General features: G+C 49.9%; 1 protein-coding gene across 1 annotated transcript; it reads right to left on the bottom strand.

The window, feature by feature from the left end:
* Nucleotides 1–54291: 54291 nt before the first annotated feature.
* Nucleotides 54292–67166, bottom strand: EFNB1 (ephrin B1). Its single transcript, XM_065916099.1, has 5 exons — nt 66244–67166; nt 57473–57750; nt 56637–56729; nt 56294–56422; nt 54292–56140 (listed from the first exon to the last, which is right to left on the bottom strand). The coding sequence occupies exons 1-5, from the start codon at nt 66369–66371 to the stop codon at nt 55728–55730; spliced, it is 1041 nt and encodes a 346-aa protein (XP_065772171.1). The 5' UTR covers nt 66372–67166; the 3' UTR covers nt 54292–55727.
* Nucleotides 67167–71290: the final 4124 nt, after the last annotated feature.

Genomic DNA, 71290 nt, shown 5'->3' with positions numbered 1-71290 from the left:
CCTGCCCGCCTGCCCTGGGCTCCCCCCGCCCCAACACAGCATGATCAGCTCCCTAGCCAGGAACAATCAAGCATTATGAATAAAGATGTGCAGCTGGACAGAGAATTCCTCCACACCCACCTGGCCCACCCAGCAGTTCCCAGCCTTCCTCCCCTGACCAGTCCTTCTCCACCTGAAGGGTACCCCACCCTGGCATGCATGCATGCAGAGACCAATTTCTAGGGGCAGAAGACTGCCCTGGCCTGACACTGCTTTCAAAAGAGCACTCCAGTCTTCTGGAAAGAAGTTGCCTGACCCTGTCATGTCATAACTTGGGTGGGCTTGTGTGTAAGGCTTGCTGTGACCTTGGCCATCAGGACTGGTGAGGAGGAAGGAGACCAGTCCCTGGGGAACATGAGGCCAGGAACTTGATTCCCAAGCAGGAAGCTTGGTCCAATGGGGTGTAAACCCTTAACTTGGCCAGACTCAGTATAGAGGCAGGTCCAGTGACAAGAGGCCAGGGGATGGGTGACTATCTGTTGCCAACAGAATCATAGGATTTTAGATACTCTGCACTGACAAGTGTTCTAGACAGGGTCTGAGCACATGGGAAGCAGCATCCAAGGCTTTGGGTGGAGAGGGGGATTTAAGAGGATCAAACTTGGGAGGACGATATGCATTCCCCTTGGACAGCAAGTTTTATGGTTAGGACCCATGTATGCCTGTAGGGGGTGGGCAAGGAAGTCACAATGGCCACAAGTTTGACCCAAGATTCTCTCTATAGTGCCTGCTGAGCCCCAGCTATTATAAGAGAAATTCCAGATCCTTTCCCATCACACCACTCCTCCTCCATTCCTGGCCCTGGGTCTTGACTCTATCTCAACCTCCATTCCTCACTCTTTCCCCAAAAACCTGTTGGGGCTGAAGTGGCCCAGGTCAAGATTAGCTTCAGACCTGAGGGCTGGGTTTCTAGGTCAGTGGTCTCAATCCTGGCTGCACAATGGAATCACCTAGGGAGCTTCAAAAAATCCTCAAGGACCAGACTGTACCCTCAGACTAACTGAGTCAGAATTTCTGGGGGTATGATCCAGTCATCAATAAGTTTAAAACCTGTCAAATGAATCTAATGTGCAGTCATAGTGGAGACCACTGTTAGAGGCAAGCACCCAGCAGAGTGGTTAAGGACAAGGGCTAAGAAAGTAGAGAGCCTGAGTCAGAATCCCAACCCTGCTGCTTTCCTGAGTGGTAGATTACCCAGCCTCATCAAATCTCAGTTTCCTCATCTATAATATGTGACTTTTATGATTGTTGTGAGGATTACACAAGAAAAAACCCACAAATATCTTAGCATGGAACACAGGAAGTGCTCAAACAATGCTGGATATTATTGTTATTAGCCAGAAGGGCCAATTCAGGAAGAGGCTGACATGTAGGTTGAAGAGTCATCCCTCTTCATCCAGAGGCTTCTAAACTTAGGCTATAGATTGGCAATGTCAATGGTGTCCCAGAAGGGTCAGGCAATTTCACCAGTAGTGGAGGCATAAAGTATCAGGACTGAGGCATTAGAAAGCATCAGGTCCCATCCACTCATGCTACAAAGATGGAAACCAAGTCACAGGAAGGGAGAAAGACCAGAAGCCTGGTCTGTCAACTCTCATGCATGTTCTCAGGTCAATGTATGTTTATAAACATACAGTAGAGCATCTACTATGAACAAGGCACTGTGTTGACATGGAAGGAGCACGGAGGTGAATATAGCAGAGTACCTGCTCTCAGAGGGCTCAAAGCCAGGTTTGTAGGTCTGTTGATCACAGAGGATGAGAAGTTATCAGTTCCATCTGGATAGGGAGGTTGTATCCACCTGGAGAGTTCCGGAGAAGGCTTCAATATATAGTGGTGGGCCATGGAGAAGGCATTACAGGCAGAGGAGGACACAGGTAAAGATGTTGAAGGTTTTGGAGCAGGGGTTAACCTTTCTAATCTTTCAGGAGAGTAACTTAACTTCTGTGTGGAGATTGGAGGCATCAGTAAATTTAAAGGTAGAAGCAGGGAGGGGACTACTGGTCTAGCTCAGGGGACAATTGATGGGGATATGAATCAGTCCTGCTGTTTCTTCCCAAGCCCCCAACCCTCACTGCTGATAACCTCACCTCATTATGCACTGAGAAAATGAGCACCATCAGACAGGAACTTCCTTTTCTCCTCACAAACTATGTAGCCCAACTGCTCCTTCTTTCCTCATCAAAGTGGGAGACAAGCTGGTTTGATGGTGCTAAATTCTCCTAAGTTTTGTTTGTCTGTAAAGCTTTTGATTTTTCCATCAATTTTGAATGAGATCCTTGCCAGGTAGAGTAATCAGTAGCATGGAAGCATATACACTACCATATGTAAAATAGACAGCCAATGGAAATTTGCTATATGACTCAGAGAACTCAAGCCAAGGCTCTGTAATAACCTAGAGGGGTGGGAAAGCGTGGGAGGTGGGAGGGAAGTTCAAGAAGGAGGGGACATAGGTATACCTATGAGTAACTCATGTTGATGTATGGCAGAAACCAAAGCAATATTCTAAAGCAATTATCATTCAATTAAAATAAATATTTTTTTTAAAAAAGAGAAAGACAAGGCCTTCCTCCTACCTCAGAACAACCCTTCAAACTGTACTCTAGAGCCCACCCTTCTCACCTTCCCAAGGTTTTGGGGGGTAGCTCCTTCTACTCTCTGTCTCATTCCCTTCAACAAAGACATGTTTTTCATAAATTCCTTCTCAACAAAAATGGGGCAGGGGAGGTGGCTAGGGAAGAAAGACGACAAAAGTAGAGGGAAGGGTAAAAGGCAATTTTTTTTAAAGACTAGACTTCCCTTTGATCCATATCTCCCTTCAGTTATGGACCCACATCTATGCTTTCCTTCATAGGAGAATTTCTCAAAAGAGCCATCTACACTCCACCTCTGCTTCCTTAGGGTCCATTCATCCGTCAGTCACTGCATTCTGGCTTCTACTCCTTCACTAAAGTCTCTCTTGTCAAGATCACCAACAACTGCCAGATTGCCAAATCCAGCAGATGCTTCTGGAAGCTGATATTATGACAAGCAGTTCAGCGTGGTCATTAAGACAGGGCTTCTAGAGTCAGCATACCTGCATTTGAGCCCTGGATCTACCACTACCCAACTGTATGACCTTGTGAAAAATACTTAACTTCTCTGGCATTAAATTTCTTAATCTTTGAAGTGGAGGTGATAATCATAGCACTTACCTCACAGGGTTGATGCGATGCCATTATTTTTTCAATTTATGGCTGAGTAATATTGCATTGTATATATGTACCCCTGTTAAACCCCTGTGCCCAGTGCTTGGTACACAGCAGATGCTCCACATGGGCTGGCTTCAACCAGGCTCCATCTGACCTGACCTCTCAGCAAACACCTCCGTGCTGATTGACTTTTTCTTTCTGTCAGATGTCTCATCTCTCAAGGGACAACACACTGTCGTGTTTTTTTTCCCTGCCTCACTGGCCCCTCCATTCACTCCTTTTCTTTCCAAACTCTCCTCTCCTCTCCGCACTCCCTCCTGAGGTGAGCACATCCATTTCCATGGCTTCAATGCTACATATATGTCTGTCACTCCCAAATGTTCGTGTCCATCCCAAACCTCCCTGATCTCCAGCCTCATTTAACCAATGACCTACTTTATATCTTCACTTAATGCTTAAGAAAAAAAACCAAATTAAACATGTCCAAAGGGAAAAAAATATGAATTCAGCTGGAAACCTGTTTCTCCTCTAGTCTTCTCATCTTAGCACCATTTACTAGTTGCTCAGTCCCAAACCCCAGGAGTCCTACTTGATTCTTTTCTTCCCCTCATTCCCCACATTCAATCTATTGACAGATTCTGTTCTGCCTCAAGTATACCTCAAGTATCTACCTCAAGTATCCAACTTCCTCTCTCCACCTGCCCCCACCATCACCATTTCTCTCTTATGGACAGCTGCACAGGTCTCCTCTCCACTCTCCCACTACCTCTCCTAGCCTGCAGCAGTCTAGGCTCCTTACAATGGCTGTTAGTAAACTCAGTCGTGTCCAACTCTTTGCAGCCCCAGGCTTCTCTGTCTGTGGGATTTCCCAGGCAAGAATTCTGTAGTGAATTGCCATCTTCTCACAATGGCTGAGTCATAGTTTTTCAAAATGTGTTATGAGATGACACCTCTCGCTAACTTACAAACTTGTGGTGGTTTTGGATTTTACATGGAATCAAATGCAAGAGCCTTTCTCTGTTTTACAGTGCCCCTCAAGGTGCGGTCCCTGCCTCCCCCTCCTGCTCTTCACTTCAGCCACAGTGGCATCTTTTCTACTCCGTAATATGCTGAGCTCTTTCTGGCCTTGAAAGAGCCAGTTGTTGGTCCCTCTGCCTGGAAAGTTGACTCTGTGGCTCTTTGCATTGCTGGCTCTTTGACAGCCTTCAGGTCTTAGCTTAAATAGCACCTCCTTAAAAAGGCTTTCTCAAACACCTAAAATAGATCCCCCTGTTGTTCTCTACCACAGCCATGTATTTGCTGCTTTTGAAACTCCTTATATGTTTGTTCATTTGTCTTTTCACTGTCTGTTTCCCTCAGTAGAATGACTATGTCATGAGGGCAGACACCTCAACAGTCTTGTTCAACATGATTTCCCCAGAATCTGACACAGTGACTTCACAGAGAATTCAATGACTGCTGAATGAAGGGAGGAATGAAGGAAAATAGAAAATAGGGCTGGAGAGAAGGGAACAAGCTGGAGAGATATTGAGGAAGTAGACATGATAAGACTTGGTGATGGATTGGATGTGGGTGGTGAGAGGAAGGAAGGAGGCAATGATGACTCTCAGATTTGGGGCTTTATTAACTAACTGGATGATTGTGCCATTTATGAAACTGGACAATAAGGAAAGGGACCAGTTTGAAGGAAAAAGTGGTACCTTCAACTTGAGGCATTGAGTTTGAGGTCGCTGCCTGACATTCAAATGAACATGCCCAGTGGGCACCTTGGGACTTGAATTCAGTCTGGAACTGAATGAATGATCAGGACTAGAGAAAAATAATGGGATGTGATCATAATAACTGAAAGCAAGAGAATGGACATGATTGCTCTGGAGAGAGTGTAGAGACAGAAGAAAACAAAGACAAAAGCTAGAGCAAAACTGACCCGTGTGTGGCAAGAGTAGAAAGTAAAGGAGTCACAAGATGCAAGAGATCTGGAGCCATTTGGTGTCTCCAAGCCAAAGGAAGAGACAATGACAAGCAGGAAGGGATGTGTGGCAGGGTCAGATGTGAGGATTAGAAAAGGTCACTCAATTTGCTGACAAGGAAGCTATTGGTGATCTTTAAAGAGCAATTTCAGGCAAGAGGGAGAGGACCATAATGCAGTAGATGAAGGAAAGTGTGGGAGGTTAGGATGCAGAGATAGTGAGGGGAGACAGTGCTCCCAAGAAGTTTGGCTGAGAAGGGAAGGCAAGAGAGAAGATGATAGCTTAAGAGGGAGGCAGGGTCAAGGGAGGGTTTCTTTGAAGGATGAGGGAGAGCTAAAAATCCTTGTAGGCTGAGGAGGAAATAGCACTCAAATGAGGGGGAGAGATGGAGATACAGGAAAAAGAAAATAATTGATGGAGTTAGAGGTTCAGTATGAAGCAGAGGATAGACATGCCTCCCTAGGAGACAAAAGGAAAAAGGAGGAATAAAGTAAGGGAGGGAGGGAGGAGGGGAGAGAGAGAGAAAGAAACTTGGAGGAAGGACATACAGAAAATTTCTGAAATGGACAGCCTTTGTCTTAGCAAAACTGAAAGCCAACTATTAGGAGAGGTGTAGCCATAATGCTGTAATGTAAGCAAAGTAAAAAATGAGAACCGCAGTCCCCATGGGATGAGTTAAAGGATTGTGGAACATCAGTGTCAGCAAGGACCTCCCATTGAGGCTGGCAAACTTATAAGTGCTCGGAGCTAACCAGTCAGGGCTGGGGACAGCAGCAGCACCAGCAGAAAGTGTGCAAAGCGTGCTCGCTTTGTGCATACTAGAAAGTGTGCAAAGCTTGAATGGCTTCAAACCATGAAGGTCATGGCTGGCATCGGGATCTAGAGCAGACGATGCAGGGAAGTGAAAGAGGCCTGAAAATGACTGAGAGCTGGGAGAACAAAGTAGAGAATGGCAGCAAAGGACTGAAATGCTCAGAATTGAGGGGATCATCTCATTTTTTTCCCCTTGATCCAAAAATCGGTTACATAACAGACCAGTGCCAAGCCCTGGAACCGAGACCAGGTTTAGGAGGAATGAAGGTGCTGGCCATCTGAAGGATGGAGGTAGAGGAGCCAAGGACTGAAAATCTTGGGGCTGAAGTCTTCCCAAGTAAGGACAAGGCTCAGGATGTAGCCAAGCCAGTGGAAAGCTTCTTTGGAGAGGATATGTAGATGAGGTTATAGGGATTGTAGGGTGGCTGGCAGTTGGGCTGAGGAACATCTATGAGGATGCTGAAGCCAGTGGGGAAGGCAGCAGGAGCCAAGATGGAGAGAAAGGCCAGGGGCCTGGTGCTGTGTTAACTGAAGACCAGCCAATATTTTCTGGTGGGCAGTGGGACTGAGAAAGGGGAGAAGAGTTTCTGGTCAATAACATGGCTCTCTGTGGAAGATGGGGCATTGGAAGTAGGCATGAGTGCCCTGGGCCATAAACAGTGATTGTAAACAAGGACTACTACAGCAGTCTCCCTACTGCCTCTAGAAGCCAAGCTGGGAAAAGGTAAAAGCAGATCATCCACTAGAGAGAGTTGCTAAAGGCAGACACAAGTTTCATTTCTGATGTGAGGGTAAAGGGGAGATGTTTTTGGAGAGAAGATGGAGGTGGGTGGTTTTGTGGTCAATAGAGTAGGTTTCCATGGAGAGCACTCAACGTGTTGATGGGGAAAGATCAGACCTAGTGAGAAGGACAAGAGACTAGGTGGCAACTGAGAACCCTCTGTCCTTAATTGAATAGTTGTCACAGGTGACAGGACTCGGGGTCAGGGAAGGGGGCCTCCAGGGAGATGAGGCACCTCCGGCAGCATGACCACGGCAGCCAGTCCATCCTCCACTCCTCCCAGGAGAACCACAAGCAAGAAACAACAGAATAGGGCTGCCTGGGTCCCTGAGACTAATCACCACAAAGTATGGCAAGCTTCTTGGTGGTTTCTCAGCTGGACCAGGTACTCCGCTTCATTTCTCAAGAGGTTGGCCCCTAATACCACCTGAACAGAATTGAGCTCGGATTTCCAGAGGTGTGGAGAGAGCACCATATTGGCCCAGAACAGTGTAAGCAGGCCTGTGTAAGTTCTATTCTGTTGCTTTGCTCTCTGCACCTCACCTGAAAAATCAGGGTAAGAATGCTTTTCTCACAAGGTGGTTATGACGATTAACTGAGAATACTCTGAGAAGTTTTCATAAACCTTTAGTCACTGCAGAGATGTCAGTTGGAAGCATCTCATTACTACTGGGAGGAGGGCCATAGCCCCAGGCACTCTGATGAAGGCCAGTAGACCCATTAGCTTGTCTGGCTGTCCAGCAGCCCACCTTCCCACTTGTTAGTACAGGAAGCAGGCAGTTAAGGACCTGTAGCAGACTGGGAACCTTCTGCTTCTGGGCATGTAGAAGTCCAGTGAAGAAAGGGATGGGAAGCCAGGACATGATGAGAAATGTTGGGCTGGATGAAGCACAAGCTAGAATCAAGATAGCCGGGAGAAATATCAATAACCTCAGATATGCAGATGGCACCACCCTTATGGCAGAAAGTGAAGAAGAACTAAAGAGCTTCTTGATGAAAGTGAAAGAGAAGAGTGAAAAAGTTGGCTAAAAACTCAACATTCATGTAGAAGGAAATGGCAACCCACTCCAATATTCTTGCCTGGAAAAGTCCATGGACAGAGAAGCCTGGCGGGCTGCAGTCCATGGGGTTACATGACTGAGCACACGTGCATGAGGGTGGAGGGAGATGGGTTGGTAGCAATAAACTGGTAGAACTGAAAAAAAAAGTCAACATTCAAGAAACTAAGATCATGGCATCCAGTTACATCACTTCATGGCAAATAGATGGGGAAACAGTGACAGATTTTATTTTTGGGATCTCCAAAATCACTGCAGATGGTCACTGCAGCCATGAAGTTAAAAGACTCTTGCTCCTTGGAAGAAGTTACGACCAACCTAGACAGCATATTAAAAAGCAGAGACATTACTTTGTTAACAAAGGTCTATCTAGTCAAAGCTTTGGTTTTTCCAGTAGTCATGTATGGATCTGAGAGTTGGACCATTAAGAAAGCTGAGCACCAAAGAATTGATGCTTTTGAACTGTGGTGTGGAGAAGACTCTTGAGAGTCCCTTGGACCGCAAGGAGATCAAACCAGTCCATCCTAAAGGAAATCAACCCTGAATATTCATTGGAAGGACTGATGCTGAAGCTGAAATTCCAATACTTTGGCCACCTGATGCAAAGAGCTGATTCATTTGAAAAGACCCTTATGCTGGGAAAGATTGAAGCCGAGAGGAGAAGAGAACAGAGGATGAGATGGTTGGATGGCATCACCAACGCTATGGACAAGAGTTTGAGTAAACTCTGAGAGTTGATGATGGACAGGGAGGCCTGCCATGCTACAGTCCATGGGGTCACAAAGAGTTGGACACAACTGAGCAACTGAACTGAACTGAAACATGGAAGATTGGGAGAAGGCATCCATCTGGCTGCCATCTAACCCTCTTCCTTAAGGACATCAGAACCTATATGATTCTTATTTCTTGCTTTTCTGGCTAGCTGGGGGCCTTGGGCTGGCCAACTGTATGCTAGGCAGGAAGCTCAGTGGACCAGTATGAGCTGAGGGTGATACCTACAAAGGACCCTCAGGGGGTTAGAGAATGTAGTGGGAGAGCCCTGGACTGAGCTAGGAGGGGCCTTTAGCCCCAGGTTGACCCTGCCAGGGATGAAGGGAATGTAAGTGAAACAGCTGAGCTGGAAATTGGGGAAACCAAACATAAACCACCTCAATAAACCTGTCAAGGCCAACAAACTCCCTCTTTTGTTCCCATTGCCTGACCTGTACTTGGCTTGTAAAAGGACAGCAAATGAACTCTGGCTTTTAGGCATGGCCTTTGGCACCCCTCTGCTCAGATAGGAATTCTTGCTCTACCACTTCCTAGCTGTGAAAATTTGGACAGGGAAGTTAACCTCTCTTTTCCTCATCTGTGCAGTGGGGTGCTGTGGGATTAAATGACTTAATATTGGTAAAGCAGTTATAACTACAACTGGCATAGAGTAAACACTCTTAATGTTTCTGAAACCCTGGAGTCTATGGAAAAGACTATGGAAAAGGTTCTATGGAAAAGGCACTGGACTTGAAGTCTGACAGGTCTGAGGGCAAACCCTCCATTTCTCACTTGATCTCTCTGAACCACAGATTCCTCATCTTTAAAGGAGGTGGTGGACTAATTCTTAACAGGACAGACTGAAATTAGATGAAGATGCCTATGGTTGTGTCTGGCCATCCCCAGCCTTTAGTGGGTGCTCAATAGACGACAGCCTGTTGAAATCTCCCAAATACTGATAGCACCAGTTTCCCAGTCTACCCCAGATGCGTAAATAATCATCAGTATAGTGCAGTATCCCATTTGAATGCTGCAGCCTGCCTGTTACTTATCTTCGTGGGGTTGAGGAAATTGAAGGGCCTGAGACTTTTCTGCAAGAGCTTCCTGCTTCATGTATCTTAGAGCAACAGTGCTTCTCAAACTCTAGTAACTATCAGAACCACCTGGAGGGCTTATGAAAACACATATTGCTGACCCTACCCATAGAATTTTTATCTAGTTGAACTAGGGTAGGGTCTAAGAATTTAGATTCCTAATAAGTTCTGGGGCTGCTGATGCTGCTGGTCCAGGAAGCATACTTTGAGCATCACTGCCTTAGAACATGGAGAAGTCAATGGCACCCCACTCCAGTACTCTTGCCTGGAAAATCCTATGGATAGAGGAACCTGGTGGGCTGCAGTCCATGAGGTCGCTAAGGGTCGGACAAGGCTGAGCGACTTCACTTTCACTTTTCACTTTCATGCATTGAAGGAAATGGCAACCCACTCCAGTGTTCTTGCCTGGAGAATCCCATGGATGGAGGAGCCTGGTGGGCTGTCGTCTATGGGGTCGCACAGAGTTGGACACGACTGAAGCGACTTAGCAGCAGCAGCAGCAGCCTTAGAACAGCAACTGTGACGTGCAGACAGAATACCAGTGCAAGTTGTGCAGCCGTAAATTCTGATTGAGTGGGTCTGGGGTAGAGCCTGGGATTCTGTATTTCTAAGAAGCTACCAAGTGCTGCTGCTGCTGCTGCTGCTTCACTGACCACACTTTGGGAAGCTTGACCCTTTATTCATCAACAGTCCTTCCCAATCAAGATGCTGGAAGGTTAGCAGAGGCAAACAGAACCGGGGAAGGCAGTGAGGGGCTCACAGCCAAAAGTCAGTATCAGAGAGGAGGTGACAATGGAGTGCTTCAGTGGCAAGTGGGGACAACACTGAGGGCAACGGGATACTGGGAATGATGGGCAGCCTGTGCACATCCATGTGCGTACACAAGACAGAAAGCAAAAAAAAAAAAAAAAAAAATGAAAGAATTTTATATATTTTTTCAAGCATCAAAGTAGTATCTTGGGAAAAATCGAAACTTGTTGGATTTCTTTACATGTACTTTATGGGTTAGTATTGTTTTAATTTTAATTATATATGGCCAGTGAGGGTCAGGGGGTGTGCAATCTGTTCAGAGCTTAAAGCCTTTAAAGGTGTTAACCCTGGTGGTCACTGACATCTCTGTCCCTGAGCTTTGGGGCCTAAGGTTGTGGCCAAGTGTGTGTTCTGCCAGATGTCCCTCACTTTGCCCCAGGATCTGCAGAGGAGATTTAACTTTCGTAGGTGGAATACAAGTCGCCATCAAAGGGGACTCAGGATTTGTAGATGGGATACCAGATGTCACACCAGAATAAAGAGGATCCAAGGCCTGGACAGGCATTGATGTCACTGAATCAAGGAACAAAGGAAGGGCATGGGTTCCCCATGGACACTCCAATCAGCACCCACCCACACCAGAAGTCCTGGCTCCCCTGCACCATAAGAAGTATCCCCAGCCCTCCCAATGGCAAAGAGACCAAGGATTCCAAGTCACACTGACCTGCACATGAAGCCCAAGTTCAACTTAGCTATATGACCCAAGATGAATGATCTTTCTATTCCCGACCTTGACTTCTTAATCTGTAGAATGTGAATAATAACACTTTTCATCTTATAGAGCTGTTATGAGAATTAAATGAGTTAATATAAATGACATGCTTAGAATAATACCTAGGACCTAGTGTGCTCTCAAGAATCATGGCTATTATAATTATTTAATAGTAATCCTTATCATAGTAACAGCACCATCTCAGTAGAAACAGAGATGAGTTTGGGCAATGGGAAACATCTGTTCAAGGAGATGAAGGGGCAGATGTGAGAGGCGAGTTGTGCACAAGATGCATCTGAAAGGAGCCCACCAAGACTTCTTGGGGCCACCTCCCACTGCCCAGTCCTGCCAAGTCACGTGTGGGCTAGTGAGACCATCAGACAAACCCCAAATTAATCCTGAAGTACCTGAAAACCTTGGGGACACAGATCTTATTTTTGTCCCTTTTCCTAGTTGAAAGCTGTTAAAACAGAGCAGCAATGTTGGTTGAAGTTTGGTGTTCCCACTCCAGACTGCCACAGGCCTATAAGAATAGTGTCTGACCCACTAGTGAACACCAAACTGCTGGTATAGATCTGAGACGCCCAAGGCTTTCCTTTTTCAAAAAAGCACATCTGTATTCAGATGCACTTGGGAACCCTGAATCAGCTGAACGGTTCCCATTGCCCCCTCTCAGGGCACCAAAGTTGGCTGCAAGGGTGGTTTCAGAGAATGATCAGAAGTGGCCCCCTGGTCCTTCTTCCCCCACCTGTACCATTCCTTCCAGGCCAGTGGGTCCCCCATTAGCAACACTGGGAATCTTTTTCACCAGCTTCTTCTGGCTTTGAAAGATTCAATCTCCAAAACACACAGAATTGGGGGAGTAACAGGCTGGGGGAGTAACAATTTATTTGTCTTTCTAGTTTTATCATACAGCTGAGCTGCCATTGGCACAACAGCCCAGACTGGGGACAGGCTTCCTAAAGTAGAGTGCTGGACTTTCAGATACCTCTCCAGCTCTTCTCTTCATGGACACTGGCTTGAGATGGGAATCATAGGTCTTGCCCCATCCCTCCATGCCCCAGAAATGGCCAGTGACTAACCTAAGGGTGCAAGGGATTGCTGGGAAGAAAAGCCAGTTCTTGGGTCCTTTGACTCTGTCTATAGCCATGTTACCTGATTGCCTCAAACTTTCTCAAACCTTCCTCCAAGTGTGCACACAGTGCCTTTTAAATCAGTTTTCTTGGCCTGGCCAAAGCCCTCCTCCCCCTTCCTCCAGGCCCTCCATCCTGTATCACAAACCCCCTCCCCTCCAACTTCAGGGCCTTATCCCAAGTGTCCTTTTCACATCCGCACGCCTCCTCTCCCCTCCCCCAGCCTGTTCTCCATAGGAATGGGCCTCCCCCAGCCTTCCCATCTCCTGCTTCCCACCCCCCTCACCCCCAGCCCTATAGAGTGTCATAAATTCTAACGAAACCCCATCAGGGGAAGAAAAGGAGCAAAAAGTGCCTAATTGGCAGGGGCCTCGAAGCTCTTGGTCCCTGTGGTGGGATTGATAAGGTTCCTGGGAAGCGGTAGGGGTTTGGAGAGAGGAGGGGGGAGGCTGGGGGCCTGCCTGCCAAATGTAGCCAATTAATGTCAGTGCTGCCTTTCATGCCAGCCAATTAAGTCCCACATACTTGTCACCAGCCCTGGGAAGGGGGGCAGGGAGGGCGGGGCAGGGGTTTCAAGGGAACAACTAATTTCCCTGCAGCCGGGATAATGCAGCCTTCGACAAGGGGAAGGGGTACAGGGGGAGTTAGAAGGTGGTTGGGGGTTGCCAGGGGCAGGCAGCAGGGGAGGGGGCAAGGTGCAGAACACTGGGGCTCTGTGGGGACTTTGTTCGGGGCCCTGGGAGAAGTGGAAGCTGGAATTGGCTCCAGGGGCCAATAGCTGCTGCGACCTAGGAAGAGGGCTCACTTTCTCACTTTGTGCCATGCGTTGGCAGAGCCAGGCATTTGCCGCTTATGCTATTTAGTTCATGCAACTCCTGCACAGCTCAGAGGGTAGGTAACCTGCTCAAGACAGAACAACTGTAAATGGTCAGAGTAACGCGCTATCGACCTGCCAAAGTCCGTGGTAAATATTCCCTAAAAGCCCTGCAAAGCAGAGACAGTGGCTAAAGCAGCCAGGAGCCCTAGTCACCTCCCTCCTCACCTCCACCAACTGGGCAGAGGGTCCTAATGAAGGGCCGCATAACCCTGGCTGGCTCCCAGACGGCAGGTTAGGCTGAGAGCTGGTGAAAGACTTTTCAAGGCAGTGGAAGGACCTTGGAACGGGGACAGGGAACAGTCTCAGTGAAGGAATATCCTTGTAAAACCAGGGATGCCCACTGTTAGGCCTCCAAGGACGAAGCTGGCAATGGATAGAAGAGACATTTCCAGACAGAGGTACTAAGAGGGTCTTGGCAGCTCTTCCCTTGGAAGGCTTAGGAAAGCTGCCTTCTTGCTGGCTTGGGGGGAAATTCTGAGAGCTCCTGAAGGAGGGTTCAGGAAGAGCTTGGCGGCAGCTCAGGGCCAAGGAAAGAGGCCCCACCAGAGGCCCTGGGGAGCAAGCAAGGCTCCTTGGGATAGCCTGTGGCTCAGCATCAGGCCCTTACCCTCAGGAGCAAGTCTGTTCCTAGGCATCCCCCCGGGGAAAAAGCGAACAAGGCTGAGTGCTGATCTTGGTTCCACCACCTGTGAGATGAGTGAGCTTAGGGGAGTCCTGGCCCCACTCTAAGCCTCAGTTATCTCATCTGTGAAATGGGGATAAGCAGAATCCCTACCTCCAGGGCTGCAATGAGACTCCCAGAAGAGATAGGATGGGAAAGGGTTTGTAATCGATGAAAGCACTTCTGAGCAGGCAGCTGGGGTAGAGGCAGATGTGCCCAGGAGCCGGACAGCACAGTGCCACCAGCTGACCCTCTGCCCTGGGTGCCTGCAGAGGCGCCACAATGTGCGCATTGTCATGCAGATGCTTTGCCAAGCCATCCACCCCCAGTGGGCCTACTAATGACCCTGAGAGCTGGTTGGAGGCTGGGGCAGGCTAATTACATGGCCCCAAGCCCGCCAAGACCCAATAATTACACAGCAACTTGTACAGAGAGGGTGGCTAATTGTGTGACAAGCTGTGAGGGGAGGGCAGGGTGCCCCCCGAGCTAATGAGCTTCCCCCAGAGTCCATGAGGCAGGGCCAGGGCGAGGGGATGTGGCAGGCAGGACATTCCCATTCCCAGCCCCCCATGGCGCCCAGCTCCCAGGAAGGTAGCAGGGCACGCAGGAGGGAGGTGAGCAGTGATTAAGAGCCAAAGCTCGCCTCAGACCTGTCTCTTCTTGCCAAGTCTTGCTCAAAGACCCACCTGGTCGGGTGCTATGGGCCTGCTCTCTCAGAAGCAATACTCCCCTACACCTCCCTCACCCCAAGGTGGCTCAAGCTCTTCCACATTTGCCTTCTGCCCCCAGTCCTGACTGGCTGTCAGACTGACCATGGCAAGGAATAAAAGAGATCTAGGAAATCCTTTACCGTCAGACCGAGCAAGATCCACCAGGAGGCCCCAGCCCAGCTCCCATTTCTCACAGGGGTGGGAAACCAAAGCGCATATCAGCCAGAGTCCTGGCAAACTGGTGAGCTACTCTTGGGCCTCCCTAACTGAGCTTCTTATTTCTTTTTCATTCAGCGTAGTCCTAGGTACTCTGAAGGCCTTGGGGTCGGCCAGTTCTACGTTCAAATTTAGCCAGTTCACGTTTGAGCTGTGTGACTTTGGGCAAGTCACTTTACCTCTCTAAGCCCCAGTTTCTTCATCTATAAAATGACAAGATGACAAGGATAAAATGAGTTAATTCCAGTTAAACCTGGGAGTTCAGTGCCTGGCCCCATGTGACACTATCTAGTGTACTCTTTGTGCATGTTACTGACAGCCCACCTGAGGGAGAGTGCCACAGAACAGTTAGGAGCCTCCCAGCCATGTTCACCTCTTTTCCAGGCCCACCCCCTACCCAGATTTACCAGAGGCCACCCCGACTACCTGAGTCCACCCCAACCACCAATTTCTCCCTGGATATCTCTTTCTTTTCCTTGACACTGGAGCCAAGCTGGAAGACGCAGGATTGTGAGGGAGAGGGGTGGATTAGGCCATGTCTCTTCCCTTCAGATGTGGCACCCTATGGAGATAAGGCTTCCAGGTGGAGAGAGGCCTGGGCACCTCCTGTTTCTGAGATGCCCTCCCCCTTTTTAGCTCACCCCTCAGCTCCGGACACTTTCAAACTCCCCCTCCCCAAAAGCAAGCAGGAGGCAGAGGCATTGAAGTGGCTGCTGACAAGTTGGAACAGCTTAACAAATTACTCCTAATAAACTACTGGGGGCAAGAGAAGGGGAGGCTAGAAGCCAGTCTGCTCCCAAAGAGCACCTCCATCCATGCCCTGGTGGCCTGGCCACTCCCAGGACAGCCAGAGGCTTTCCTGCAGGGAGGCATACACAGGGAACCTCTCCAGTCACCCCCACCCTTACCAGCCCCAAGCCTGGGATCTGAGGTTTCCCAGGTCTTAGAACCATGGGACTTCCCCAAATCAGAGAGGTTTCTCACCTTCGCTGAAGCCCAGGGTTTCAGCCCAGCTCTGCCAGATGCAGAAGAAGAGGTAAGCAGAGCCAAGTGCTCCCACCTCCAGACTGCTGGTCCAGGGGCTCAGGTTGGAGACCCCAGCTTATTTGGCACCTGACCATTCTACCAGCATGTGTGCGGACAGGATTCCCTTGGTGGATACAGCTCCTGGCCACTGGCTGAGACAAATCATCTCTTCTCTTGGCCTTGCTTGCTTTCTTGTCTTTCACATGAAGGTTGTCAATCCCCACAAGACCCCAGACAGTGCTCCAAGGGCTATCCTCTGCATTAAACAAGATCATGGGCAGGAAAGCACTGCCTTGGTTTTAAAGCGCCACACATGAGCTGGTTTTTGGAATGGCTGCTGATTACGATTGTTATTAATTCTTTGTTATTAACTCTTGTCCCTTCTGTATTCTTCACTTCTGTCCTTAGTTGAACTGAACCAGTAGGAGGAAAGGAATAATGGATGCTACTAGCAATAAAAGGTAAGTGCAAAGCACTTTCACTTACATTTTTTCTAATCCTCACATCAGTTCCTCAAGGGAGGAGTTACTATCCCCTTTCACAAAACAATCACGGGGGCAGTTGGCCTCTGATCAATACTGGCTACTGCCCCAGACTCTCAGACTTCTCCTCTTCTAGGATTCTTTTCAGCCTCATGGCAGTACTTCTAAGCTCACTGGGCAGGCTTGGGGAGAGACTTGGGCTGGGTGGAGGGGAAGAGGCAGGCCACAAACAGGAGCCTGCGTGCTCAGACTCAGAGAGTTCAATTAACTTACCTGAGGTCACACAGCTAAAAAGTGCTGTCTCAGCTACAAATTCATGCCCTTCTGACCAAGTCACTTAGCGGGCCTGGACCTGGCTAACCTGAACAGGCAGGAGGTCTCCCCAATGGAGGCTCAAGATGCCAGGTTTCAAAGTGGGTCCTACGCACAGGGTGTGGGCTGCATCCTGGAGAGCCGTGGAATGGGTCTGTTCTTGAGGGGGAGCTGGGTACTGCTGGGACCGACCATGTGCAGAGGCCTGTAATCTTATTAAGCCATTAGAGCCACTGCCCCAAGCACGCGCTGCCAGGGCCGCCAAGTCCTTCAATTAATCCCCAGATTAATCTGCTTTTTCTCCCCGTCCCCTCCCCTCCACCACATCCCCGCCCCTCCGTTTCAGCCTGGAGGGGGAGGGAAGCTAACCCCTGGGGCTTGTGGAACTGCACCAGGGACATCAGATACATCCTGCTTGTCATCATGACCGCCCCTCAGACAAGGGGGCCTGGCCTGCTCTGACCACCTTACCTTTGGTCTGTCTTTCCCTGCAGCCCACCTCAGACCCTCTACTCCTTAAAGTTCTGCATTCATCCAACAATTGGTTGAGCACTTAGAATGTGCTAGGCACTGATCTTGGGGTCTAGTGGTAAAGAAGACAGACAAGGCTCTGGGGCCCCAGGGCAGGAAAGGAGAGAGAGAAACACACGGGTGCTGACAGACTCACGTGCTCCATGCTGCGGCGGGAGGCTCAGCAATTGTTGAAGAAGATCAGAGAAAACAAGAGGGTTACTCTAGGCAGAGGAAACACGTGCAAAAGTACAATGACTGGTGTGAAACACATAACCTGTTTGAGGAAGATGGCTTGCTTGGGATGGGGAAGGAGAGACAGAGGCTGATGAAAGATGAGGCTTGACGTGGGCTGCTGCCCATGGTGAAGGCATTATATGATGCATCATATGATGGTATGAGCCAGGCATCAGTGTCCATGGGTACACACTGCTGTAGGCATGAGTGTGCAGCTCAGCTTGTGTGCATGTACAGTGATGGCCACTTTGCTGATGGGAATTTGTACCTGAACGTGTATATGAAGGGTCTTCCTTCACTGATGTGTCAGTGTATATTTGGTTGCCTCAACCACACTCCCAGCACCCCGGGGACAGGGACTGAGGATGCTATTTCTCCTGTAAATTACTTGCCCACCAAGCACCAAGGATCAGCAGCTTTCAACAGAGGATCCCTAGACCTAACTCTTCATCAGATATGCCAGATTCCTGCTGGGTGGGAACTCCAAGACCTGGATTCATATTCCTTTCTTAGACAGGGCGTTTCACTCTGCCCTGACTAACCCTAGCCGGGGCCAGGCAAGCCGGGGAGGTTGGCAGTGATGGGGCTTTCCACCTGCCTCTCCACTGCTATCCTGGCTGAGCTCCCTTCATGTCTCACCAAGATTGCTACAGAGTCTCCTCACTGCTCTCTGCCTTGACCCCACCAAAGCCTGGTATCCACATACCCATCAGGGAGGGGGGTCCATTAAAAGTGTCAGGTCCTGTCATTACTCTGCTGCAAGCCCTGCAGCAGCTTCCCACTCAAAGTAAAAGCCACAATTCTTTCCATGGCCCTTACCACAGCACTGTAACACATGCCCTCCCTGCCTCACCATCACTCCTCTGACCTCTTCTCCTAACCTCCTTGCTCATTGTCCTCCAGTCACACAGGCCTCATCACTTGTCCTCCAGCTACCAGGCATTCTCCTGCCTCAGGGCCTTTGCACCTGCTGCTCCTTCTGTCCAGAGGACTCTTCCCTCAGATGGAAGCAAGGCTCCCTCCCTCATCTTCATTTTTTACTCACATGCCTCTTGTCACTCTCAATGACACCCAGCAGGACCACTCTATTTAAAATGGCAGATCATTGCCTACCCCATCCTGGTACTCCCTAATCTCTGTAATCTATTCCTTTTCCTCTCCATAGCACTAACCACATTCAAATACACTGCATGATTTACTCATTTATTATGTTAGTATTCGTCTCTTCTCACTAGAATGTAAGCTCTATGAGATCTTTGTCAGAGCTAATCACTGATGTCTCCCAACTCCTAAAACACTTTCTGGCATCTAGTAAGCACACAGTGAGCATTCGTTGAAAGAATTCTTCCTGAGGGGGAAGCCCCAAGGGCCAAGTTCTTCCCAAAGCTTTGAGCTTCCTGAGTTCCAGTCTTCATTCCCAGTGCTTCCCAACCCCTTTTCCTTCCACCGAGATGCCATTAGATTTCTTAAAGCCCCAAACGGGATTAGAGTGACCTTTCATACAAATGCACATATATATGGGGACATGTGCACACACATTGCCCAGATATGGATACTGAAGTCAGGTTCTTTGCTTCCATTGCTGGTCCACAGAATTCCAGGGAGCCCCCAGGCCCTGCACTTCCCCTCCCAGGTTTCTCTCAGCTGCTGCTCTTGTTCCCCCAATGACTCCCTTTTCCTCTCCAGGCTCCCGAGCCTCTGCCTTCTGCCCTCAAGGTCTTCATTTTCCCTCCTCTGACCCTACCTCTGTGTCCCCAGGACTCGTTTCCTCCCTTGACTTGTCTACCTAGTCCTGGCTCCTCACCCCTTGGGGTGCCCATATCTTGGTCCTTTCCTTCATCGCCACCTTAGTCTCTATGCCTCTGCCCTCAGGGTCTCCCCTGCCACTTCCCTGTCCTTTTGGTCACCCCTGTTATCCCTGCCCTTCCTTCTCTGCTTGGTGCCCTCAAGTCTCGCTCTCTCCCTGAAATGCTCTCCCTTTCCACTTGCTGGCAAACACCCAGGCTTTGGCTCTTACAGCCTCTATCTGTTTCTGCCTGGCCTTTGTGCCACCTGCAGGCCCAGCATCCCCAAGGGCTCTCCACACAGCCACTCACTAATTAGGTCAATTATGAGGTCAATTATCTAATCCTCTCCAATCCAGTTCTGCATTGCTCCACACACTCGCATCCTCAGGCACTTTCAGAGACCCCAAGCAGTAGATATTCCACCCCTTGCTACCTCTCCTGTAGATGCTCCCTGCCTGGCCTCTTGGCTGAGCAGGTTCTGCTCATCACAGAAAATTTTGGAAGGGCAGAAGTCACTGAATGGTGGCTAGAAAGACTAATTCTCAAGAGCGATGTGTGGGGTGTACCTCCCTAAGCAACACTGAGGTCACCATCCCAGGGATGACTTCACTGGAGTCAATCCCCAGTACCTGGACTTGTGCATATGTGTGTTGGGGATTGGAAAATGGATCCTGCCTGGAGACAAAGGAGGGAACCAAAAGACCTTTAGGCCAAGGCTCCTCAATGTTTTCCTGAAGTCACATAACTCTTGAGCATCTTGAAGGAAGAACTGGACTGTAGAAACACATTCATTTCAAAGAACTGGTCCCCAGACCCCTGGAAACTGTCCAGAGATCCTGGCATAAACTTGGATCCAGAAACTCTGATCCAATGGCTCTTCCCAGCATTGTGTGAGCCTCTATCAGGAAAATCACCCCTTCAGGATGAGGTCCAGAAATCCTCAACCTTCCCTGCCTCTTCCCAGAGCCTCAGTTTTCACTTCAGGAGCTCCTTGCCTGCCTGCTCCGTTACCTGACAGCCAGTGCCATGAAAGTCCAGTAGCCTCTGGGGTACCAAGAACTGCCACAAGGACCTGATGTCCATGATAGATCTCTGCTGAAATGCCCCACCTTGCAGCTAAGGCCACAGTTCATTGGCAGTCTGACCCAGTAAGAGAGTCAAGGAGAAGAGGACCAGAGCAAGGGCTGACAGAAGTAAGGAAATGAAAAAGGGAAACAGAGAGTCTAGGTAGTGAAGAGATGGAGGCCAGAGAAAGACACTAAAGAGAATGAAAACAGACACTCAATGAGGGCAGTGTTGGCATTGCCAAGGAAAATTCAAGAACTTCACCAAGTCTGATGTCCTCCACTGCACAGATGGGCAGATTAAGGCCCCAGAGAGAAAAAGGGACTTGCCCAAGACCCCACAGCCAGTCCCTGGCAGCGTTTCAAATACTTGAGCCCAGACTATCACTGCCCCACCCCAGTTAAAGGGCTCTGGGAGGAGAAGAGGTGGAGAGGCATAGAGCTAACAGCCTCCAAATATCTGTCTCACTGGCCACAAAGATATTCATTACAATCATCAGTATAATAAGGATATTTTTAAAATAACTTGAATATTGAACAACAGGGGGTTAAGAATACAAATTCTAGTTTAGTTATAGAGTTGAATGCTTTGTAACAAAAAGAAATTGTAGATTAAATTTCATATCAGAACATGTTCACAGTACACTTTAGAGACCAGTTTATAAATCCAAATCAGTAAACACAGGGGTAAAAAAGGACGAGAAAGAGGAAACACACTAAAATGTTAATACTTGTTATCTCTAACAAGAATGTTGCAAATTATTGTGGTCTTTTTGCTTGTCTACATTTGCCATATTTTCTTTAATATGCAGGCATTACTGTTGCAATGACAAAAAGCAGTACAATGTTACATGTAAAACACTTTTTAGAATGTTTGTCTCCAGCTCAGAATTCTCTCTTGACCTCCAGGCTCTGAAATCCACTGTTGGCTGTCCCACCAACCAAAGCCAGAGCATAGGGCTGAAGGCTCCTCCTCCTCCTTGCTGTTGTTCAGTTGCTCAGTTGTTTCCAACTCTTTGCATCTCCATGGACTGTAGCAGGCCAGGCTTCCCTGTCCTTCACTGTCTCCTAGAATTTGCTCAAACTCATGTCCATTGAGTTGGTGATGCCATCCAACCATCTCATCCTCTGTCATCCCCTTCTCCTCCAGCCTTCAATCTTTCCCAGTATCAGGGTCTTTTCCAATGAGTTGGCTCTTGACATCAGGTGGCCAAAGTATTGGAGCTTCAGCTTCAGTATCAGTTCTTCCAATGAATACTCAGGGTTGATTTCCTTTAGGATTGACTGGCTTGATCTCCTTGCAGTCCAAGGGACTTTAAGAGTCTTCTCCAGCATCACAGTTCAAAAGCATCAATTCTTCAGCACTCAGCCTTCTTTATGGTCCAACTCTCACATCTGTACATGACTACTGGAAAAACCATATCTTTGACTATACGGACCTTTGTTGGCAAAGTGAGGTCCCTGCTTTTTACTACACTGTCTAGGTTTGTCACAGCTTTCCTTCCAAAGAGCAAGTATCTTTTAATTTCATGGCTGCAGTCACAGTCCACAGAGATTTTGGAGCCCAAGAAAATAAAGTCTGTCTCTGTTTCCATTTTCTCCCCATCTACTTGCCATGAAGTGATGAGACTGAATGCCATGATCTTAGTTTTTTGAATGTTGACTTTTTTCCACTCTCCTCTTTCAATGTCATCAAGTGGCTCTCTAGTTCCTCTTTGCTTTCTGCCATTACGGTGTTATCATCTCCATATCTGAGGTTATTGATATTTCTCCTGGCAAACTTAATTCCAGCTTGTGCTTCATCCAGCCTGGCATTTTGCATGATGTGCTCTGCATATAAGTTAAATAAGCAGGGTGATAATATACAGCCTTGATGTGCTCCTTTCCTAATTTGGAACCACTCCATTGTTCCATGTCTGGTTCTAACTGTTGCTTCTCGACCTGCATACAGGTTTCTCAGAAAGCAGGTAAGGTGGTCTGGTATTCCCATCTCTTGAAGAATTTTTCACAGTTTGTTGTGATTCACACAAAGTCTTTAGCATAGTCAGTGAAGCAGAAGTAGATGTTTTTCTGGAATTCCCTTGCTTTTTCTATGATCCAATGAATGTTGGCAATTTGGTCTCTGGTTCCTCTGCCTTTTCTAAATCCAGCTTATACATCTGGAAGTCCTTGGTTCACATAGTGTTGAAGCCTCACTTGAAGGATTTTGAGCACTATCTTGCTAGCATGTGAAATGAGTACAATTGTTTGGTAGTTTGAACACTCTTTGGCATTGCCTTTCTTTGGGATGGGAATGAACACTAACCTTTTCCAGTCCTGTGGCCACTGCTGAGTTTTCCAAATTTTCTGGCATATTGAGTGCAGCACTTTAATAGCATCATCTTTTAGGATTTGAGGTAACTCAGTTGGAATTCCATCACCTCCACTAGCTTTGTTCATAGTCATGCTTCCTAAGGCCCACTTAGCTTCACACTCAAGGATGTCTGGCTCTAGGTGAGTGACCATACCATCATGGTTATCTGGGTCATCGAAACCTTTTTTGTACAGTTCTGTGATTTATCAACTTTAGCTGTCCCCATCTGTGCCCTTCCTAGCAGAAGCCACAGCCATGCCCAGGCAGTACAACTGCAGCCTCTAACCTGGTCCACTCCACCCTCCTCACAATGATAATCTGGGAAATTTTGTTAAAAGGTTCATCCAACCAAGTCTCTCTCACCTGCAAAGTGCCCTAGAAAAGGACCTATGGGTCTTCAGCAACTTTGTAAATCTCATTTCCAAGATTCCTGTTCCCAAAAGAGAAGGAACACACACATACACACTTCCAGTCTTTGCTACTATTGTCCCATCCCTACTTGGCAAAAACCCTACCAAGACTTCCCAGATGCCACTCTCCCTGCATACATGTCCTTTATTCAACTTCCAATCCATTTTTCCTGTCTTCCCTCATTCCCTCATCTTCTCCTCTGACCAGCAAGAGGATGATTCTTGTGATTTGGGAGTAGACTTTAGTAGAGCCCAGACTCCTGACAGAGGCAATTCCAAAGGGCAGCAAGGTGAGTCACAAAGTAGGGGCTGGGTGTGGGGTAAAGATGAACATGGAACTTTCTCATGGGACTGTTAACTTCAACACACACACAAGGAGCCCTGTACAGTTTGCATGCCCCCCATAATAAGTGGCCAGTGTCTCCCCCAGCACATGGAGCACTCATATCACACAGTAAGTATACCAACCTGCACTTTCCACAATCTTCGCCCACATGCACACCCCCGACAAAAAATGTGCACATTTTCTCACTTGGAGTCAACACTTGTAAGCAAGCACACAACCTCACACCCTAGGATCTGCCCACCCTACAGTGGATCTACCCTGCTGCCTACCAGATGAGACGTGTTCAGTGTGGTAGTAAGAGCTGGGATGTGGAGCCATACCAGCTACCTAGACTAGTGGTGTGTGGCCTGGTAGCAAGTTACATCACCTCTCTCAGCCTCCTCAAGTATAGAATCAGAATAAGAGGAAATAAGTATGTATAAATATGCAAAGTGTTCAGAACAGTGCCTGTCATAGAGTTTTATATGTATTTGTTATTATTACTATTGGTGGTGGTTTAGTTGCTAGGTTGTGTCCGACTCTTGTGACCCCATGGACTGTAGCCTGCCAGGTTCCTCTGTCTATGGGATTTTCCAGGCAAGAATACTGGAGTGGATCACCATTTCCTTTTCCAGGGGATCTTCCCAACCCAGGAATCGAACCCAGGTCTTCTGCATTGCAAGCAGACTCTTTACCGACTGAGCTATGAGGGAAGCATTATTACTATTACCTGTCATAAAAATACATACCTATATCCATACAATTCAGAACCTTTTGGGGAAGAATAATAGAGGGCTGTATGTGTGTGTGTGTGTGTGTGTGTGTGTGCAGGTGTGTGCACACACATGCGCGTACATGCATATGGTCGTGCATGCACACATGTGAGCTTACAAATAAGTGATTACTGAAGTGGTATGATTTAGAGGGGACTACCCACACCTCCACCCTTAATCAACACCATTGCCCGAAATTCCACCAATATTGAGTATATCATCTGAGTCTTAAAGGCCAGTTCTTTTCAACAATCCCCTATTAAAATGCACATACCCCTTGGGGGGTGTTAAGCCTTATCAACTAACACCTTAGTTGTCAGCTAACACCTTAGTTATCAGCTAACACCTTAGATATCAGTTAACACCTTAGTTGACAGCTAACACCTTAGTTGACAGCTAACACCTTAGTTGACAGCCAGCTGAGAGCAAGACCCTGCAGGACTGGCTTTTGGAAGAAGGAGGACAGGGATAGTAGAAATAGAGGGGGTTGAATAGGGTTGAGAGGAGGGCACCGAGGCCAAACCCCACCAGCTTACCAAAGGTACCAAACTTGTCTTGCCCTGCAGTGTACAGAAGGGACAGGTCTTTCCTTCCAGCTGATGTCACCAGTTGTGGGTAGGGGGGAGGCAGAAAGAAAGGGAGATCATATGCCAGATATGTCCCCCACAGCAGCTGGTAAGTGTTGGCACAGCCAGCCCAAGCCTTCCTTCAAAGGTGGATGGAAGTTGGAAGCTGGAATTTCTACATCCTCCTGCCTCTCCTGCAATTTTCTCCCCTTCTCTACCCACCAATCCCCCTCCAGAGGCTAATCGAAGGCAGTTGAGAGGAAAGAATACAGGTAGATGGGCTCTGACTTCCCCACCCTCAATTCCCACCACCCAGAACTGCCACTCTGAAAGCCTAAGGCTACTCTGTGATTGGGCCCTAAGGGGCCACTTCTATCCCATTGACCTTAGAGGTCAACATTGCCAGCTCCTGCTCAGAGCCTCTGGTATTTATCATTCCATCCAAAGCTATTCCTGTTTCCTGCCTGGACCATTCCTGTGTGTAATGAAAGCCATAAGCTCATTAAGTTGGGGGTGAGGAAGGACTTCCTTTGATTTGTCCTCAATTTACCTCCCTCAAGCTTCAAAGAGGCCTCCCACATCCACAGGGCTGAAGCTTCAGTGGCCCAGTAGAGCACCCTGTGTTCACAGCGCTCATGATTGGAACATTTATAGTCCACTCATTTCTACAAATGGTGGAGACCCAGGATTCTTGGAATGTCAATGCTAGAATGATGATCAGAGATCATCTAATCCCCTCTCTACTCTCCCCAGTTCCTACACATTATTCAGATGAGAAGACTGAAGCCCAAAGAAGTTACTAGTCCCTCATTTAGGTCCGCACTGATAAGGTGGACAAAACTCTTTCCTGTGCATTCCCCTATGACATTCTAGGAACAATCTTGTAAATAAAGGATGATTCACATGCCCAACTCAGAGAAGAGGAAATTGAAATTCAGAAGTGCTTAAGAACTTGACCAAGATCTCAGAGCAAAGATGTGGCAGAGATGGCCTTCAACCCAAGCCTTATCTCAAAAACACTTTCTGGCACAAGCAAGTGATTAGCAGCATGGGCCTTGGAGTTAAATAGACATGGGATTGACTTCTAGTTACATCCCTTCCAAAGGTATGGATTTGGATTTTCTCAAAGCCTCAGTTTCCTCCTCTCAAAATTCAGGGTTACAATTACCATTCTCATGGGGTTGTTGTCAGGATGAAGGGATCTGATACATTGTAAAGTGCTTATTCATTCAGTCTACAAAGACTTAGTGAACACCCAGTATGTGCCAGGCTCTGCTCTAGGCCCCAGAGATATAGCAGTGAACAAAAGACAGACAAGCCCTGCCTTCATGGAACTTATAATCTCACACAGTGGGAGAAGCGTGTGAAGAAATAAGTGAACAAGATAACTTCAGGTAGTGATGAGTGTTGGAAAGGAAATAAAATAGGGCTGTGGGATAGAGCAAGCCTCGGGTGGGGGCAGGAGGTGACTTTTGACTGAGGTGGTGTTTGAGCTCAATGAGGACAGAGTGTTGGACAGAGGGAAGAGCAGGTTCAAAGGCCAGAGGTGAAACCTCAGATCTCTACCATGTTTATATATCTCTTGCCCTGACTGTTGTACTGAGCCCCAGATAACTGCCTACTTGATGTGCATGTGTGCATGCTAAGTCACTTCAGTAGTGTCTCACTGTTTGCATCCCTATGAACTGTAGCCTGCCAGGCTCCCCTGTCCATGGGATTCTCCAGGCAAGAACACTGGAGTGGGTTCCCATGCCCTCCTCCAAGGGATCTTCCCCACACGGGGATTGAACCCGTGTCTCTTATATCTCCTGCATTGGCAGGTGGGTTCTTTACCACTAGTGCCACCGGGGAAGCCCACCTACTTTGACAGCTCTGCTTAATGTCTAACACGATTTTAAAGTTGACATGGTCAAAGCAGAGATCCTGAGTTCCTCCCAAACCTTCCTTCCTCCCAGTGCACCCCAGCTCAGTAAATCGTATCACTATTTGTCCAATTGCTTTAGCCCCAAACCTGGGAGTTACCCTTGAATCTTTTCTTTTTCTCACCTCCTACATTCAATCCATCAGAAAAGTCCAGCCACTCTACTTCCAAAATGTTTCCTAATCTGTCCACTCCTCAGCACCTCCCCCTCCACCAATCCGGCTCAAGCAACCATGCTCACTCACCCCAACAGACCTCCCCTCACCCACACAGTCTGTTCTCAATGCAGAGACCAGAGTGAGTCTTTTAAAAATGCAGATCAGATCAAATTACTCTCTTGCTTACCACTGGCCTCTCACTCTGGCTTAGAAGAAAGCCCCAAGTCTCCCACCCCTGGCCTGCAGGGCCCTGTCTGTTCTGGCCCTCCCTGTGTCTCCCACTCATCCCTTACAGCTGCCTCCCTTGTCTGTTCACCTCCAACCCCGTCGCCCACCTTCTTGGTGAGTCCTCCAACATGATGAAACTCTTAGAATGGATAATTATTAACACTCAGAAGATGTGAGGCGGTAGGTAAAAAGAGACAGAAGCCTGAGAAGGTCTAGTAGAGAGAAAGAAGGATGCAGAGAGCAGTTCTGAAGAAGCCCAGGAAGGAGGGGCCAGACAACCATGTCCAAACTGGCCAGTGGTTGGTGGGGAGGCCCAAGTGGGGAGGAGATAACTTTTAGTCATGCAGACATCATGGGCTTTCACAGTGAGAGGAGAATGGAAGGCAAACCAGGCCAGAAGACAGTGAGCATGGATGCTCAGTTGTGAGAGGGGAGGCAAGCAGGAGGGTGGGAGCTTGAGGAGCATGGAGGAGGGGATATTTTGCTTTCAGGGAAAAACTGGAACATATTTGCAGGCTGAGGGCAGGGAGCCAGCACAAGGGAGAAAATAACTGGAGTGTGGTCCCCCGGGGAAGGGGCTGGTTAGACTCAGGAGGAGGAGGACCATGCTTTCCTCTGAGGAGGTTGGGGGCGGGGAGAGGAGGAGGGCAGTTGGGAAGGGGAGTTGGGGAAAGGGGGCTCAAGTCCATGGCCATCAGCCTCCCACTATATCCCTTCTTTTCCTTGTCTTGTTAGGCTTTAACCACCAAGGGCAATGCCAGCCAGCTGTTCTTCAGTTCTGACATTTACAGTTAAGGAATGATGGGGAAGCTGGACGATAAGGTATGGGGCTATAACCACTCTTTTTTTCTACCCTAGGGCCTATGGGCACAGGTGACCAGGGCAAGTGGAGCAGCCTTTCTCCCTGGATCCCTTGTCAGATTTCTGAGTCTCAGGACAGCACCTTCACCAATCCCCATGCCCACCACCTTAATTCACACCCCTGCCTGCATGTGTAGGGGGAGCTAAGCCTGATCCTAAGACTAGGGACACTTTGAGGAATGCCATCACCAGCCTCAGTGCAACAATCTCATGCTGCTCTAGGCCCACAGGCTCTGTGCCAGGACTTTTTCATACCTGAGCACACACAGTCTAAAGCCCCCAAACATCTTATGAGCAAGGTAGTTTTATTATGCTCATTTTACAGTTGAGGGAACTGGGCTTAAAGAGATACCATCAATTGCCTAAGGTCACCCAGAACCATTAACCAAGGGGAAAAGTCCCCAGGAATTGGAAGATTCTAGATCTTAGTGTGTGTCCAAAGGCAAAAACAGTCACTGAAGCAGGAAAGGCCCTCTAAGCTCATCTTAGGGCAATCAGTGCCGGGACAAATAGGGAAACGGAGGACATGGCAGGGAAAGCAATTTGCCAAGGTCACTCAGTGAATGGGAGTCAAGATCTGTGTCTCCCTACTCCCTGTTGAGCTACCAAGGTGAACTGACAGCACCAGGGCCAGCCATCCACCTTACAAGGCCATGGAGGAGGCAGGATATATGAAGCCATGGAGAAGAACAGCCAAGAATGCATTAGGTTCAGTAGTCTTGGAGACCAGGGACATATCTGCCTGTTTAGTGTCCTGATAAAATGCCTGGCATGAGAGTCACACCTCAGTGAATGTATGTGAGATGGACAGATGGAAGAACAGCGAGGGGAACACATCCGGAACAAACCCAGAGGAAGGCCCAGCTAGGATACTCTGCACTGGTTGGTCCAGAATCACCTCCTGGAACCAGGACCTCACTCCCCACTCTGCTATTTGGAGGCCAGAACCCAAGGCTCCGACTCCTCCTAAGCTGGAGAGGGGTGGAGAGGAAGCTCTGCCAAAACTGGCCTGGGGTTTTGATTGAAAAACCCAGAGTCACCATCAATGCATCCCTCAGCCTCCTTTCCCACCATCACTCCAGGAACATTCTTTGAAGCCCTCCTTGATCCTGCTGATGAAACAGAAGCCCCTGCCCCTATACAAACACACACAACCCACTACCCACTTGATTGGGATGCTAAAAAAGCAAACCCCTTCTCAGTTCCCAGGGCACACATGGAGCACCTTTGTGGCTGGGGCTGGCACATCTGGTCTGCCTGTCTATCAAGACCCCAGGCCTGTTCAATTCTCTGGGGCCCAACCTCTTTTCCGCTTGTCCCATCACCCTCTCATCTACATAGCCTGTCCCACCTGCTCTCTGGCATGTGCTCTGGGAGGGTATATTTGTGCTCAGAAGCAAAGAGCAGTAGGATCAAGTCCTCACATGGGCCCCATCCTTGCACATACATGCATACACACCCAAAGGCACACACACTCCCCTGGTTATCCACATTCACACTTATGCCACTATATACACATATTGGCACTTGTAGATCACATGCACACACAGAGGCTTGTGCCAAAAATAGACACACATTTATCCAGGCCTAAGTATATACCTCTCCTGCCAAGGCCAATCTGTGAAGTTTCTTTCCTGGGTGGACCCATCTTTGTTGAGGTGGAAGAGATAAGAAAACATAGAGACTGGGTGTAACAGTGGGTATAATTGTGTCTCCTGTGGTTGGAAAATGTTCTAGGGTCCAAAGAAAATGAGCCAGTGTTTGGCCCTAACTCCCTTCAACCCCTCATGCTCTGACTTCTCTGTTGGATTTCTTACTGAAACTCAGCTCCCTGCCCAGTGCTCAGCCTAGTGTTCTGGCCTGGCCCTGCCCTGCCCAGTCCTCTGGGGTCCAAACGTGTGGCCAGGGCTCAAGAAACCAATCTTATGGTGCACAACCTGGGAGGCTGCTCAGTTGTGGAGAAAGACCCCTCCAGGCCAGATGTCATCTTATCTTCTCTTCCTGAGAGAGTACAGCCCAGAAACCCTCCCCAAAAGGAAGGCAGGAGATTCCCTCAAGGAAAAAGCTATAGTTCCCAGTATCAACAGGTCTAGGATGAATCCTGATAAGAGGAAGTAGAAAAGAGGGCATTGGGGCCAGCCTAGCTCAGGGAAAGGGTAGGCTCCACTTCCTCACCCCTGCTCTGCTGAGCCCCCCACCAGGGATTCCCTAAGCCCCTCACTGCTCTCCCTGCTCCCCAATCCCATCTCTTCCATCCTGCCTTCTCTTCTCTTCACCACCCTTCTCCTGATCCTCTCATGAAAAATGGATGGAGCTTTTATTAAACTGTTTTCTCTTCAAAGGAGCTTTCAATTTTTAATGCTTTGCCGGGGTCGGGGAGACAGACTGGCCCAGACAGACCATGGGGAGGGGCAGAAGAGGTCTGCCCTGAAATGTAGGTAGGAGGAGGGAGAAGGGAGGCTCTAGGTCTGCCTGAGGGTCAGGGAAGCAGGAAGCAGAAGAGATTTGTCTTTGCAATGGAAATGCTTTCCTGGGTGGGACACAACTCTGCCCTTTTCCCTCTGCTCCTCATGTTGGATTGGGAGATCTTCAAGGGAAGTGGACCAGCTTGTGTTGAACACCTACTGTGTGCCAGGGCAGTGATGTGGGGTGCTATAACCACCCCTTTGTTCTACCCTGGGACCTTTGGGCATATTTGATGTACAGATGCCCCATTGGCTCATGACACCAGTTCAGTGATGGGAGGCAGTAAAACAGAGTGATAAAGAGCAAAGACTCCAGAGTCAGCCTGCCTGGCTTCAAATTCTGTCTTCACTGTTTGCTTGCTGTGTGATGCTCAGCCAATCATTTCATCTCTGACCCTCAGTTTTCCCACAAGTCAAATGGGAGAAGGAGTACATTCCTTGTAGGTTTGCTATGAAGATGCAGTGAGATCATGCATGTCAAGTGTACATACATATTTAACACTTAGTAAGCCCTGGATGCATACTTACAGTGATAGTGTGATAATCAATGTCCACATTTCACAGATGATGAGACTGATTCTGTAGGAGCTTAAGGGTTGACCTGCAAAGTTGCAAGGCCATGAAATGGTGGAGCCATATATCATACTGCCTCTCAAAGGGTAGAATTCTGCCTTCTTGAACACTCCCCACAGCTGGCACACAGTTGGCAGTCAGAAAACATGTGCTGAATAGTTAACTCCCGCCATCTTCAATTTTGCTGTCTTATCCCAACCTAGCCTCAATTTACTATGTGTCCCCTTAGACTAATCACTTTACCCTTCCAGTGATGGAGACCCAAGTCTGCCACCTTCTTCCCTGGCTCTCTTGGCAGATGTAGCCAGTGTGGAAAGGGGAGGGATGGGAGGAGCCCAGTTACTAGCTGGGAGAGTAAGTTCCCAGTCAGATGAGACAGCCTAGGACAGGGACCCACAGACTCAACCACAAAATGCCTATCACGGTGTCAAGTATGTATGTTTGATTCTGCATTTAGAGTATGTACTTTGATACTTTTTATTGTGGGATCACAAAAGTAATGCATGGTCATTGTAGGAAATCTGGAAAACCTGGACAATTTTGGAAAAAGAAGAAATCTACTTTGAATCCATAATGGCTATAGGGTTGATTTGACCTCAGTTGGTCCACATGCATCTCTTCTCTGAATTCTAAAATCAGAGGATCTAGTTCAATATGGATATTGTGGTGCATGTGTGTGGACAAAAGCGGCATGAGGCCCAGCTGAATTCAATTCAACCATGGACCCAGCAGCACTCTGGGCAACTCCAGGGAGAAGGAGATGAGGACCTTTTTTCCAACCCATCTGGTCTGGCTCCAAGTGAAACGATGAAAAAAAGTTGGCTGTAAATGATAAACTAGAGAAAAATTCCTATTCCTAGGCACTGTTTTTCTAGGCATTGATCCTTTTGACCTACAAGGAGATATTTTAACAAACTTTTTGACAACTTAAAGCATTTTTACTTCAGTGTCCATGCTGGGGGGAGGAGTTTGGTTTTTATTTGTGGGGTGTTATCTCTGATTCATTTAAACTCCTATTCTTCCTATTCTTCCTGATCAGCTACATTGGGGGTGTTATCTCTTTTGGTGGAAGGGTCAGTGTGTGCAGGGCCATTGGCGCAACCACTCTGAGCCTGGAATCTACACCACTGCCATCGAGGAGAGGGGCCCAAACCAGTTTTTGAGGGAAGGCCAATGTTGGAAGCACCAAGTAGCTTGGACAACATAGACTGGCACTGAGGCAGCAGCACATGGGCTGTGATGAATGATATGCCCTGATTCCTTCCAAGAGCCTCAGATGCCTCCTTCACCTCCCACCCCACCTGGTGTGCCAAGTGTGTGTAGACATTAGGCCCACTGGCATTTTTCTTGCCAATATTTTCAAGCACCATTACACAAACAAAGCTCAGCCTAAGCCTGTCCCTGTCCCGGAAACCACACAGCACTTCAATTCTGACAGTGAGCAGCATTCCCAATGGGAGCAAATGATTACCATGGCATAGTCAAAAAGATACTAAGCAAAAGCTGCTTATATTGAAAAAGGGTGGATATTGAAATCGGTGAGAACATGAGCTACAGAGATAGTCGGCATCACTGGCCAAAACACTTATTTGAAAAACTTAAAGGCAAATCACTTGAAAAGCAGATTATATTGCATTTAAAGGTTATATATTTATCCTCGGTTGCACAAAGTTAAGGAAGTTGAAAGCAGCAATGGAAACATTTCAGCTTCAACTTGTTTGCTTTTGGGGGCAATTTACTTAGAATCAGAGGTTAAGATTTCAAAGTTCAGGGAAACATTGCTGAACAACCAGAGCAGGATGAGTGAGTTGAAAATTAATTCCCAAATTATTCTCCTCAAAGATATAAAAATGGAAAATTCCAGAAAAGAAGCAAACATGCTCAAAGTTGGCAAAAAACTTCCCATAGTGTCTGAAAATTACTATTACATGGAAAACCGGTGACTGGAAATATTTCTTTTCAACCAATTTGCCATTGTCACTGCAAGCTTGTTTGACAAGTTTGACATGCTAGCAAATCCTCGAAGGTCTCCTGGTCTCAGGTCTGCGATGAGGAATCAAACAGGACACTTCCAAGCTTCAAACCCTGTGAGCCAACCACTCCCCCTCTCTGAGCCACAGTTTCCTCTTCTGTGAAATGGGGAGAAATGGCCCTACCCGACTAATTTCCAGGCCTATTACAAGGACCACACAAGTCAGGGCAGTGTTAAGAAAAGTGTGCTCAGGAATCAGTCTGCCTTGCTCTGCTGCCTAGAAGCATTTTACTTAAGCTTCCTGGGCCTCATTTTTCCCATCTACAGAATGGGGCCACACCTTACCTTCCTCGATGACATCTTGCCATCTTACATGTAAAGTATAAATATGTTTACTGGCATAGAGTAAATGTTCAATAGCTGTCTGTTATCACTATGAATGGAAAAGCCCACTTTGGAGACTTGTGATGCATTGTCACTTTTATATCTGTCTTCCCACTCAGTGCAGGAGCTGGGGGGAGGCAGGGATTGGACCTCACCTATTTATGTATCTCTCACCAAATGGAGACACAGTAGTCACCACGGCATGAAGCTTTGAGTCCTTCTCCCCCATGCACCATCTGGCTGACTGGGTCTCTTAAAAAGATCCAAATGAGTCCATACACTTCTGATGAATAGAAAGAGGAGAGACAAAGCCATGATGGAGACATCTGAGGTCTACTCTCCTGCCACCCTGACTTCCCTTGAGCTAGTGTGTGCCACAACCCCTGTAGAGCATGACAGGGTATGGGAGCCCAGCCCTCCAGTCCCAGCTCTGCTCATGACTTGCTGGAAGTCTTGGAGCAAGTGCCAGGCCCTCTCTGAACCTCAGTGCCCTTTATTCATTAAAACATGAAGTGGCTGGACTAGATCAGTGCCGCTCAGCCTTGGAATGGAATCCATATGTCTTTCCTTTATAGGATAAAAGTTTCAGTTGAAACAGCCCCTGAGAAGAAATTTTGGACAACTATAACTCCCACTCCCAGATCTGCATGGCCCCCACTTGAGAAATGCCTTCAGAACTGAAGATAGGCTATGAAAATGTCTTCCAGTTGTGAATTATAGCTGTCTTTGTATAAGTGTAAGAAAAATTGTGTTTAGCTTACCATCAAAATAAGAACGTAAAATTTCAATTCTCAAAGAACTCATGACCCCTGAGAATATACCAGTAGATCACCCCAGCATTGCACAAAGCCCAGGCTGAGAAGCCCTGGGCCAGATGTTTGCCCACACCCTTTGGGCCTATGCCTACTTTTATGGTCTCCTGATTGTATCCCACTTGAATGCAGACTTCCAAAGAATAGCAAGGAGAGATAAGATAGCCTTTCTCAGTGATCAGTGCAAAGAAATAGAGGAAAACAATAGAATGGGAAAGACTAGAGACCTCTTCAAGAAAATTAAGAGATACCAGGGGAAATTTTCATGCAAAGATGAGCTCAATAAATGACAGAAATGGTATGGACGTAACAGAAGCAGAAGATATTAAGAAGAGGTGGCAAGAATACACAGAAGAACTATACAAAAAAGATATTCCTGACCCAGATAATCACGATGGTGTGATCACTCACCTAGAATCAGACATCCTGGAATGCAAAGTCAAGTGGGCCCTAGGAAGCATCTCTACGAATAAAGCTAGTGGAAGTGATGGAATTCCAGTTGAGCTATTCTAAATCCTAAAAGATGATGCTGTGAAAGTGCTACACTCAATATGCCAGCAAATTTGGAAAACTCAGCAGTGGCCACAGGACTGGAAAAGGTCAATTTTCATTCCAATTCCTAAGAAAGGCAATGCCAAAGAATGCTCAAACTACCGCACAATTGCATTCATCTCACACGCTGGCAAATTAATGCTCAAAATTCTTCAAGCCATGTTTCAACAGTACATGAACCATGAACTTCCAGATATTCAAGTTGGATTTAGAAAGGCAGAGGAACCAGAGATCAAATTGGATCCATTGGATCACTGAAAAAGCAAGAGAGTTCCAGAAAAACATCTACTTCTGCTTCATTGACTATGCCAAAGCCTTTGACTGTGTGGATCACAACAAACTGTGGAAAATTCTTAAAGAGATGGGAATACCAGACCACCTGACCTGCCTCCTGAGAAATCTGTATGCAGATCAAGAAGCAACAGTTAGAACTGGACATGGAACAACAGACTGGTTCCAAACCAGGAAAGGAGTACATCAAGGCTGTATATTGTCACCCTGCTTATTTAACTTACATGCAGAGTACATCAAGAAATGCTGGACTGGATGAAGTTGGAATCAAGACTGCTGGCAGAAATATCAATAACTTCAGATATGCAGATTACACCACCCTTATGGCAGAAAGCAAAGAAGAACTAAAGAGCCTCTTGATGAAAGTGAAAAAAGAGAGTGAAAAATTTGGCTTAAAGCTATTGTAAAGTAATTAGCCTCCAACTAATATAAATAAATGAAAAAAAAAAAAACTCAACATTCAGAAAACTAAGATCATGGCATCTGGTCCCATCACTTCATGGCAAATAGATGGGGAAGCAGTGACAGACTTTCTTTTGGGGGGCTCCAAAATCACTGCAGATGGTCACTGTAGCCATGACATTAAAAGATGCTTGCTCCTTGGAAGAAAAGTTATGACATACCTAGACAGCATATTGAAAAGCAGAGACATTACTTTGCCAACAAAGGTCTGTCTAGTCAAAGCTATAGTTTTTCCAGTAGTCATGTACGGATGTGAGAGTTGGACCATAAAGAAAGCTGAGCGCCGAAAAGTTGATGCTTTTGAACTGTGGTGTTGGAGAAGACTCTTGAGAGTCCCTTGGACTGCAAGGAGATCCAACCAGCCCATCCTAAAGGAAATCAACCCTGAGTATTCATTGGAAGGACTGATGCTGGAGCTGAAACTCCAATACTGTGGCCACCTGATCTGAAGAACTGACTCATTGGAGAAGACCCTGATGCTGGGAAAGATTGAAAGCAGGAGGAGAAGGGGATGACAGAGGATGAGATGGTTGGATGGTATCACTGACTCAATGAACATGAGTTTGAGTAAATTCTGGGAGTTGGTGATGGAAGTGTGTGCTGCAGTTCATGGGGTCACAAAGAGACGGACATGACTGAGCGACTGAAATGAACTGAACTGAACTGATTGTATGTACACCTTACTTCCTCGAATGCAGGTATCCCCTCTATCCCCGTCCCTTCCTGTCACTCCCAACTCTTCTGGTAAGCTAGATAGTCCCCTCACTTTCCTGCCAGGGCCCCCAGAGCAGCTGTGTGGTAGGAGAGGAAGACAGGCCTGGACAGGAGTTGGCTTTCACCCTGCCCTGGGACTGGTCAGCCCCAGTGGAGCTCCCATATTCAGCAGAGGAAATGGACAGGGGACTCTAAGCCCCAATCATCTGCTGCCCCAGATCCACTTCTAGGTATCTGCTGGAAAACAGCTATTGGGTCCCTGGAGCTTCTCCTCCTTCCATGGATGCCTCTCTACTGCCTTTCCAGGTGAACTCACCTGGGGAGGAAGGAACTTGTTCTACAGGTGCTGCAGACTGGAGGGAGGGGGAAGGGAGTGGAGCAGAATGGGCAAGAAGCCAAGAACGGCCATCACTCTATTGTCTCTTTTCTCTGAGAGGCTGTGGTGGGCCGGGGGTGCCCTAGACCAGCATAGGGGCAGGGGTGGGAAGATCTAAGATAGGCACTGGGTACCAGGTGGAAGACTGCCAGGCTTGGTGTCTGTCAGTGACCAACTGTTGTATGACCTCACCTCCCTGGATGTTAGCTTACTCATCTGGGAAGTGGGCGGGATCCCCATTCTTGAGAAGATCAGAAGAAGTTATGGGGGAGAAAGCCCTTTGCAGACTGTAAATTGCTGTGCCCTGAGCACATGCATACATGTACATGGAAGCAGGCACCCCAACATGCTTTGGGCCCCTCTCATCTGTCCTAAAGCTCACACTTGAGCATGCATCAGAATTACCTGGAGGGCTTGTTAAAACACAGATGGCTGGGCCCCACCCTGACTGTCTGATTCAGTATAACTAGGGTGGGGCCCAGGAATTTGCATTTCTGACAAGTTCCCAGGTGATGCTGCTGATCCTGAGACCACAGTTGGAGACCCATGTGCAAACGGTGTCTTCTATAAATGCTAACTGTGCATGTTCTCACTGTGTGTGTTGTTCTAAGTCATGGTTTGTATGAACCACAGGCACCCCCATCCAGCTCCCACAGGTGCCTGCCAGGGAAATATCTCTTAGCTAGCTTGCCCTGTCCCCCAGGCAACCCCCGTGCAGAGCATGAGTGAGCAATCAAGAGTTAGCCCGGAACCCCTTCTAACACACTTTCAAACATCTTCACACACACAACCATCATGTACACACACACTCATCTCACACCTGCATAACCTAATGACTAAATAACAAAGACTCTGAACGGAACTGCCCAAATCAGCCAGCTCCCTTGTTTCCTAATGTGTGACCCTGGACAAGTCACTTAACCTGCCTGTGCTTCAGTCTCCTCACCAATAAGAAGAGAGGTAAGAAGAGTGCTTCGTAGGGTTGTTGAGAGACTCAATGAGATAATGAGTGAAACTTTCTTGGAAGAATGTTAAATGTTAGCTATTTTTAGCAGTGGGCGCCAAGCCCCCAAAGGAAGCCTCGGTAGGAGAAAAAATCCAGGGTAGTCCATAACCATGAACAAACTCATTTGGGTCAAAGCAGTCTCCTGGCTCTACCTCAATCCACGTGGGAGCTAGGAGACCTAGACCCCAAGGCCAGGTGTTTCTAAATCACTCCCTGTGTGTCTGTGAGTCAGTCTCTTGCCCTCCCTGGCCTCGGCATTCCCATCTGTCCCATAGGGGCTGAGCTGGATCATTTGTCAGGGCTTTCTTCCAGCTCTGCCACATGGTGGGTTCATGCCCAGTGGTGCATGGTAGAGGCAACAGCCGCAATGCCACAGGCCCAGCCCATGGCCCAGTTTCAGCCTTTCTGGAGCTGAGAGAAGCCACTCACCCTCCCTGGAGCAAGAGACAGTCAGCAACTCTCCCACGGCTGTCTCTTCCACTGGCTCCTCAGGTGCAAAGAGCCTTGGGGTCGCCAGAGGCCTGGGAAGGGACGCTGGAGAGAAGATTCGTGATAACCACTTTACTTCTGGGCCCTGCCTGTGTCAGACTACAAAGCATTGTTGTGCCCATCATGTCACGCAAGGCAAGGAGCACAGGAGAAAATGGAAATTCTGAGAGGTGGTTTCCTGCCCAGCATAACAGGACTTGAACCCAGGACTGCTAAAGCCCAAGTCCGCTGACCTGGGCAGTGAACATCTGTGGGAATCAGACACAGGAAGAGTCCCCATATGACCTCTGCTTTCTGTCTACACATTTTTAGTGAAATATCACGTTCTCGATAAGGCCTGAAGCCAACCCCACCATGACAATCTTGAACCTCCTAATTGTGCTCTATTTTCTCTTTTCCTGTAACCCAAATCACCTTCTAATATAATATATAGATTACTTATTCATTATGTCTAGTGTTTATTGTGTGTCTCCGAGGGCATAGACAACACTTGTCTATGTTGTTTACTGAGATCTCTCCAGTGCCCACAACGGTGCTTGGCACTTAATAGGTGCTCAATAAATATTGGCTGAGAGAGCGGCACATCTAATAGTAGCTCAGGATGGGACAGTGGAAACTACATCTTAGCTGTTCTCCTCGCCTTGACCCCTTCCCCCTCTGCTCTGAGGATGTGGATGACTTTCTAAAACAACAAGCTGATCTGGTCCCTTCCCTGACTCTAACCTTTCCAGGACTCCTCATCAGTCCTGAGGTGAACTCCAAATACCTTGACCCTTCATAATTTGGCCTCCTGACTCCCCTAGCTTCATCTCTTAGGCCACCTGAAATACCCTCTGCCTTCCAACCAGAATAGATTATTTGCAGCTTCTCCGAAGTGCCCTGGTCTCACCCACTTTTGTGCCTTTCCCATGTGATTCTGTCTGCCCTCTGGCACTTCTGTAGCCTAGCAAACTCTTAATCATCCTCTACCCTTAGCTCAACTCCTCATCTTGGAAGCATTTCTCAATGAGATGATGACTTAAATCATTTCCTGACTCTCACTGACTTCCTGCTCCCCATCCCTGGCTACCTTTTTACTTCCCAAACACTCTGGAGAGGCCTGGGTTTCAGCAACTGTACCGTGATTTCTAGTCGTCATATATGTCTATCTCAGTGAGTCAGGAGCCCCTTGAGGATGGGGACCCATCGTGCCTTATTTATGTCTGTGTCCCCAGTGCCCAACCACAGAGTAGCTGTACAATGGATACACGCATGAATGAAGTGGGGTCTGCGAAGGTGTTAATGAACAGCCACGAGTATCTCAATTTTTGAAAGCTCTAAGGGAAAATGGACATTTCTTTATGGTAGGATTATTTAGGCTAAGACACCAAGTTCTTTTTGTGTTGGGCTAGAATTATATCACCTCCATAAGGCAACCCTAGTCATCTTATGGAAAAACTAATCATATCTTTCATCTAACTGTCTGCCACCTATGCCTACCTTACCTGCCTATACCTATTTATCTAGCCTGTCTTCTATACACATACATCCCATAGAAACCTGCCTACTTATCAGAGGTACACAGCAGAGTGATAGTATAGCTCTGGACTCAGACAGTAGAAATTGCTTCCCAGGTCTACCAAGCCGTGTGACCTAGAGTGAGTAACTTGGCCTTCTAAACCTCAGTTCTCTCATCTATGAAAGAGAAATGATAATAATTGTACCTTTCTGATAGGGTGATTGTGAGATTAAATAATTTAATTCTTGGTAAGCACTGGTAACAGAAAACGTTCAGCAAATGATGGTGCCTTTTAGAACATTAATTTATATCACAAGTTATTCATCAAAAGATTTGGGACAGCTGAACAAATGTCATAAAATAGAAAATGATAAAATATGTACTTCAGAGAAATCAAGATGAAGAAAAATGAGGTAGGAAAATAATAAAGCCGGAAGTAAAATTGACACACACACAAAATGCCTTCTCTAAAGTTCTATAGTTACTAGAGTCTGCATTTGTTTCTCAGCTCTCCTGGTAGCCACATTAAAGGCAAACATCATCAATTATAAGCTTCACAGCATCTGTAACATAAAAATAAGCCAAGTGTTCCAGGGAAGCATGGCTTTCCCTGGTCAGAAAGGAAATCACATCTTTCCCTTAACCCTTCACAAAGAGGACCCTGAGAGAAGCTACCACGCAGTGTCTTCAATAACATCCCTGCAGCTAGCAATGACCAGGCTGACTTTCTCACAATATTCCCTCCAGCTACCTGCTACAAGGACCCAGGGCAATTCTCCAAGAATAAAAATAAACGATAATAGCCACCATTTACTATGTGCCGGGCATAGATCCCCCAAATCAACTCAGGAGGTGAGCATTATTTTTTATTGTTGTTATTAATTATTAATATTATTCTTATTGGTTTTTACTATTGTTATTAATAGCTATTTCCCACTTTATAGATGAGGAAACTGAGCATCAGGTGAAATCACTTGCCCAAGGACACACAGGCCAAAAGGGTAGGGCTAGATGCAAACCCAGGTCTCTCTGTTACCAGAACCAAACTAATAATCACTTTTCTGCCTCTGGCAAGACCACAGTGTTGCACTCCAGATACACAGCTCACTGAGGAACTGCCTTAAATTAAGAATAATAAAAGACTCCAGGAGATAGGTGGAGAGTCTGCTTTGTAGACAGCCTACCATAAATATTAATTCTCTGGAATGAGCTCTTGATAAGGCTGGGGCATCAGGGGCTTCAAGGTTAAGTTATCCAGAGGGATCCCAGAGTGTCGCTGTGGTGAGTCACTGATGCTGGGCAGAGCCGTGTGCTTAACTGGAGAGCCTGGCAGAGGGGAGGGCTTCGATGGGTCAAGAGGGCCTAAATGAAATTCTCACAGGAAGGCCCAGAAGGTTCCCATGGATGAGGACACCATTCCCCTGAAAACAGTTCTGAATTCCCTCCAACATACAAAGTTCTCCACCATGGAGTCAGGCCTGCAGCCATCTCTGTCTGGGACATTTTCAAAGCAGGCGTTACCAATTGCCACTGTGGCTATTTAAAAACTCTCAAAAACTCTCAATAAAACACCCCAAGAACATCTAATTTAGGCAATATAGCTTCCTGGTGAACCCTCCAAGATGAATTGGTTGCAAATTGCACCCCCAGGTAACTGAATGATTTGACCTGTTGTATTAAATTGTTGGAGAGAAACCAATTGAATGCTGGGGGCTGTCCGCCAATGCTGATGATCTGGGTTTTCAGGTAGTTGATCTCAAGGACTGCTTTCTGACAATAATTGGGCAGTAGGATCAATTGTCTGTTGCAGTTAGTCCTAGACCATGACAATAAAATCACAACAACAGCAGAGAGAAAAAGACTGATTTTTCTGTTCTCATTTGCAGGGGCCCAGCCCCAGCAACTGGTTTGCCCAGAAGTAACATCAAGTCATTCAAACTCAAGTTCAGAAGAAGCAGGGTAGGGAGAGAAGGTAAAATCCATATACCTCTCAAATGTGGTATCTGATTTGCCAGGAGACCAGCCTTCCCTGCTGGTTCTGCTTTATATTTTTCAAATGCAGTTTTTGATAGACAAGATCTTTAAAGCCTTTGGATTGAGCACAAGGGGAAGAGAAGAATGGGGAGGAATAATTAAAAAGGACAGTCCTAGGTGGTGAAATGGTTAAGAACCAGTGGCTCATGGCACCTCTAAGGTCTCATATAGCCTCATGAGGGTGGTCAGACTTGAAATGTCCCTCTAAACTTCCCCTCTCCCCCAAACCACCCCCCACCTCCACTCTCACCCGACACAATCATACACAAACCCCACCATTCCAGGTGTTTACTTTGAACCCATTGGCTTTGGAGATGAGTTAAACCTGGAGAGACTGGATTTGTATCTGTGTGGACATCTACGACTTCCCAGATGGCGCTAGTGGTAAAGAACCTGCCTGCCAGTGCAGGAGACATAAAAGACCAGGGTTCAATTCCTGGGTCGGCAAGATCTCCTGGAGGATGGCATGGCAACCCACTGCAGTATTCTTGCCTGGAGAATCCCATGGACAGAGCAGCCTGGTCAGCTACAGTCCATAGGGTCGCACAGAGTCAGACACAACTGAAGTGACTTAGCATGCACACATGTGTGACATACAGGGACTTTGTGTGTGTGTGTGTGTGTGTGTGTGTGTGTGTGTGTGTGTGTGTGTGTGTGTGTGTGTGTGGTGATGGTGGGAAGAGGACATTCCAAGTGGGGGAAACTGCCTAAACTGGGGCTTGGAAGCAAGTGAGTAGCCTTGGTGTTCAGTTCTCAGGGTGATTTATGGTGTGTGTGTCGGGAGGAGAGCCTTGAGTGGCAGCTTAAATAATTTAGACTTTATCCTGTAAGTACTGCGGAGGCATGGACTGTTTCTTAGGAGGCAAAATGGCTCAGTGGGTGAGGTCAAACTCTGTATTCAGACTACATGGGTTCAAATGCTTGCTTGACAGAGTACTAGCAAAGGTGAGCTTTGGCACATTGTATAACACCTGTGTACCTTAGCATATCCATCTTTGAAATGGGAATGATAGCACTTACCATGGAAAACTGCACTGGAGATTAAATAAACTCTCATACATGAAATGCTTAGAACAAGGCCTGGCATAGAGCAACCCCTTACTCGGTGTTAGCTTTTATCATTATTACCAGATTGGATGATGACAGGGGCTTCCTCCACTCCAGGAATGGTCCTACATGCTTTATGTGCATGCTCTCAGCTTGTCCTCACAGCCCTATGAGATAGACCTGATTTTTATTCCCACCTTAAGAGGAAGAAGCTGAGGCATAGAGAAGCTCTGTTACTACCCTGGATCTGGAACTGAAGGTCAGGCTTCCCTCAGTGTAGAAGACAAAGGGAATGTCGGACCATGGAGGAGGCAGAGGCAGGAGTCTGAGTTGACAGGCTGGGGCGCTAGGGCACTAAGAGCAGAGGCAGGGAGATAGCAAAGACGGAGAGATGACATGGGCCCCTACTGCACAGGGAGGGCTCAAGATCTCTCAAGTCCCATCTGGGCCTCTATTAATCTTGAGTAGTTGTGTCCCAGAAGCCTTACAACTCACTACAAAATACAGTAGGTCTCAGACCCCACCATGGGGCGGGATGTGAGGATGGATCCACCCCATGTGTTAGCCCTCTGGCCAGGACTGTCCAGCTGGGAGATAACAGGGATGGAAAGAGCTCCTGGAGCCTGGGGACAATGATTGAGTCAAAGCCTTAGTCAGTCACCTAATCCAAGGCCCTCGGTTTACCCAGTGATGAAGCGGAAAGGTGGTTCCAGGGTGTTTCTGTACAGCAAGGAATGAAGGTGTATGCCAGGGGAGCTAAGAGAGAGAAGAGAGGCAGAGGAATGGGCCAGGTTAGGGAGCAAGGGGAAGGGGACACACTTCACTGGTCTGCCCCTCCTCAACAAAGTCAAACTGCTGTAAGGCACTTGTCAAGCCTGCGTCCCACCACTGGGAAGGGGAACAGAAAATGGGTGTCCTGGACAACTCCGGCTACTGAGAATCCATGGAGGAGGAGGAGGCAGCGACCAGAGGGCCACACAATTTTCCCTAAGGTAAAGTCGTGTCCGACTCTTTGCTACCCCATGGACTGTAGCCTACCAGGCTCCTCCATCCATGGGATTCTCCAGGCAAAAGTACTGGAGTGGGTTACCATTTCCTTCTCCAGGGGATCTTCCTGACCCAGGGATCAAACCCAGGTCTCCCACATTTCAGGCAGACTCTTTACCATCTGAGCCACCTGGAAAGCCCAAGGTAGGGTTGGCTCAGGGCAAATCCTTTCTGTCCCCCAGTATCTATACCAACCCCTAGCCCTGCCACCCCAACCCAGCTCTAGGCAGAGAACTCTTTCTGCCTAGCTCCCCAGTGAAGACTGAACAAACTCAAGCAGCTGTGCCCTATGCAAGTCTCTGCAGATCAGGTGGAAGGAAGGTGGCATCTGGCAGTCCCTTGCATGTAGCTGTGGTGCAAAAACTGTCCACAAAATGACAAATGGAAAGGGTTTTCATTTGAGGGTTAGAAAACTTGGGGTCATGTCCCATATTCAGTGCTACCTTCCTACATGAATGTGGTCAAGTCTTTTCTCCTCTCTGGACTATGAAATTCAACTAAAAAATCTCAGCTCGTTTTTGCCTAAAAATCCATCACACTGATTATGCCCTATTTGTTGGTCACATCTCCATCCGGACATCCAGGGACGGACACTGTCCTCAGAAGATCAGGGGGAAGGGTGGAGAGAAGAGGACCCTTGGAAGCAGAAAGCCCTGAGTTTGAAACCCCAGTGCTGTTACTTAAAGCCTGTGACACTGGACAAGTCCTGTGGCTTCTCAGATGTACCACATCCCATCAATAAACAGGAATAACACCACCTCCTCGTAGGATGATGGTAACGAGGACTTGATGAGAGGATACATTCGGAGAACCCGTAATCCTTCAGCAATGACCCTACCTGCTCAGCCTGCCACATCTCAGTGTAAAACACTCCTGGGCCAAAGAGCCAAGCTAGCAAAGCAGAAGCTGGTAATGGCCAGGAGGCTGCCCAAGACTGGGGAGGTGGGCAGAGGGCAAAGCACAGAGCTTGGATGGGGATCGAGAGGGGCAGACAGGCCTGGGGAGTGGGAGGTAGAGGAAAAGGGGAGCCTCTGAATGAGAAGGAAAGGAAAAGGGGGGCAGGAGAAAGAGAGTTTATTATTCTTCCTGCAGACCAATCACGAAACTCCTGGAGTGTCGAATTCCAGCTCCTGCAGCCAGATGTGACCTGTTCCTGTTATCATGGAATATTAATCAGAGGGGCCCTTGGGCAATTGGGAAGTTTTGATTAGAGAAATAGCCCTTACAATAATAAGCAGGCAGAAGCCTAGGGAAACCCACCCCCACTCCTGGTCACCTACCTCTTAGGCTCCATACTTCAGAGGCTCAGGGACCAGCACTGAAGGGTTAGGGAGTGCAGGGAGCGGTACCAGGTACAAAAATTGGTCGTGAGGACCAAGATTGGACCTGCCTGGTGGAGAGAGGGTATGCAAGGATAGGTGGCTACAAAGGGGACTAGAGACTGAGAGATCTGGGGCCTGGCACTGGCCTGGCTTCACTCACCTTCCCATCAATCATCACATTAGCTGTTCCTGGGGATTCCCCCTTCCCAGACCCCCTCCTAGTCAACCCTCAGCCAGCACCACTGCCTCAGGCTCTGGCCCTGCTGGGACCCCAGCTCTGTTGCAGGCTGCACATGGCCCCTGGGTTCTGTATATTTAGACGGTTAATGAATCTTCCTGTTTGACTGGGCCAGGCTAGAGCCTGAGATGGAGGAAATGAGGGCAAGAATGGGGGCGGGGGGAGGGACTGCACAACTGCTCCAGTCCTGGAGATCCTCAGACCACAGGGACCCCAGACCCAAAGTACAGAAAAAAACCCAGGCAGTTCAGCTCAAGGAATCTGGGTGGTTGCCCCAATCCCCACCTGTACCCCCAAGTCTCCAAGAAACCACAATTTGAAGACAGAAGACCTGAATTCTAGGCCCAACTCCTGACTTGTCCTCTACTGGACCTCAGGTGCCTCTTCTTCATGTTGAGGGCTTTTTTCTTTTTACCAAACTCAGCATCTACTATGTGCCAAGCTCTATACTGGGCCCTGGAGATTCAGAAAGTAAAAAAATAGAGCATAGTTCTTACCCTTCAAGAGATCATATTCTAATGACAGAGGCAGTTATGCAGCTATCACACAGGGAGATAATAATTGTAAAAATAGTGTTGACTGAGTGGTCATGATGTGTTCAGCCCTATGCTAAGGGCTTTCCATGTCTTATCTTCTCAATGTCTTTTCCATGTCTTCATCTTCTCAATGACCCAATGCCATTGGTAGTATCAGCAGCCCCATTTTACATGAGGAAACTGAGTTACTAAGAGGTGACGAACCCAGTAAAAGGATAATGTTTTAGATTTTATATATATATATATATGTAAGTAAAAGGATAACAATTTAGACTTTTGAGATACATATATATATATATATGTAAGTGAGTAAGTGTTAGTCTCTCAGTTGTGCCCAACTCTTTGTGACCCCATGGACTGCAGCCTACCAGGCTGCTGCTCCTCTGTCCATGAGATTTTCCAGGCAAGGATACTGGAATGGGTTGCCATTTCCTTCTCCAGGGGATCTTCCCAACCCAGGGATTGAACCCAGTTCTCCTGCACTGCAGGCAGATTCTTTACCGACTGAGCCACACACATAATTTTTATGTATGATGTATATCATATATTTGGGCTTCCCTGATAGCTCAGTTGGTAAAGAATCCACCTGCAATGCAGGAGACCCCTGTTCAATTTCTGGGTCAGGAAGATCCGCTGGAGAAAGGATAGGCTACCCACTCCAGTATTCTTGGGCTTCCCTTGTGGCTCAGGTGGTAAAAAATTCACCTACAATGCATGAGACCTGGGTTCAATCCCTGGGTTGGGAAGATCCCCTGGAGAAGTGAAAGGCTACCCACTCCGGTATTCTGGCCTGGAGAATTCCATTGACTGTATAATCCACGGGGTCGCAAAGAGTCAGACACAACTGAACGACTTTGATGAATATCATATATATGTCATATATAAATGATAAAATGATATATAATTTACATATATACATATATATATTACCTAAGTAGCCTTCCAGAAAGGCTGTACTAGCTTAAACATCACCAACCTAATGAGTGTAGAAAAAAAGCCATTTAGTATCGCATCTTTCTTTCCAACTGTACCTGGAAGCTCTGGTGTCTCTGCTTCAGATCTGGGCCTCTGGCTGCTGGAGCCTGGCTGAGGATGAGCATGGATTCTGGTGGGAGATACTCACTGATTCATGAGTTCATCAGCTTTTAACTGAGCACCAGGTTCACTGCCCTAAAGGAACACACATTCTGATGGGAAGTGATGGCTCCTTGCATTGAGGTATACTTGCTGCTTTTTACAAAGCAGTTTTGCTGACATCACTCCATTCCCAACAAATGAAGAAGAAACCCAAGCCTCAAGAGAAGAGATGACTTATTCAAGTATGAGTGCCAGAGTCAGGCCTCAAATGAAGGCCTTCCAACTCTGACTGCAAATTCCTCTGAGGGCACAGTAAACTGGGTGTTCCTCCCCTTGGGCTTTCAGGAGTCAAGGTCAGGCCAGCCAAGCCCCGGGGCCTTGAGCTTGAGAGGGAAGTGATGAGGGTATGAATGGAGAGGAGGGGTAGCACAACTGCCATGGTTCTGAAGATCCACATACTGAGCAATCACCAGTACCCTGTTCTTGGGGCTTCCTGTGTGCACATTCACTCTATCCTCACTGCAGTCTCATGAGATGACTGCTACTCTCAGCCCCACCTTATGGAAGAAAAAACCAGGAACACAGAGGGGGTTAAGTAACTTGTTCAAGAATTCATAGCTAGAAAGTGGCAAAGCTGGGATGTAACCCTGGCAGCCTGATCCCAGAGTGTGGGATCTGGAGCCCCGTACTAGGAGGCCTCTGAAGCCACATGGCTGACATCAAGGCTGCAGGCTACAGGACTCCAGCTCACTCTCTCCCCATGCTGGCACTGCCACCTCACTCCTCTCAAGTGGCAAAGTACCTAAGCATGTGGACTCTGGATTCTGGCTTCTTGATTTCAAACCCTGCTCTACAACTTCCTAGCTGTGTACCCCCGAGCAAGGTACTTTCCCTGTCTGAGCCTCCATTTCCTCATCTGTAAGACAGGGCTAATCATGGTTCTACCTCAGATAGGGACCTCCCTGAGACCTCACTGAAACATAAGGTGCCCATGGAACAATGCATGTGACTAAGTGTTGAGCATGGTGCCTGGCCCGTGGTAAGTACTCAATAAATGTTTGCTTTTATTGTAGGGTAATATAATAAGGCATTGACTCTGCAGATTGGCTGGATAGTAATGTGAGCAGATAGAGAGGGCAGAGATAGCCCAGCCAACCCCATTCAATTGGACAAATGTTTTAAAGTTTCATTGATATTGCTCTGTCCTCAGCTCTGTTCTGGGTCACACTTTAAATGAGACACAGAGACAAATGAGAGACAGTTCCTGCTCTTTAGAAACTCAAAATATATTGGGGAAACAGACAGGCTACATAGTGTAAGCAGAAGCACCACAAAAGCTGAGAAGAGAGTACCAACTTTGCCTGGATTTGAGGGTTGGGAGGGTACATGAAGGATGCATAGGAGTTGCAGGCCAGGAGCAAGGGGATGGGCATTTCTGGCTGATGGAAGTACACATGGAAAGACTCAGAGGCTTAAGGGTCTCTGTCCTGCTCAGGGACCTGTGAATAGACTTGTGTTATTGGAATGTGAGGTGAATGCAGTGTGGAGGGGTTGAAGTGAGAAACAAGAGGTAGCAGGGGCCAGATCACCCAGGGCCTCAACTGCCGTGCTACGGAGTTAAGGGATGATTGACAAACGTGAAATGCTGAAATGGAAACTGAAGTTGACAAGACAGGATAGAGTTTGGGAAAAATCACTTTGGCTGCTGTTTGCAAGAGAGAGGGATAGATGGAGGCAGGGATTGTAGTTGCAAGGTGCCATAATCCATAATCCAGGCAGGAGAACCAGTGTGGCAGCATTGGGGGTGATAAGAAGTGAGCAGAGTTAAGAGATGCTGAAGAGGCAGAACTAAAGGATAACCCAGAAGTTTCTAACTCAGACCCATCTGTGGCAAGACCTCAGCTGAGCTGGGAACAGTCACCTGTGCTCTTGTAAACTGGTCTCTTCCCCCTCTTTGGTGTTTATTTTCATTTCCTTGTAAAGTTTGATTCAGAAAATTCCAATCTTGTTTCAGTTGAACAGAAGAGAAAGGAGATTTTTCCATACCCTAGCTGGGATCTGGGTTCCCAGGGCCTCCCAGGGTCTTTCAGGGTCCAGGCTTTGCTGGTGGCAACTCCAGCAGCATGATGATACACAAAGCTTGGGAGATCTGTGGGGCTAGAGCCCAGGAAAAGGCTTGGCATGGCTTGGCAGGCCTGCTGTGGGGGACAAGAGCAGTTTGGCCAGGATCAGGGTACTGGAGGTGGGGCGTACACAGAGAGAGAAGTGAGCAAACCCTGCCTGTTGCCTGTTTGAAAGGAGAAAGTCTCCCTTCCCTGGGGAGTGCCCTTAAGTCATGGGCACCTCTGGCCTTTTCTTTTCTAGATTCTACACTTCCAGGCTCCACTTAGAGTGCCCTGGATGAGTGGCTGTGCTAAAGGGAGGGATCCCAGAGCCCACAATTAACAGCCATGGGTGGGGGTGGGGTGGGAGAAGAGGGATTGGGAAGCTGTGCGGTGATGTGAAGGGGCAATGGGCTGAAAGTCACAAGACCTGGGTGAGGGCCAGTCCTGGTAAACTCCCTGTGTGACTCTGGGCAATTCCTTCTTCCCTCCTCTGGACCTCAGTTTTCCCATCCATCCAACTAGGGGGCTGGACTAGTAGGTCTCTAAACGCCCAAACAGCTTGAAAGATTCCATTCTCTTCTCTGAATCTGCCCAGGGGGAGGCCTTGGGGGCTGGGGCACAGGCAGGGGCTGAGAATTCCATAGCAATTTGCATGTGAAAGCATGTTACTGCCATGGCTATTAGTGTGTGCAGGGGGCCTGAAGACAGGGCAAGGACAGCTAACAGTCAGGCGGTCCAGAAAGGCCTGTTGCCCAGGTGGGGGAGGGAGGGAGGGAGGTCCTGGAGGTGTGCAAGGGAGGTTGGACCACTGTCTTGGGTTCCCAGGGAAGGATGAATCCCGAGACATTTAGGGCCCCACGCAGCCTCGAGATGCCCAATCCTTGGTCTGGCCGCTACAGAGACCTCCAGGCTGTCAGGCTGTCCTTGTCAAGGAGTGACTTCAGAGCTGCGTGAGGTGCCACAAGAGAGGGGCCCCAGGGAGGGGGCAAACTGTTAGTGCATTTGCTTTTCCAGATCTGCTTTGACCAGGCATAAACCTCCCAGGGCCATATTTCCCTCAGGATTATGTGTCCTTTTGGTAATTGCCTTGTATAAACTTACATAGTTTGTCAATATAAATACTGTGCATATACAGGTTTGTTTGGTTCACTCAAACGGGCTCCTGGGGATTCAGGGAGAACAAAACAGCTGTGTGCAAAGAGGGCCCACAGCTGTAACCTGTGAGGGAAAAGAGGTGGCCCTATCAGCACTCTTCATAGGCCTCTCAGTAAGTCCCTTCTGGTATTTGGGTCTCAGTTTCCCCATGACACATTTGATCTAAAAAGGACTCTCAGGAAAGTACTAGCTCTTCCATTTCCTGGCCTCTGACCTCTCAGATTCTACTGAACAAGCATGAGGGCAGTGAGGGAGGCAACCCACTGGTCCCCCCAAGAACAAGGGCTCTGTCCATCAGAATCCAACTGGCAGACAGGCCCCAGTGCAGGGTGGCTCCCAGTCTCCTTGGCTGCTCCTGGTACCCTGGGAGCAAAGGAGCCACCTGGAGCTTCTCCCTAGGGCCCTGGCCAGAATCCAGGCATTTACCTACTGCTCCTGGGAAAGGCTGGTAGAGACTAGCCCATGGAGCCACAGCAGTAGGTAAGGGCTGAGGGCACACATCTTTTCTACTTTGGCTTTGGGACGTATTAATCATGGGTATATTTTTCTTAGCCCCCAGCCCAGGTGGGATTGGGGAAAGGGGATGCAGATTGGGAGTGAGACCTCAAGATAACTTCTGATGACGATGTTTAGGAACTTTGCAAAAGACCAGCTTTGGTCAATGAAGATGGGACTAGCCAGAGCTTGGGGGCCACTCTCAAAGCAAGAATGATCTCTGGGAAGTGCAGTTCCAGAGCTTAACTGGCCACTCCACACCTCGTGGGAGAAGCAACAGCTACTCTTTATTGGTGCCAGGCATTCAACACTTGTTAAAAAAGGGATGAATGAACACATGGAAGGCTAACTTTAGTACCCAAGCTTTTAATTCTGTGTATCCTCCATTCTGCCTCTCAGATCACCACAGAAGCACTTTAAGAACTAACCAGGCACTTAAAGGTCATTCTAGAATGTGAGGTCCTTGGGGGCAGAGATGACTATCCTGTTCATCACCGTACCCTAGTGCCCAGATTGCTGACTGGCATATAGTAGGTGCTCAGTAAATATTCTCTGGATAACTGAAGAAATGTAATCCCACTCCTCATTACCCAGACAGGGAAGCTGAGGCCCAAAGAGGCAGGGACCTGCTTGCCCCTAGTCAGAAAGAGTCATGGTAGATCTGGACAGGCCCTGGGCTCCAGCTTCTCAGTTCAGGGCTCTTTCCCCTATATCAAAAGGCCCCATGGCAAACTCTTCCTGCCCTTCCCTACCCATTCACACATTCCTTATCCCCACCCCCCTAGCTTTCCCTCTTTCCTTTCTCTTTGCCAGCTAGATAATTAGCCATTGGAAACAGAACCTATAATTACCGTCTCCCCCATGCCCTTAAATTGCTTTCAGTTTGGGTTCTATGACCCCTGTCCTGGATGGGGGTTGGTTTCCCCCTCAGCAGCCTCCCAAAGGGGAGCCAACCTAACAAGCACCAGCTGAGGCCCTCACTCCCCAGATCTGATGGCCAGCTGTACGGGAGGCTGGCAGCAGATGGGCGAGGAGGGTCCCCCAGCAGGCTGGGGCTGACTCAGCTAGGGTGTCAGTGGGACTGTGACGTGCCTGGGCAGGACAGGACACCAGGCAGGCAGGCAGGCAGGCAGGCAGGCAGGCAGGCAGGCAGGCCGGATTTCCGAGAGTGATTGATGCCAGGTGGCCAAAGGGCCGCTTTCTCAGCAGGGCCCAACCTAGGATGGTCTCAGTAGAGCCGGGTCTTTTCTTGGGTCCTTTGGTTCATGCTCCTGTCCCTGCCTAAAGGGTGCCAGACCATCCACATCCCTGGTGCCTCAGGGAGGCTGGGAGCTTAAAATGGACCAGTGCAGTAAAGTCCCAAGAGCCCTGGCCTTTCAGCCCCACAAGGCCCAGCCATTCAGGGAAACTGAGGCCTGATTAGCACCTGCTCAGCTTGGCTTCATTGGTGATCTAGACTCAGCGTGTGGAGGAAGCCAAGCAGCCCCACCCTCACCTGGGAAGCATCCTCTATCCCTGACTCACCGGGAGGGAGTTTAGGCCCAGCTGGAACAGGAAGGAGAGCTGAGGGTGGGGCCGGTCTGGGGCCCTACCACAGAAAGCTCACACCCCCTGCCTCCAGCTAGCTAGGCTTGGTCCCTCCCTGAACCACACAGACAGTAAGGGAATGAGGAGGAAATGGCTTCCCTTCTTCAAGAGCCACAGGGAAGCACACTTCCTCAGTCTCACCCAAGGCGGGCAAGGAGTGTGTGTGTGTGTGTGTGTGTGTGTAAGGGTGGGGTGGAGGAGAATCACCCTCTAGCAACTTCTGTTTGCTCACAGTATAGTAAAAAGACCTGGGCTTGAAGCCTCGCACTTGCGTTCACTTGATGTGTGTTCTTGCAATAGGTCTCTTTCCTCATCTCAAATATGAGGCCAAGAATTCTTCACCTCCTACCCTCACAGGGAAGTTTAGGAAATTCAATGAGATAACATGTGTAAAAGTGCATTTTTTTTCAGTGACAGGCATTGTCCAGGTGAAGGACACTCTGCTACAAAGGGCTACTGAGTGGTGCTGTGTGGCTGGCAAAGCACAGATGTGGAGTTCAGACCAACAGCAACCTTGGCGTCACAAACCTTCTAGGCTGTTGGAGAAGCTGCCCCATACTTTGCTTTGCCCTCTCCCAGAGATTTTACTTCACATTCCCCACAGCTACTTTCAACAGGCCCCCAGAAACTCGATCCCCCACTGAGACGTTGGGGGCAGCCAGTGTCCCGGGCTGGGTGGTGAGGCACCCAAGGACACTCAGTTGGTGACGTGTGGGAAGGGCTCTACCCAATCCAGATCCCCCTCAGTTAGAGAAATCAATCTGGCCTAAACCAGCCTTGGGTAGAGACCCCTGGCCCAGGCAGGGGCCCTGCTCTGGGCAGGCAGTCAAGCAGCAGAGGCCCCATTTGATCCAGGCACTTCCTTTGGTTAATGAGAAACCAAATAAACAGCCTCTGCCCCAGCTGGCTTCAGGAGTACCCCAGCCAGGCCCAGCCCTGCCTGCTCCAGCCAGCCTCCCTCCCCTTCACCGTGCAGGTCCCGTGATTCTCCTCCCCTAGCCTTCTCTGTGCGCTTCCCACTTCCCTCACAGCCCTGCCTACTCCTTCGCTGGTGTGTTGGGGCTTCCTGCTCTGGATCACTAACGAACCCTCCCCTTCCTTCCTCCTCCTCCTTTCCTCTAGTTCCTTCTTACCCATTTTTAGCTGCTGGGATCCCACTTGTTCTCCTCTCCTGATATCTGTCTCAGCCATCTCGATAGCTAATCCGCTACCAAGAAGACTGTGGGCTGCTCCAGGCCCTGCCAGTCTGAGTCTCTGCTGTGGGACTGAAGCCAAACCCTATTCAGGGTACTCACTCCACTCTCAGACCCTCAGCCTGTGGGAGGGAGACTGGGTGCTCAGGGCTTTAACTGTCAGCCAGAAGCCCCTGAGTATGCCATGCTGAGAACTCTGGTGTGCAGCAGAGAGAAGACTCTTCTGGCTAAGAAGCGAATGGGGAAGCCTAAAGCAGCCTGGTTACCCAGTGGGCCAAAGCTGAGACCCAGCTCTTGGGAAGTTAGTTCCATTCACCTCCAGGTGTCTTGAGGCAGGGCAGGGCTGGGCCTGTCAGCAGGTTCCAGATCTAGCCCCAGCCAGGTGGTGGCAGTACTTGTGGACACACCCAGGTCCCCATGGGAACAGTCCCTCCCCCATCTACTCTCTCAGTTCAGTTCAGTCACTCAATCGTGTCCGACTCTTTGCAACCCCATGAATCGCAGCACGCCAGGCCTCCCTGTCCATCACCAACTCCCAGAGTCTACCCAAACCCATGTCCATCGAGTTGGTGATGCCATCCAGCCATCTCATCCTCTGTTGTCCCCTTCTCCTTCTGCCCCCAGTCCTTCCACGCATTAGGCTGAGCCTAATGCCAGACTGGGCAGATGTCCATGGCCTATGCCACAGTGGTGACAGGATGGAGAGGGGGATATGGTCACAGTATCTAGCAGAACAAGAGGGCAGAGGAACTTGTGATGAGGAAGGGCACAGAACACTTGCAGCATCTTGCTCCACTAGGATAGTCACCATCTTCCCACACCTGCCCAGATCACCAGTGTCTTGGTCAGGTGAAAATCACACACACACACACACACACACACACACACACAATCTCTCTCTGTGTCTCATTCATATATTCACTCATACACTCACACTTCATTCCCCAAACATCACGACATCATTTTACACCCATTTCTCCATGTGTTTTTTTTTTTTAGTTCTCATTTTTTTCTAAGAAAAAAGCAACAAGAAAATAATTCAGAGTTTATACAAAACATCTTTACATTATTTTTTTTCCAAAAAGACTAGTATTTACACAAATGGCAATAGAAACAAAAACAAAAAACCCTTTTGACTGCCACCTGGAAGGGGCTGGCTGTTCTGCTCCCTCTCCCACCTGGCTCTGGAGTGGGCAGCTGGCCAGGGGGCAGTGTGGAGGTGGATGGTGGAAGGCCCAGCTCCTTCCATGGCCACTCTGGGAGTGCCTGCAAGGCGCTTGCAAGTGGCAGTCTGTTAGCAGCCGTGCTGGCAAGGAGCCGGGGTCAAAGTGCACGGCGTGCTGGCCCAGCCCTGGGCAAGCCTCTCCCTCTTTCTAAGCCCCAGACCAAGATTGGGGGGCTAGTGGGAGCTGGGTTAGGGGGACACCCACCTGTGACAGAGCCCAGAAAAGGAGCAGGCCACCTGGCCTTATACCCGCTTAGTTCTCCAGCCTGGGCTTCTGTTTCCCCACCAGGCCAAAGGATGCCAAAGGTGAGGGGAGAACAGGGGAGAGGGGGAACTCCCAGCTCTGCAGGGCAAATAGCCACCTGGGCACCTCACCTCCCTCCACCCCCCATGAGGTCATCTGCCTGCAGCAGCTCTCCTGTTCCCCAGGCAACAGCCAATTAAGACGTTAATTACCGTGAGAGTGAGGGAGGCAGGAGATGCCCAAGAATCCCACAAGGAAGGGATTTTTTTTTTTTTTTTGGTGGAAGGGTGGCAGCCACTACCCCATTACCAAGATCAGCACTGTAGAAGGAGGGTCAGTGGGGGAGGGTGAGACACCTTGCCCAATGGCACTCTTGTCTTCCCTCATGGGCAAGAACAGCCCTGGCTTACCTCCCCCACCACCCTCCGCAAAAAAAAAAAAATGTCAAGGAGTTTACAAAAGAAATGCCATCCGAGGCTTCCTGACTGGTCACAACCTGCCCCAAGCCCCTGATACTGGGGTAGGCCAGGTTCAGAAAACCTGGGGAGGGGCTGCCTTTTCCATTTTTCCTTTTTTCTTAAAAAAAAAAAACAGATGAAAATGAGTTGACAGCTAAAAAATGAACACAAAAACATTAAAAACAGTGATGATAGCGGACAAGCAGTCCTGGGAAGGGAGAAAGGGGGCGAAGTGGGGCAGGGCCGGGGGGGCGTCTCCCTGCCTGCTGTCCATCAGCGTCCGACCCTGCCCTCCAAGAAGGGGCACCCCCGCAGAGCCCAGAGGCCTGGCCAGAGGGGGAAGGCACAAGAGCATGGGGGCTGGGGGCACAAGCACCCCCCTCCGAAGCCCAGAGGGTGCGGCAAAAGGGGGATTATAAAAGCCAAGAAACTACAAAACTAAATACAAAGGTGGGCACAGCTGGCAAAGGGAGGGATGTAGGTGAGGAAGGAGAGGTGCAGTCCCGGCCGACTGTCCCTCGGGACCGAGGCTGCTCGGGCCCTCAGACCTTGTAGTAGATGTTCGCTGGGCTCTGGGGCGGCATCTCCTGGACGATGTAGACGGGGTGCCCGTAGTCCCCACTCACCTTCTCGTAGTGGGGGCAGTAGTTGTTCTCTGTAGTCCGTAAGGGGATGATGATGTCGCTGGGTTCGGTGCCCGCTGTGCCACTGCCCCCCTTGGGACTGGCCAGAGTGCTGAGCGAGAGGGCGGGCGCCCGCTGCTGCGTGTGCTTGCGGTGCCGCTTGCGCAGCTTCAGTAGCAGGATGGTCAGAAAGATGATGATGAGCAGGAAGATGACACAGCCGGCGCCCACAGCTGCAAACAACGCCACCTTGGAGTTGAAGAAGCTGTCGGGGTCCCCGCTGCTGCCTCCATTTCCACCAGAGCCACTTTTCTCATCCTGGTTCACAGTCTCTGTGGATGGGGGAGGGAGGGGAGAAAGGTCAGTCAGGGGTCCCAGGGATACATGGCAGATCCTGGGCTATGCCCTGCCTTCCTTCAGAGCTAGCGCCTGAACAGGCAGCCAAGCAATGGCTTCTGCCCTCTGGGAAATTCCCATACGCTCACCATGCTTGCCGTCGGAGTCACCCATGGAACTCCGACCACCGGGGGCCTGCGTGGCCATCTTGATAGTGTTGTCTGCCTCCTTGCTGGGCCGGCTGGTAGTCAGCTGCTCAGGTGTCACAGAATTGGGGTCTGCAGGTGGGGAGAGGGCAAGTTAGCCAGGGAAACTCCGGAAGCATAGGTGCCTTGAATATGTAGCACCTCCCAGCCAAGAATGGTCTGGATACTGGACCTCAGATACTCTATCCCTACCACCCCCTCTGCCACTACTCTCCATGTCCCCACACCCAATCAGGAGCATCTGTTGCAAAAGCCCAGCTGGGGAGCCCTTGGCCTGGATGCTCACCTTGCCCAACCTTCATGACGATCTTCATGGTGCGTGTGCGGCACACACCTCCCTCACGGTTCTCCAGTCCCTCCAGACTCCCATTGGATGTAGCTGCAGCAAGAGGCCAGAGCAGTCAGGGGGAGGAGGGATCTGCCAGCATTACCTAGAAGCCCTAGAGATGCCTGAGTCCATAAGAATAGAACTGGGAACTTGGGAGTTACAAGCAGTCCCACCCACCTGTGAACCTTTCTATTTATCTCCCACTAGGAAGAGTCTGGGACCTAGCCCCTCCCACAAAGATGCTGCTCCTCTATCATGACCAGGCCTTGGCCATTCTTTCTTAGTTGAAACTATGTGCATCTTCTCATTGGGTGATGTGACTCAGGGGCCAAGCAATTAGAACTCACAAGGTGAGGGAGGCTTCTCTACAGACTGGAAGGAATACTAGATTGGAGGTCAGGAGAACTAGATTGGAGACCCAATCCTCTCTCTCCCCGTGTGATCTAGAGCAAGAAGCCCCTTCACCTCTTGGGGCCTCAGTTCCCATAAAGAGAAAGGCTGAAGGTCTGCCAATTCTGCCATTCCCAAGATTAGATCTTAGGTGGGCAAATAAAATAAGAGAGAGAGCACCATGGATTGGCGTCTTCTCCCAACTCTTAAGAGCCAGAGCGAGCTGGCAGTAGACCCCACAGTAATCGTTGGGGCCAGAATTCCAATACCAGGCTAGGAGAGCATGCCAGTCCTCAAGGGGACTGGATCAGGCTGGGCCTGAAGTGTGTGTAGTCTCCTTGCACTACTCAGAAGCTCCCACCACTACAGGACAAGATAGAACCACATGGTGGGTAGGGACTCACAGGTAATATAGTAGTCATGGTGCTTCTTGAACTCCAGGCCCATGTAGTTGGGGCTGAACTCCTGGAACTTGATGGTGAAGCGGATTTCCTGCTCTGGCCTATTGCAAGTGACTAGCACATTGGGGTCAAGCACGGTGCTACAGGCCGCTGCCTGCTCAGGTCGCACCAGGTACAGCTTGTAGTACTCATAGGGCCGCCCAGCTTCTGCTCGGGGGCAGATGATGTCCAGTTTGTCTCCAATCTTTGGGTAAATCACCAGCCCCTTCCCGCTCAGGAACCTGCCCAAAAAGAAAGAGAGATGGTTAGCCTTAGGAATGGGGGTCTCCGGCCATTCCCAGAACCAGGAGAGCAGACAATGAGGACCAGGCTAGGCCCACTGGATGGAGATAGAGAGGACAGACATTCTGTTTCTTCAACCTTATGCTGCGGGTGGGGAAAGAGAACCACACTGCCAGCAGGGCGTGGAAGGGGTGGCCCATGGGCAAGGCTGCCAGGCTTTGACTGTTTGGCAGGGTAGGGCACTACCTAGCTGGGAGAGCCCTTTGTCCTAATGTGGCATTTCCGCAGGGGGCTGACGTGGCAGATGGGCTGGGCACCAAGGTGTCGGGTTTGGGCTGCCTGGAGGTGGTGGCCCTGTCCTCCTCTCACCTGCAACACACTCACATTCCTTCATAGCCACTGCTACCAGCTCCTCAGCACACGCACATGTGTATGCACTTATGTGCATAGAACACAGAAACACACTCAGAACAAGCCCACACATGCCCTAGAAACCACCCCCACAGCTCCCAGTCAACGGCTGGGGGTGCACAACCTATCTGAGACCCATGTCTTCCCCCCATTCATGCTAATCTTGGGCATGATAAGGAGATATGAACAGACCTTGCCTAGAGCCAAGGGATAATGGGCACAGTCTCCAGCCAGGTAAAGCTCCACACAGCTCTTTCCAATCCCCACTCCCACTGTCTGGCATCCTACCAGGACTCATCCCACCCCCATAATGCAAGAGCCCAAATCCCCAAATCTGACCAATCTCACTGCTAAGAAGAACAGAGAAAGGGGAGAAGAGGACCAAGCAGGAATTATAGATCATATAGGACAGGGCCCCAAGAACCTTGCTCACCTGCCTTTTATTGACCACACACACACACACACACACACACACATAAACACAAACAGCCTCTGCTCCCAATCCTGAGAGAAAATGGATAAATGCCTCCTGAGCCAGGTTCATCTTCTGATCCAGAAGGCCAGGCACTGGGAAATAACAAGGGGATGGCAGCTGCCTGGGGCCACCGATTCATATCATCCTGTCCTTGCCTAAGCACACAGTAAGTTCTCTCAGCCATTTCTGAGCCTGGACAATGTAGGAGAAAGAAGACATGCTTTGGAATCAGACAGACAGTGGCCCTTACAAGCTCTGTGACCTTGGATGAGCTGCCTGATCTCCTTAAGCTTCTGTGTCCTCTATAAACTGGGAGTGGTAAGAGTCCCACCTCTAAGGATGGTGGAGGGGAGACATGATGGCATGTACAGAGCACACAGTTGGCACTCAACCATTTGATTCCTGCTCAGAAATAGTCTGGTCTGACAAGAGGCAGGAAATCAGACACTAACACCAAGGACCTATAAGCCCAGTCTTGTTTCTTGGGTGGGAAAGAGGAAAAGATGATACAGCTCCATCCACAAGGACTTTACTGTCTAATGTGGGTCACAACAATAAATGGTTCACGCGGCAGTAATGGACAGCACCAGGCTATCTGGAGGCTATATGCAAGGATGGTGGCTCAAAAGGCAAGGGCTGGAAGCAGAGAGAGGAAGGAGACAGCTCATCTGACAGGACAGTCAGAAATGGTCCCACAGATGGCTTCTTGGCCTTTTGGCTAAGATGAAGTGTAGAAATGGTCCCACAGAAAGAGTAGGATGAGAGCAGTTCCCAGGGGAGGAATAAGAAGTCAAAACCCAGCAAGAATAGACAGTAGTGGCTGGGACACAAAACCTAGGCCAGGGATTGTCCCAGTGATGGGTAGAGAAGAGCAGAAGAGGCGGAAAAGCTCAGCTGGGGTCAGACTGAAAGGCAAGGGTTACAACAATCAGTGTGGGTTTCATCCAGTTGGGGACAGACTCTCCAGCAGGAAGGGCAATGAAGAGCTGAAAGTAGTGCTTCAACGGAAAGAAGTTGATAGTGGAAAAACATGATTCCACTCCCCAAGGACCCATTCTATAGCAGGGACTACAAGGGAGTTCAGTATCCTCACCTGATGGAGGGAAATGATATCCAAGGAGGTAAAGGAACTAGACCAAGCAGATGAAGTAGATGAAGAACAGCAGCCCTCTCTCCATGTCCAGGGAGGCTCCACTAAGCTGGAATCTGCCATCCTGCTGTGCAGGAGGGTAAAAGTCACAACAAGAAGGTCTCCCCACTTAGTACCTGGCTTTACCAAACTCCAGAGGGCCAGCAAGGAAGCAGGCATGGGATGGAGGCCCACACAAACATTTGAGAGAAAACACCTCCAACTCCATACACCACAAAAAGCCAAGAAGTTTCACCAAAGCCTTCATAATTCCCAAGGCATTTTTCACTTTCTAATCCTCATACTGGTTCCAGCCAGGCAGTAGGATTAGACAACTTCTAACAACTAGAAGGAACCTTTGAGAGCCACTGAGTCCAAGCTCCTCATGTGAGGGAATGAGCAACCAGATGAATGTTCCTATTGAGGGGTGCTCAAAGCCAAGCCAGGGAGCCTAAACTCACCCAGGATGTTATCCCCCAGAGGTCTAAGAGTACCTGAAACATTGGCTGAATCCTTGTACAGCTTCTCCTCCACAAGAACCCACCTGGAGATGACAGCAGGTAGACAGAGAGCACGCATAGGGGTACAGGCCAGCTCTCTTTTCTAACCACTTGGCCCGCCTTACCCATTAGGGGCTTTTGTCAACTCTGAGCAGTCTCTCATCACCCCTTGGGTTCTGGAGCCCTGGAACCCAGACACAACCAAGGAAACAGATGTCTACATAGTGCGTAGGGGAATGGGAAAGAGAGAGGACTATTGCCCCCAGTACCCCCTCAGACTCTCATCAACCTCAGCGGACAGGATTCATAAATATGCATGAGTTTATTTGCATAGCAGCTGGCAGAGGGAAACTCACCTTCCCCTAAAGTGCAGAAGGGAGCAGAGCCTGATGAGACCCACCTTCCCTGACCCTGGTGCACCACGATGGTGCCTTCTCAGCCTCTTTCTTCCCCACCACTGAGAAAAGTGCATCTGGGCCTGTGAGAAGCCCCAGAAAGTGATGAGAGGCCATGAGGGGTGGTTATGCAGCCTGTGAGAGTGAAGCCTGAGGTCAGGTAATACGCTAGTCATCCTCTACAGCAGGGACCCTGCAGGTCTCCCTTTATATCCACCAGGAGAAGGGGCTGAGAGGAAGAGGAAGAGAGTGCCTAGTTAAACTGTTTACCCTCCAGTTTTCAAAAACTGGTACTCCCTCCATCATCAAACCAAGCTTTTCTGTCTGGGGCCACCCCCAGACAAAGCCCTTTTCTGGAAAATAAGGGGATTGACATGGCCCAGCAGGAAGCCTGCAGCAGGTCACCATGGTAACCCCTGAGGCCTTCCCTCCTTAGCCTCTGATAGCCCCTGGGACCCCAGAGAGCCACCCCAGGGAATAGAAGGACTTTTGGGAGGTAGTCTGAGCATTCAGGCTCCTATCTGTGGCCTGCCTCTTCCCCTCCACCCTAACCCAAGTCTCTTCCCCAGGCTGCCTACTGAGCTTAAAGAATTCTAGAAGGGCAGAAGCCTGAGGGTCTGGCGCAGTAGTCAGTACTGGTCAGAGGCCAACTACCCCCTTGCTTCTTTGTCCAGCTAAGCCCCTATTCACCCAAAAACCGGCAATCAACAGAAGACAGAGTTTTGGATCTGTGGGGGTCGTGTCTAGAAACCTGCCCACATTCCACCAGCTCTACATTTCTGTCCCTTTCACCCTTCCCTCAGGCCCTAGGAACTTGTGGTCAGAGACTGGCCAAAAGGACAGTCCGGTCCTAGGCCATGCCACCACAGGTTTGGTAGAAGACTCTAGCCACAGCTTTGATTCAGTGACTCCAGCACCCCCAAGGGTGGCAGGAGCAGTGGAGGACAGACCCCAAGCCAGAGCTCAAGTCTACACTCATTCCAGCAAGGGTGGAGAGTCCCCAAATTAAAGGCTCCTCTTTCACTCCCCCAGCTCCACCCAGCCCCCGAGGCAGCAGGAGCAGGCCTGGCGTGTCCCAGCAGTGCCCGCCCAGGCGTGGGTGGGCAGGAACAGCAGCTGGGTCCTGGCACACACACAGTGCTGTCAGAGGCAGGGAAGCCAGGAGAGCCCCAGAGGAAGTCACCCCTCACACACACACCTACACTAAACCATGCCTCCCCTCTGCCCCACCTGGCCAACACTAGGGCCCACTGGGGGCTCAACAGCCCCTTCCTTGTTGTTTGCTTTCTGTGGGGTCCCTAAAAGGCAGTGAGACTCCTGGCCCAGAGAGGAACTAAAGCTGCTGTTTAGAGCTCAGGAAGAAGTGTGCCAGGCATGGAGCAGCCTGCCCTCAGATGGTGGCCTAGGAAAGTCAAATGAGTAAGCTGGAGCACTGCTCATCCCACGTGGGCAGGGCCTGAGTCACAAGGACAGATGCACATACACCTGTAAAGTGAGAGGGGAAGCCGGCGGCTAGAGCCAGCGCCTCTTCCCAAACCCTGTCTCTCCCATATCCCAAGGCAGCAGGATGGTGTGGAAAGAACAGCACAAGGCGGCTCTCCCTGCTAGGAGCTGACTGACTTGAAACAAGTCACTTTCTTTTTCTGGGCAAATGCCTCCTCATCTGCAAAATAGGGGCAATTCTAACTTCCCAGGGCTGTTGGGAATATCCGATGAGCTCACATATGAAGATGCTTTGGAAGTAGCAAGGTACTGCCCAACTGTTAGTTAGCACACCAAATACCATTTAGAAGAAGCTGAAGACGCTTACTACACTCCTGGCTGCCAGTGCCCCTACCCAAAATGACTACCATGAAAATCCACCCAGGAGGGGCTGCCACAGCGCCCAGGGCAATTAACCCCCAATATGGCTGGTGAGCATCCCCTACCTCAGCTCCCCTAATAATCATAGAGTGGATCCTCCCCCTAAACCTACTGTTCCCATGGCAACCAGCAGCCTCCTGGCTGGCCCACCCGCTCCATAATCCCAACACCAAAAAACAGTGATGCACAGTAGTATCCAGGGCCCACCCATCCCCACCCACCACAGTTGCTGAGGCAGTGGAGAGCCCGAGAGGAGAAAGGGAACCCTAGATTCAGCTCCTGGCCCAGCCTCACCAGGCCCTTCTTGCCCTGGCCTGAATGCCTGGGGTTGGGGGAGGGAGGGAGGGAGGGGAACAGGGAACTTTAGGAGCTGCTGGGTTCCCATCGCTTTCAGGCCCCCACCTGTGGCCAATCAGCCACAGAGTAAAAGAGGTCAGGTCCCTAGCCGCCCCGGAAAGGGGCCCCCTGAGCTGGCCTCCCCAGGACTGTGAGCTGGAACAGCTGTGAGGGGGCTGGGACCAACACTTTGGCTTACAGCAGGCAAGCCTGGGTTGGGGTCTGCAGCTGCCCCCACCCATGCTGGATGGAGTCAAGGGTCCTGGATGCCAAGCTGAAACCCCCACCCCCACCCCTTGCAGGGAAGGTGTAATATGATCTCAGGCACATTCCCACTCCCTGGAGGTGGGGGAACCTGAGTGGGGGGCAGGAAAGGGTCAGAACGGGACTGAGAGACTGAACTGCAGCAGCTGGACTTGGCTGAGGACTCAAGTATGAGGCCTGCCGGCTGCCCCAAGCTCTCAGGGGAGGAGGCTGAAGGAGGGGGCTGCCCTGGGACCTTCCATCACAGCCCCCCACCCCCACCGATCCAAGCATGCTCACGCACTCTGGTTCCTCCCAACCTCTAGCGGGCCCAGACCCATCTTCTCACACTGCACTCATTGGGCAAATCTGACAAGAGGGGCCAAGGACGCAAATGCTCTTGCCACCAGAGACTATCACCCTGGAAGGCCCCAGCACCAACTGGGGTAAGATGCTGAGAGTCTGGAGCCAGCCCTTCCAGCTCTCTTCTGGTCAGAGCTGGGGCTCCCTGTACCCTGGAACCTGGAAACATACCCCCAGCCCCACCATTTCTTTATTTTGATTTTTTTTCCCAAGGAGGAAGCAATTAAGCAGGGTTTATAGGCACTGGGAGATTTTTTTGGGGGGGAGGGGGATTGCCAGCCCCTGACAGGACTGAGGAGAGAAACCAAAAGCCGGGAGGAAGAGGGGAGGGAAGAGAGAAAATGAGCCTGTGAGGGAGAGCACGGGCATGTGCGAGAAACAAAAGGACTTGAGAAAAAGAGGCAGAGAGTGACTAAGAGTGAGAGGGAGTGTGAGAAAGAGGGAGAGCCGGGCAAGTCGAGCTGGAGAGGGGAGGTGAACGCGGCTCACACAGGGTGTGAGAGGGTGAACCAACAAGGGCCTGAGACGGAGAAGTCAGGCAAGAGGCAAAGAGGGAGACGCGGACAGAAAGAGACTGTTGATTTGAAAGACTGTGGGAGCTCAAGGCTTGGGCGCGGTGGCAAAGGAAGCCCCCAGAGCTCAGAGTGAAGCTGAGGGCAGTGCCTTCCTCTTGTCCTCCTGCACCCCGCCCCCCGCAACCCGTGCCAACACACACAGACAGGCTGCATTCCAGACCCCGGAGTATAGACGGAACATGGATTGGGGGGGCTTAGGGGCACCAGGATCAGTCCCCCACTGTTCCTAGAATCTGCTCAATTACAGGATGGAATTCGTGCGGGTCCTACTGAGGCCCCAGCTACCACCCCCACCACCCCCAGGATGCCTGCCCTCAGCCTGAAGTGGATCTGGGAGGGGGGCAGATCTCAAAAACCTGTAAACTGGTCCAGAGCACTCAAGGCTCAAAACACAAAAAGGGTGAAGCTCAGGGAGATCTTGTTTCTCCCAGTTCCACCCCCCGCACTCTGCAGGAGGGCTTCCTTCCAGCTGTGGAGCAGCCTGCTATCTCTGGTTAGAGACCCAAGAGAGCAATTAGGTCACTCCCATGAGCCCCTATGATGGGATACCCCAGGCGGATTTCAGCTCTCCATACTCAAGAGAGCATTTCCAGTCTCCACCTTCACAGGAGAGAACTGGGAGCTTCACAACCTTTCTCCTTGGGCTGAGCAGCCCCAGGCCCCAAGACCATTTTGAGTCCCTGCTGTTAGCAGAGCACTGTGCCCAGTTTGGCTTCTGAGTAAAGAAGGAATTCTTGTCAATCCCTTTCCTTGTACCCTGACCCTGGTTTAGACATCCCACTAACCGATAAATAGGACCCTACCTTAACTCAAGGAGAAGAGAACTAAAGAAGCTGCCCCTCTTCCACTCCAGAGCTGAGAGATGCACCGCCCCTGGAACCTAAGAGGCCAAGGCAGGCAGGAGCTCAGGAAGTTAGCAGGGAGCCCAGGAGAGTGGACAGAAAGAGATTCCAGATATAGGAATCATACAGATAGGACAGGCCTAGGGCCCCCAGTTTCCCACTAAGTGAGGTGTCCGCACACTGCTGGGCCCTCCAGAAAACAGGAAGGAAGAGCAATTTTGACCCTGGGTTCCAACCTAAGTCCTGGATGCCAAAAGAGAAAAAGGTCCAGAGGTCACTACACAACTCAGCGACTCCCCACTAACAGCCCAGAAACCATTGAGCCACCGCCCTGAAAGGTGTGTGGTTGGGGCGGGGGCGGGGGGGGGGGTGGTGGGAGAGGATTGTGAAAGGGAAGAATAGAGAAAAGAAAGGATCTCCTCTACATAAACTGCTTCCCCAACCCCTTTGGGAAAGCTAAGCACAACTCCCCAATCTGAGGGACGGGGAAGATGGGGAGGAGCAATGGGACCAGCCTGGGCAGGAATCTTTCATTTGCCACCCACCTCCCTCGCCAGCTCGGCCGCCACACTCCACCCTAGCCAGCCCTGGAAGCTCTGCTGTCGGCTCCATTGGACCCCCGACGGGCGATGGATCGAACCCCCTCCCCAACAAAACCCCTTTCCCACTCCGCCCCTCTCCACCCGCCGCCTTTGTGAGCCTGGGAGCGGCGCCCGCCCTTCCACGGCCCCAGCAGGGAGAAAGGTGGCGGCGAGGGGGGGGGGGGGCGAGGGCTGGAAGAGGCTGCAAAACGAAATGCTAGGGAGGCGAACTGGGAAGAAAGAAATGAAAATGGGAGAAGCCTCAATCAGGATACAGGCGCTGCCACCCGCTCCAAGCGCGAAGTCCCGCGCCGCGGTCCCTTCACTGCTAAACAAACGGGGAACCCGTGTTCTGGCCTCTTCCCTTGCCCAGGTCAAGCTCGCCCCCACTCCCCAACCCCGCCAGCGGCTCTCCGCGAAAACCGCCACGTTCCCAGGGGCCCTAAAGGGGGCTGCTTTCTATCCCCCACCCAGCTCTCCGGTGCGCTCTAGAGCGCTCCGACTCCCAGCTCTGCCCGGCGCGACAATCTTGACTTGATTTGGGACGTGCGGAGGAGAGAGCCGAGAAGCCGAGGGGTCACAATCCAGCCAAGTGCCCCCACCCAACCCCGCCGCACCCTTCCCCGCCCGTCCGCAGGGAAACACACTCGAAAAAGCCAGAGACAAAATAGGGCGCCGCTCCTCCTCTGAACACCTTCCCACAGGCGCTCGGGGGCGCGCGGCCTCACCCCGAAGGAGTGCCTCCCACCCTCAGGGACCAGAAGAGATAAGTTACTCACTTGGGGTTGAGAGAGCTCCAGGACACGGGCTCCAGATTCTTGGCCAACGGCGTGGCGAGCCGGCATAGCGCCAACACGACCATCGCGACAAGCCACTTGCCGAGCCAACGCTGGCCAGGACGGGCCATCTTCCCGGGGGCAGGCTGCACTTCGGGATCCCCTGGCACCTCCTCAGCAAAGCTGGCCTCGCCTTCCCGTGCCGCGCTGCCCTCCGAACCTCTCAGGCGCCCATCCTCCGCAGCCGCCGGCCTTGAAGTGCTCCCCTCCCGCCGGCTTTGGTGTCTTTCTTCTCCGCCCCGCCGGCCAGGAGGACTCACTGGGCAGCCGCCCCCAACTCCGGCATGAGCTGCGGCCTCCGAGGGCTCGCTCCCCTGGCCTCTCTGCCACACGAAGCGCGACGGGGGCTCTGCCCCCCACCGGAGGATCCCTTCCGATTCCGCTCGGCTCCCCGAGACCGTTTGGGACTGTGTGCCCTCTCCCCGACGGGGTCTCCCCGCTGGGGACTTGGTGGCCGCCCCGACGCCTCAACCGTCCTGGAATCGGCCCCCCTGGGAAGAAGTGGGAGTCTTCCCACCACAAGAGCTCGATCCGGGGGCTCCCGACCGGGCCGCCCTTGCACGGGCTCCGTTCCTCCAGGCCACACTGGAACTCCGGGCTGGGCGCCCCCCGACAGCTTCGACTTCAGCGCGGGCCCCGCTTAGAGTATTTAGAAGAGCGGGGAGACGCTGCCGAGCAAGCCAGTCCCATCAGTTTGCGCCTCTGAAGCCTAGGCGTTTGGCCTGGCAGCCCAGTCGCCGAGTCCTAGCTTCCCGGCGACTGCGCCCGAGGGTCTGCGTTCAGCGTGAGGCTCACACACCTCCCACTGCTGTCCAGCACGCATAGACTCCCTCCGCTGCTGCTGAGCTGTCTACTCCCCTGCTCAGGCGTACGCAAGGCCAACCCTACTCGTTTTAGCCAATAGCAAGCTCCGTAACGGGGTCCTTGCCTCGCACCACGCCCCTAGAAGGGAAAGGGGGCGGGCTTTCGGGAACTCTTAAGGACGCCGCACTCTCGATGGCACCAATCTGAGTGTGCGGCTCGTGCGGTTAGGGATAGGTCCCGCCTAGTCCTGTTCTCAGAGCGCTCTGCCCGTGGGAAGTTGGCGCTCCTCTAGAGCTGTTGGCCTGCTCTGCTCCCTGCGCGCCTGTTCAACACTCCGGCCCACTGCCCTGGGCCAGACAGGTCCTGTCACGAGTATCCCGGGAAAGTACTGCCATTCTTGTTACACACACGAGCCCTGAAGTTTTTGCTCCATGCCCACCACTGTGGCAAAGATAACTTGTTTACTGCCTATCCCTTCTCTCGCAGGACTCTGGTAGGCTTTCCTCCTTTCACCTTCGCAATGCAGTCGCCACTTGCACATGGACCCGGAGTCCTGAACAGACAAATGGATATCGGTGGGTGCTGGAATCTCAGGGGGGTCAAGTAGGGGAAAGAGGAGGGTGGGGGAGAATTTCTTCACTCCTGGGGACTAGGCCTTGGAAATCTCAACTTTGGAGAAGAACCTTGTGGAACACCAAGAACCCAGATTTCGAGTCTTGTCCTGTCTGAAGGTATAGGCAAGGCCCCGAGATAGGCCAGCGGGAATGAGAGGGCACCTCGATAAAGAATGACGCAAAGAGGAAAGGTTATAGGGCAGAGGCACCTTTAGAAAATGCAAAAGCAGATGCCCTGGCCCCAGCACACCAGACTCCAGCGCCTCCCAGGCTCGCCATCTGGGTCTTTGTCTCCCAGCCCTGGCCTGTTCTCCCCGCCCCTCCCCGCTTCTTTGCTTATAACTTTGGCTCAATCCCATAGCTCAGACCCTCCAGGTCCGACCCACTCTCCCTCGTCGGACCTCAACAGATGTACCCACATGCTAATGTCTCCCCCTACTGGACTTTTATAACACTGCCGGCGCCTGGGACCGACAGAGTGCCCACTCCAACAGGAGCGTGGCACACACGAGCCTGGCACACGCGCTCGAGCGCAAGACCCAGGACAGGGTAGTGGCCTTGGCTAGAACCGCGGTCCCCTATGGGGAGGAAGAGAGAGCACTAGGAGGAAGATCTGAGTTTGGAGTTGGCTCAGGGATTGCCGAGGACTTAAAATCCCTTTGCTGCTGCTTTATGGAGATAATTAGCAACATTCCCGAAGTGCTCTGCCATTTACACAGTTTCCTGTCCTTCTCTCACTTAAAGAAGAGGCTGAGTTACTGACTTTCTCACTGGATCCTCTGATGACCTCTTTGGTTCATAGAGTGGACCTATATTTGGGGGAAACAAAGAGAGGGAAGTGGGTTATTCTCACTTCCAGGAGAGGAAGTGGGTTACTCTCACTTTCAGGAACAGGGCCTAGAGGATGAGAAGGATATGGGTAGAAATAGAAAAGGAGGAGCTGTTTAGGGTCTCTCACCTCCCTCCTGGATTCCTTATTAGGGTGTGAGCAAGGAGAGACAAGAACAAGGTGCAGGGACACACCAATAAACCAAGTTGGAGACTAGGATTGTCCAAAGGGCGTGGAAGGACAGTAAAACCTGAGGATGGAAAACAACCTGCCACTTACTGAGTGCCTACTATGTTCTAGGAACCATGGTAGAGGCATTTCTCTTCACAATCCTTTGAGATGAGTTCCACGATCCCTATTTTACGTAAGAGGGAAAACTAAGGCTCAAGGGGAAGTGACTCATTTGAGGTCATGGAGCTGATTGATGGTAGAAGCAGAATTTGGCCCCAGACTTCTCTGTCTCCTAAGCCTGTGCCCAGTTTCCTATACCATACTGAGTCACCACATTTCCAGCCCCTCTTCGTGCTTACTTGCTTACTTACTTCATTCCTGATTAAAAGCTGGTTCATGCCTGGAAAGCAGCAACCTTCAGGATGGTCAGGACTCCACTCTTCACTCACAGTCTTCTGAGGGGTTTCTAGGCCTGGGGAAGTTCATCTATGTCCCTGGCCACATCCCCAAGTTCCCAACTAAAGTCACCCACCATCAATCCCAGAACCAGCCTCAGATTCCACTGCTAATATGCCCAGTGCTGTTCGGGAGGTGAGCCCAGGTGGGGGCTGATCAGGTGGGGGATGGGGCAGATGAAGCTATGCTGCCAGACTTGGGAAGCCTGGGAAGACAGCAGCAGCTCCTTGAGTGTGCTAACACCTCATCCTGGGTGGGGAGGGCACAGAGGAAAGAAGAGAAGACTCTGTGTCTAGGCCTGCTCCACACACTGGTCACCGCTGGTCATGGTGCAGCCTTTCTGCCTCAACCTGCCTATTGGAGCCTCAGTAGCAGGGCTGGGCCTATTCCATGCTGCAGCCAGGGCCAATGACTCCAGGATCCCAGCTCCTGCCCTACCCTAGCAGGGCCTCTTATGTAGTGATTCATGCCCCCTAAGGTAGGGAAAATTACTCCCCAGGGAAGCTGAAAAGGAAGTCAGGATGTGGGGGATGTGGACTCTCTCTTATCCAAGCTCACTATCCTAGTGGCAGTCACACACCTTCACAAGCCTCCCAGATCAGTGTCACCAAACACTCACACCCCTCAGGGTTAAAGTCCACCAGGATTTCCTGAGCACTGATCCTGTGATTACCTCTGAGCTGAGATCCAAAGAGGAATCCCACCAAGCCCTGCCTTCAAGAATCTCCAAGCAGATGGAAATCTGTATATAGGGGCCTTCTGAACCCAGGGGTGCCAAAAAACATCTGGCAGCTGCAGAAGGCCTCAGGTATCATAACAGCCCCCCAGAGAGCTTCAGAACTCAGCTTCCCACACCCACGGGAGGCATGGAGTTATGGACTTCAGAGCCACAGAGTTCACTGCTTATCAGTTGTATCTCCTTGGTCAAGTTGCTTCCCCTGTGTGCTTCAGTTAACTCTTCTGTAACCTGGAGATCATCTCTCCTTCATGGAACTGTGCTGAGTGGGGAGTGAGATAATGCACAGGAAGGTCTAAACATCACAGCCAGCCCACCATGGCGCTTACTAAATGGAAACTATTATTCCTCCACAGAGCCTCCCACAGAGACACCCTCATTCCCAGTCACACATGTTCTCACCCGTTCACACATGCTTTGTGCCACACGCACATTTTTTAGCTCTTCTCATATTCTCACACATGTACATATTCATATATGAACTCACTGTCTTCCTTGCCTATTGATTCACACAGCACCAGCTGACAGGCCTGGTTCCTACCCCTACGGGACATAGAGTCTAGCCTCCACATTTTCTCATGGGGCTGTCCTGTCCATGTTCATGAACATTCACACCCCCTCTCTTATTACCATGGCCCTTGTCCTTGACCCTTCCTTGTCTTTTCTGTACTCTGAGACAAGAGAAGTGAACTTCCTCACATAAAGCCACACAACCAGGGAGAAGAAGAGTCAGGATTCAAACCTGGGCCATAGAGCTGCGTAACTTGAGCTTAGACACATGACTCTACTCAGATACTCCAGGGCCCTGGAAAGGAATATGTGTCAAAGTGTGGACCTTGTATAGTGAAGGGTCAGAGGGCAGGAAGCTTGCATTGTGGCCTGGGGTGATGCCAGCTGGGACTACTCCATGAGGCTAGCAGCCCTTTCTCCTGTCTACAGTCATCTCTGGCCTACCCCAATCCTCCTGTCTGTCCCCTTGAAGACCCACAGCCTCTGCCTGCATCCTTTTCACAGATATACACAACTGATCCCTACAGGGAGAGGGAGAGTTGTGTTTCTTGAACCCCATCTGTATGCCAGGCACTGTAGCTGGGCACTCTCACCCTGGGTGCTATGCTATCTTTGTTTAATTCTCACAACATCCCTGAGATTGATACTGATAGGCCTATTTTAGAGAAGAGAAAACTGAGGCTCCAGCCTCAATCAGGCTGCATCCCCTGCCCCTACCACCCTCAGCCTGCAGAGCCCTCTCTTACCCAGCCAACTTCTTTGTCCCACTAGCCGCTTCTCTCCTGATCTTCCTCTGCCTTCACTGCCCTCTAGCAGAGACCACCTGGGGTCTGTGTTGAGCTCAGGCTGTCCTCCCTCCCCAGTGAACAC

This window comes from Muntiacus reevesi, chromosome X (assembly GCF_963930625.1).
Source record: "Muntiacus reevesi chromosome X, mMunRee1.1, whole genome shotgun sequence".
Taxonomy (NCBI): domain Eukaryota; kingdom Metazoa; phylum Chordata; class Mammalia; order Artiodactyla; family Cervidae; genus Muntiacus; species Muntiacus reevesi.
This window is presented reverse-complemented; position numbering and strand designations above follow the sequence as displayed.

Coding starts and splice junctions, on each gene's coding strand:
- EFNB1 (XM_065916099.1), bottom strand. CDS start 66,371: ATGGCCCGTCCTGGCCAGCGTTGGCTCGGCAAGTGGCTTGTCGCGATG. Junction 57,751..66,243: donor TGGAGCTCTCTCAACCCCAA/GTGAGTAACTTA, acceptor CTTTTTGGGCAG/GTTCCTGAGCGGGAAGGGGC. Junction 56,730..57,472: donor CCATGACTACTATATTACCT/GTGAGTCCCTAC, acceptor CTCTTGCTGCAG/CTACATCCAATGGGAGTCTG.